This window comes from Glycine max, chromosome 6 (genome assembly GCF_000004515.6).
Source record: "Glycine max cultivar Williams 82 chromosome 6, Glycine_max_v4.0, whole genome shotgun sequence".
In the NCBI taxonomy this organism is placed as follows: domain Eukaryota; kingdom Viridiplantae; phylum Streptophyta; class Magnoliopsida; order Fabales; family Fabaceae; genus Glycine; species Glycine max.
Window position 1 is genome coordinate 41,238,225 of NC_038242.2, and position 72,089 is coordinate 41,310,313.

General features: G+C 33.8%; 6 protein-coding genes across 6 annotated transcripts; 4 read left to right on the forward strand and 2 right to left on the reverse strand.

Moving 5' to 3' along the window:
• Window positions 1–18,951: 18,951 nt before the first annotated feature.
• Window positions 18,952–20,012, reverse strand: LOC121175007 (36.4 kDa proline-rich protein-like). Its single transcript, XM_041016161.1, has 4 exons — window positions 19,893–20,012; window positions 19,652–19,699; window positions 19,383–19,575; window positions 18,952–19,310 (listed from the first exon to the last, which is right to left on the reverse strand). Exons 1-4 carry the CDS (start codon window positions 20,010–20,012, stop codon window positions 18,952–18,954), a joined length of 720 nt encoding a protein of 239 aa, XP_040872095.1.
• Window positions 20,013–31,096: 11,084 nt separating this feature from the next.
• LOC100808643 (uncharacterized) lies at window positions 31,097–33,404 on the forward strand. The gene is made up of 5 exons (XM_006582621.4): window positions 31,097–31,116; window positions 31,236–31,344; window positions 31,456–31,596; window positions 32,476–32,584; window positions 33,373–33,404. The coding sequence occupies exons 1-5, from the start codon at window positions 31,097–31,099 to the stop codon at window positions 33,402–33,404; spliced, it is 411 nt and encodes a 136-aa protein (XP_006582684.2).
• Window positions 33,405–33,723: 319 nt separating this feature from the next.
• LOC100809187 (NAD(P)H dehydrogenase (quinone) FQR1-like) lies at window positions 33,724–37,999 on the forward strand. The gene is made up of 3 exons (XM_006582622.1): window positions 33,724–33,746; window positions 34,191–34,284; window positions 37,742–37,999. Exons 1-3 carry the CDS (start codon window positions 33,724–33,726, stop codon window positions 37,997–37,999), a joined length of 375 nt encoding a protein of 124 aa, XP_006582685.1.
• Window positions 38,000–44,136: 6,137 nt separating this feature from the next.
• On the forward strand, window positions 44,137–52,271 carry LOC100809724 (actin-related protein 4A). Its single transcript, XM_003526031.1, has 5 exons — window positions 44,137–44,149; window positions 44,235–44,321; window positions 44,410–44,549; window positions 44,643–44,716; window positions 52,058–52,271. Exons 1-5 carry the CDS (start codon window positions 44,137–44,139, stop codon window positions 52,269–52,271), a joined length of 528 nt encoding a protein of 175 aa, XP_003526079.1.
• Window positions 52,272–53,547: 1,276 nt separating this feature from the next.
• LOC100810254 (MYB-like transcription factor EOBI) lies at window positions 53,548–54,326 on the reverse strand. The gene is made up of 3 exons (XM_014777147.2): window positions 54,159–54,326; window positions 53,737–53,866; window positions 53,548–53,650 (listed from the first exon to the last, which is right to left on the reverse strand). The coding sequence occupies exons 1-3, from the start codon at window positions 54,298–54,300 to the stop codon at window positions 53,548–53,550; spliced, it is 375 nt and encodes a 124-aa protein (XP_014632633.1). The 5' UTR covers window positions 54,301–54,326.
• A 6,878-nt stretch (window positions 54,327–61,204) lies between these two features.
• On the forward strand, window positions 61,205–61,717 carry LOC113001886 (uncharacterized). The gene has a single exon (XM_026128753.1). It carries the CDS (start codon window positions 61,205–61,207, stop codon window positions 61,715–61,717), a length of 513 nt encoding a protein of 170 aa, XP_025984538.1.
• Window positions 61,718–72,089: the final 10,372 nt, after the last annotated feature.

Consider the following 72,089-nt stretch of genomic DNA (forward strand, 5'->3'; position numbering starts at 1 on the left):
ATGCTGGCACTGGGGTCACGTGACATGCGGAGATACCCAAGTGGTTGTCCGCACTTTCAAAACTTTTTGTTGTCTGTAAGACGAAAAGCCTGATAGCACGCAGAGACTAACGTCGTCTTCTGCGCCCTTCGTCAATCACGACCGACAAGCCCGTTGACACACGGAGATTTACGTCATTTTCCGCGCTCACAAGATCTGTCATACTGACATTTGAGTCACGCTGACCGGCGGAAATACCCGAGTGGTTATCCGTATAAACATTCTTTTTTGCTGTCTGTAAGACGAAAAGCCTGATAGCACGCAGAGACTAACGTCGTCTTCTGCGCCCTTCGTCAATCGCGGCCGACAAGCCCGTTGACACGCGGAGATTTACGTCATCTTCCGCGCTCACAAGATCTGTCATACTGACATTTGAGTCACGCTGACCGGCGGAAATACCCGAGTGGTTATCCGTATAAACATTCTTTTTTGCTGTCTGTAAGACGAAAAGCCTGATAGCACGCAGAGACTAACGTCGTCTTCTGCGCCCTTCGTCAATCGCGGCCGACAAGCTCGTTGACACGCGGAGATTTACGTCATCTTCCGCGCACACAAGATCTGTCATACTGACATTTGAGTCACGTTGACGGGCGGAAATACCCGAGTGGTTATCCGTATAAACGTTCTTTTGCTGTCTGTAACACGAAAAGCCTGATAGCACGCAGAGACTAACGTCGTCTTCTGCATCCTTCGTCAATCGCGGCCGACAAGCCCGTTGACACGCGGAGATTTACGTCATCTTCCGCGCACACAAGATCTGTCATACTGACATTTGAGTCACGTTGACGGGCGGAAATACCCGAGTGGTTATCCGTATAAACATTCTTTTGCTGTCTGTAAGACGAAAAGCCTGATAGCACGCAGAGACTAACGTCGTCTTCTGCATCCTTCGTCAATCGTGGCCGACAAGCCCGTTGACACGCGGAGATTTACGTCATCTTCCGCGCTCACAAGATCTGTTGTACTGACATTTGAGTCATGCTGATGGGCGGAAATACCCGAGTGGTTATCCGTATAAACATTCTTTTTGCTATCTGTAAGACGAAAAGCCTGATAGCATGCGAAGACTGACATCGTCTTCTGCACCCTTTGTTCCCCCGGGAACAACAAGTCATTTGCACGCGGAGATTTTATGGTCACCCACGACTCTCGTCAACCGAGAGGAATGAAATTAGTGTCTTATCTTTACTTCCATTTTATCTCCAATAAAAGACAAGTAAAGAGGGGCAACTGTCATACCCTAATTTCGTCCGGGGACCTTTGCTTGGTGGCATGCAACTTGTGTTTGGTCATTTTGAGGTGCTTGGCACCCATTATTAGGCAATTTGTGAAATTTCGTGATGTGCCGGAAATCAAAAGAAAATATTGATGCACAATCCGTAAGGTTCCGTGACACACCGGAAATCAAAAGGAAGCATCGTTGCACAAATAGTGAGGTTCCGTAACATTCCGTAAGTCAAAAAAGAGGATGATTATGTAATCCGCAAGGTTCCGTAACATTACGGAAAGAAAACAAGTATCGTTACGAAATTCGTAAGTTTCCGTAACTTTACGAAAAAAGAATCACAAAAAAAAGGCAGGGGTGTATTTAGTAAAAATGGGGGTGCAAATAGCAACCAGACCCACTTGGACCCTCCAGAAGATTCCTCCAGAAGGTTGTTGCTTCTGGAGGAAGCAACCTTGCTCGCCTGGGCGAGCTGGGTGGCAAGCTTCTCCCCCAATTTTCTATAAATAGGGGGAGAAGTGAAGTAGAAAAGGGTTCAGCCCCTTAGGCACTTCTCTCTCTCTCAAAATAGATGAGGAAAATTAGTTCCGTGAAGAAAATCCAAGCCGAGGCGCTTCCGTAACGTTTCCGTAACGTTTCCGTGAGTAATTATGCGAAGATTCTTGACCGTTCTTCAAGATTCATCGTTCGTTCTTCGTTTTCTTCAGTCTTCAACGGGTAAGTACCTTAAACCAAGCTTTTCAATTCATTCTATGTACCCGTGGTGGTCCACATTTTGTTTCATGTATTTTTATTCTCATTTTCATTTACTTTTTATACCCCCTTTTGACGTGCTTAAGTCATTTATTTAAGTCATTTCTCGCTTAATCTAAAAATAAAATAAATTTCCACCGATCGTTTGAATTGTATCATCCGTTAATTTCGGTTAAAATGAATTCCGACCGTTCGGTCGTGCCGTAACCACATTGGAAATAAAAAAAGAGGTAAAATAATAATATAATAATAAAAAATACCTTTTAGTAAAATAAAGCGAAAAATCAATCGGACGTTTTCTCTTTGGGATTTCTCATTCTTAATTGAATTGACTAATAACTAAAGTGAAACTAAGGCTAAAATCGACTCGCCTAGTCAAGCTCGTCCACAAAAATAGGATTTTGAAAGTTTATCATTTTTGTTTCTTACTAAGTAAAATGGATCATTTTTAAGGTCCAACGCCTTAAAATGATCACCTTTCAAGTAAAAAAGAATCACTTGATTCACGCATAAGAAAGAACTACGTAGGTCTGATTTCCTCATCCCAATTGAGGAATACGTAGGAGCAAAGGGAAACACCCTTGTCGACCACAAAAAGAGGAAAAATATAAAAAGAGTATAAAAGATATAAGAACGTAAAAGGGAACGTAAAATCTAAGTCATGTTTGCACATTTGATTAAAGGCCGCCGTCTCTTATGACGGACGTGTGGGGTGCTAATACCTTCCCCGTGCGTAAATACAACTCCCGAGCCTTTCACTTAAAAGTTCGTAGATCGCGTCTTTTCCGGTTTTTCCGACGTTTTCCTCGAATAAACATTGGTGGCGACTCCGCGCGTATTCCTTTCGTGGAACACGCATTCCGCGAGTCACGCGTCGCCCTCCCGCCGAAGGGTAGGTTGCGACAATTATCGTTTTTAATTATACTCTTGGAAACAACTTGAGTTTCTTTGATAAATTTTTATTTGTATCCATTGTGTAACTTGGGGTGTGGGTCATGGTTTTTTAGGACGAAGTCTTAATTGCTGGATTTGGACGAAAAGGTCATGCTATTTTCAATAGTTTCTCTCAAGTATTATGAATTTTGTTTTGAGGTGAATGGGTTTTATGAACAATTTTGTATCTTTTCTAGTTATTTTGTTGAACTTCATTTAACATTTTTAGTAATAGAGAGAGGGGGTTTATATAATTGTTATAGACTTGTAGTGGATTTTAATTGGCAAGTTTAGGCAATATGGGTTATGGGAGAGATATGCAAAACTATCCCCTGACAAATACTTGATCTACACAATTGGTGTTAGTGACTACACCAAAGATTGGTTATTTGCTCAAGTTACCAGGTATAGATAGTAGTTTCGTAATGGGTTTTGCTTTACAAAATTATCATTAATGTGTGGCAAATCATTACTTAATTTTTACTTTTTTGCTCCCTATTTTCAGAAAGAAAGATGATAACAAATATCAAGGAACCACATGGCAAATCAAATTTAAGCTTGATAGCATGAACAAAAGCAATAGTTATAAACTGAGAGTGGCTTTGGCATTAGCAACATCGTCTGAACTTTAGATACATTACTTAATTTCAATAATTTGATTAAGTTTTATTATCTTAAATAGGAAGTAGGTCTATTTGACACTCATTTGGGTCCTTTATATATATATATATATCCTCCACTTTTTACTTGCCCAGAACAAAACCTATGAGCTTAAAAAAACTGACGGAATAAGCTTATTCTCTTTTACATACACAACCATTAGAAATGGGTCCATGGGGCCCTACTATAACCAGTACTAATAGACACCTCTCACTTTTCCTTACCAACACATGCATGCAGACACCAAGAGCGAGACACAAACAAACAAATAATGACCACTAGTTAAAATTTTAATTTTGATATGTAGTTTGATTCCTTTATACTATTTATGCAGTGTGTTTAACAAATTTCCGCCCCCTAATTTTGACGATTTGCACCGAAATCATTATTAACAACTCTAGAGCTTGTGAACCTGTTCATGAAAGTTTTAGTGTTTATTCAAGGTATAGGCATAATTAATTCTTCTAAAACTAAATTAGCGATTGAACTATAAGACTTTAAACTCAACGTGAAAAGCATGTGTCTAGTTAAAGGGATGAACAAATAAGTAATTAAAGGATTAAATAATAAATTGGTAAAAGGATCAGTTTCTAAACATAACTAATGTTTGATGGAAGTAACATTTTAATGGAGTTAACTCCCATTTACATCAAACAAGGTCTCCATCTTGATATAAGACTATAAGAGTATCATGAATTGTTCTGGATTATTTTTGTGGTTATGCTATTGCATTCACCATTCTGATTCCCTTACCATTTCAGACTGAGGTGTTGTATAAGCTATCCCTAATACATCAACTTCTTATTCCTATTGATGGAGGTGTTGTTAAAATTATAATCATGAGATGAAGTTCTAAGTTTTTTTAGAAAATAGCATAAAAGTAGACATTGTCATTTCTGTTTGCGCTTTTTATTTTTTTGGAATTAACTTTTTTGTATATCCAATTAGTGTGATATTTTTTATCAATGTATAATGGCATGTTGAAATAAAATAATAAGTGGTTTACATTACAATAATAATTAAAAGATAAAAAAGTACTAAAAATAGTGAATAAAATAATTTATTATTTCTTTTACAATAATATCATTTTAAGACAGTTTTTAGGCCAAAACCATCTTTGAATCTTTAATTTTTTTTTAAAAACACATTCTAAGACGGTTCTTTAAAAAATCGTCTTAAAATGTCTACTTTCTAAGACGGTTTTAGGGAAAATCATATTAAAATCTTCAAATTTTTTAACTTTTTTTTTGTTTAAAAAAAATATTCTAAGACGATTCTTTGAAAAACCGTTTTAGAAATTCTACTCTTCTAAGACAAACTAAGAACCGTCTTAGAAATGTACCCTTCTAAGATGATTTTTAGTTAAGAACCGTCTTAGAAGGGTGGATTTTTCTAAGATGGTTTTTTTATGGAACCATAATAGAAAATTAAGAAGACTTGACTTAAAATGCTTTTTTTTTTTCTAATAGTATGTATAAAATTGAAAGATATAATTAGACAAAAAGATTTATTTTTCCTTTGAAAATGTTAAGATTTCAGTTTTCCAAAATATGCTAATAGGGAAAATTTCCAAATGTGATCTAAGAACGGGATGTAATTGAATCATAATGTTAGTGGTTGAAAAGGTACAAAAATCATTAGTGCACATTCTCTTTATATGTAGCTAAACTCTTTTATATTCAGATTTATTGAATATTTTGTGAATACCATTGTGATTTCTATTCATTTTAGGGTCGTAACTATATTTTTTGGATGTAACTTATTCTCTCTACATCTCTTGACAATAAAAAACAATTAAAACTTTGATTGAAATTATTTATGGAGGAATTGGATTTTTTTAACGTTTTGACAATTTAATTTAGCTTTGGTGTCGAATTGTTTGTCGTTTGTCTAACATTATAGGTATGGATAACTCCTAAACCCAAACAGCTTCAAACACTTTGATTTGAATTTTATTAATTATTGTTTGGATAGAATCCAATCCAATGTGTTTAAACTTGTTGCCTTTCAGTTTTAAACTTACAAACTCACACTACTATAAAAAACGTTTTCTATGTCGGCGATACGATGACAGTTCTCCAAGAACCGTTTTAGTATATTAAGCGATGACAAATTCATAAATATGAGGTTTTTCAACGACAACGGTTTCGTGAAAACCACTTTAGAATGATCCTTATTCTAAGACGATTTTCTAAAACTGTCTTAGAAATAAGTGTCTTTTATATCTCCCTTCTGACTCTCATCTCCATCGTCTCCTCACTCCTCTCTTCTCCAGCATTCATTTTTTCTCCCTCGTCTCCTCACTCCTCTCTTCTCCAGTGTTCATTTTTTCTCGCCCCAAATACAACAGGTTTCAACACCTCACTATTTTATTTTTTTATTTTTATTTCTTCTTTTATTTTTATTTTGCCTTTTCTGTCTTATCTCTCTAGGTTTTTTATTTCCCCAATTTCATCATATTTTTTCTTCTTCCCTTTCCCCTTCTCCGATTAGGGTTCTGACAACCATGTTCGATGCTCTGGCGAGTCCATGCGGCGGTGGCGGAGGCAGCCACGAGAGCAGCAAGCACAGTCCCCGCTCTAATTTCCGCGAGTAGGACTGCTTCCTCCCAATCGCCAACATCAGCCACATCATGAAGAAAGTGCTTCCTTCCAACGGGAAAATCACCAAGGATGCCTAGGAAACCATGCAGGAATGCGTCTCCAAGTTCATCAGCTTTGTCACCAGTTAGTACACTTCTTTGTTTCTCATGCGCGCTTTCATTTTTTGTTTGTTACTCACGTTAATTGAATGAATAAATTGCGTTGTTGTTTAACAGAGTGAGCGATAAGTGTCAGAGAGAGAAGAGGAAGACCATCAACGATGACTGTAAGAGGACTGTAACAGTGTCAGAGAGAGAAGAGGGTGCTTTAATCATGTTGTTTTTTCATCTCTGACTTTGCAATATCTAAAGTAGCTTCCTCTGGATATGCTCAATTGTATTTATTTTTGAATTTTTGAATTCTGTTGTGATAGTACCTTGTCTTCTGTTTTACAAATACATTATTGCTGAAACTTGAGAAAGCATGTACAATACTATGTGTTGTGTTTCTAATGCGTTCATGCTTATGGATTATTTTTTTTGCTCTTATCGGTACGGTTATGATACTTTCAACATGTACATCAAGTAGGTAATTGCACTATTGTGTTTCTTCAATATCTGCAGGCCTTAATATCGAAAAGATTGAAAAGTGCATGGGAGATCCAGATGCCAATACTGATAATCCTGTTTTGAAATAAGATCAAGATGCCCAAGTATTGTACTTTATAATTGCTATTAATTCATTCATTGCATCAGTGCAGTAATATATAGATGTTTAACAATATTAGTTTTGATAGATTGGAAAGGGATCGCGAGGTGATGTTACCATATTGCCTACTCTTGTTGTCAATAAATGACAATATTGAGGTTTGTACTCTATGCTCTTGTGATAGGTAGTCATCTAGAGTTCCAATTCTAAACAAAATCTTTCTAGGAAAATTGGAGAAAGGTGTTGTTCTAAAGGCTATATGTTATGGGTTTGAGGAAACTACTGAACCAGCTATTTGCTTGAGCAGTGGCAAGTGTTTACTTCTTTTTTTATTCATACAAGGAAAATATACTTTGTGACCTGATTCTTTCTGACTGGCATACTTTATTGGGCAGATGTGGAGACAAATGAGTGCTTGACAAACAATGGTGGTTGCTGGCAGGATAAAGCAGCTAACATCACTGCTTGCAAGGTATTTATCTCTGTGAAATAACTAGCTAATAAAAAAGCAATGTGAGCTTATAGTTTTTTATTTTCTTACATGTGTGTATATGCTCAGGATACATTCCATGGGAGAGTATGTGAATGCCCTCTGGTTGATGGTGTATAATTCAAAGGAGATGGCTATACGACTTGTGAAGGTTAAAAGGCTTTAAGCTTCACTTTTCTGTCTGCATAATTTACTTTCAAGAGTGTTTACTGTTAGTGTTCCATGTTTATTGCCTTCACTTCTATGCTGTGTGGAGCCATTTAAAATGTAGCACAAAAAATTCTACGCTTCCTCATGTGGTAAGGAACAATATCCGGCGAAATAACTTTAAGAGCTCGTGAAAGGGTAAGCTAGGTTTGTATGATATTGTTTTTGTTGCCATCAATTGATGCAAATTTCAATTATAAGACTTGTTTATACTAATTTTAATCTATTAAGACAAACACAAGTATATATTACTTGGCTACCTGATTACCAATTTGATTATTGATTTGCATGGGTTACAAGTAATATTGATGAGTAAGTGAATGTATACATTATATGATGATATTTTTTTTAGAACACATCTGATTATATAATTTATGTGAAAGCCACTATGTCTATAATTGATTGACCTGCATGTTGTGTAGCTTTTTAAAAGGTCCATTTTTAATCAAGTTAGCCACGGAGTGGCGTTCTAATTATACAACTTTCCAGACATATGAATATTGCATAAGGGAGCCCATTTTTAAATCAAATTAATAATTATTTTGATATAATGCCGACACAGAGAACATGTACGACTTTTTGAAATAATCATTAAATTTCAGCAAAAGGATATTACATACTATATGAAAAAAATACTATATGGAAAAGGAAAGTCATTTGGCATTTCAGGTATTGCGCGGAATAATCCAGAAAATAAAGTTGAAAATTGGGATAAAATAAAGTTGGTGTGATTGGAGGTTTTAAGAGTTATCGAGAGCAAATTTCCACTAAGCCTTTCAGTTCTAAATTTACTTTTTTTTCATTTACATTTTTTTACCTTTTTCAATTAGCTAAATCAGTGTTTTTACCCTCTCTGGTTTCTGCCGACAAGACTATAACATGTATAAATTGTTCATATATTGATGTTTAATTGTTTATAGTATAGCATGCTACTCTAGATTCCTGCAATTGAACTCTGCTTTTCACTAATATTTTTTATTTATTATAAACCCCTTTGTTTGTATAGTATGAATGAATAGATTTCAAGGATAATCTTGTGCTTGTAGGTCATCCTTGGATACAAAATTGCAATAATGTAAAAGTTCCACTTGATATTTTAATATTTAAGCTCATGAAGACATATATGAGATCTTCATCCTTACGCAAGGCTGCCTTGAGGGTGCGTATTTTAATTGTTAAAAGAAAAGTTGAACTACTTTTTTTGTGGTTGTTCGCGGTCGGCAAGTGCACTGGATCGCACAAGTAGTATAAAACGGTAAGAACCGAGTATCGAACTCTCAGGGAACTTGTGTTATCTGACAAGCTATTTCAATAAATAGACGTCTGGTATGAAAATATAATTGTGGTTATGGACAGGTATTTAAACTATCTAGGCAAAAAGAAAGAAAATAATGCAAGAGAAATACTATGTAAAAACAAGTAGAGAAAGCGTTGGTCTTCCTCATAGGTTCCTGATTCTAAAATGGATGTTTTCTATGTAACAATGCTCATGCGTTCCTATGTTGTCTCCTGGACTGTTAGACCTCGATTCCTCATGATAGCCTAGCCTAGTCCTGATCAAGCCTCATCCGCAAATCCCTCTTGTAAGACTAAACTCAACCAAGACCGCATTAAGACACACATGCACAACTAAGTTCTTGAACCCTGATCCCTCGTGATAGCACAACAACTTAGTCCCGTACTACCAAGGACTTTAGAATCATACCAGTTCCCACTGTTGAATGACCCTAACAAAGCATGCATCTACGTGATCAAGGTAAAAGCACACTGGAATGAAAAGCGGATAGCACAGAGAACACACAAAACATCATTACATAGATAGAAATATATTTACATCAGGTACCTATAGGGAAGATCCAACAGAGGATTTAGCTTTCCATAGTCCGGAAACCTTCTTTACAACAAAGAGAAGAACAAGATGAAAGACTGCAAAAACACAAGTGGTGAGGATGTTTCCTTCACCTCTAGGATCTCACAATCACTCACAAACTCATCTCAAGTTCTCAGAACGGCTTCCGCTTCAAACTCGCATCTCTGCAGATCTTCACACAGCAAAATCTCTCAGAACTCTTTGGAACTTGGACCTTTCTCTCTCTAGAACTTCCTAAACATGCAAAAGCTTCAAGCTAGGGCCAGATTCTCGTGCATGCAGAGGCTTCTTCAAGAAAAACTCCAAACTCCCTTTGCAAATCTGATTTCAGGCTTAAATAGGTGGCCTTGTTCGTGCTCGTGCGCTTAGCGCAGATCTAGATCACTTAGCGCGCCTAAGTGGATTTTGGCTTAGCGTGCTTGTTTCGCTTAGCAAATGAGCTGAAGCGGTGCACTTGATGACCTGGAGTGTGACACCCTCTACCCCGACATATATATAAATAAATAAAATATATAAAAATATATTGGTAAACAAAATCACATGGGTAAAAGGTTCACATTCACTTCAATTACCAAATAAAACTTATTAAAAACAAATTCGACTCAAAATAAGGCCATCAAAATTTACAAAAATATTTTGTTAAATCAGTGAGGTGAAATAAAATAGACTAACATCATAAAATTAATATAAAAATTTATATCCCAATGTCACATCTTATCAGAGCGTTGTGTCTCGATGTCTTTCAGCACAATATTCCTTAAAGCAGTTCACCTAGTCATATGCTCCCCCAAACACAAAGTTCAAGATCATCACAGGATTCAAACACAAACAACAAATCGGGAGTGAGTTATCACATTCCTAACTAATAGAGAAACAAGACAACTAGATATACATATCATATAAACCAAATAAAACTTACTTACACGTAATTCACGTAATTCCACCACTTTGTCATTCAAAGTTCACTTTTCATCCATCAATCACACTTTTCAATCATCAATCACATTACACAAGAATCACACGCTCTGATCAAGACATAATAACACCTCAATTTCATAATAAACAATTAGCAAGCGCATGAGACAGTTATGCTAAGACTCAAACCTATATGCAATGTGGTACCATGTCAGTGAAAAACCACCCTGGGGCGCTTAGGAGTACATAACAAGACACACCACACAATGGGTTTGTCAGGTCACTCTCACTAAGTAAGATCATAGGGAGACCAGTCAGGGTCATGATGTTTTGCGAGAATGCTCCAACCATATGGGATCAGCATAGGCTTAAAGGAGCACTCAAACCCAGTGACCCCCAAGGCTTACACTCCGAAGAGTCCGTCAAGGCCTCTCCCTCCTGATTCAGGTCCAACCCCTAAAATTATTTTAGCACACAGACATTGCTCGTGAATTATACAATACCCACGACCTTACACTTGTGTGTTAAACACGTACAACATATTGCGCTACAATTTAACACTTGTTCCTAAATAGGAAACCTACACTTTCTCTTTAACACTGCGCATTTACACTTTTCTCAAGATAACATTGGTCGGGTTATTGTACAATTCACAGCTTACAACACCAATAATGTCACATCAAGAGTTAATCACACACTTATTCACGACCAAAACTCATTCACAATTTCACATCTCATAATGTCACAATCCACCATCACATGTTTTTACGTATCTCACAATTCAACATCTGTTCTACTTTACACTTTTACTCAATCTCAATAACAATATTATAATCTCAAGGCAACATATTATTCCGCAATTCATCACATATTTCATTTATAAGCACTGCTCATGAATTATGCAATACCATGACCTCACACTCATGTTTCAAACATGTTTAACACAATTGTGCTACAATTTAACACTGGTTCCTAACTAGGAACCTACACTTTCTCTTTAACACTGCGCATAAACATTGGTCGGGTTATTGTATAATTCATAGCTCACAATATAATTAATGTAACATCAAGTGTTAAACACATCCACTTATTCACAATCGAATATTATGTTCAGACTTTAACATCTGATAACATCACATCAACCATCTCATACATTCCTAATGATATTCATAAGGTACAACATACACATATTCATCAAATTTAACCATAATATCCTCAAACTCCAACACTTAATAATTTTTGGAATCATACTATAACACTCTACAATATTAATTATTTACATAAATTATTAGTATAAATAACTACCGCTCTATATATAAACTAGCATACATCATATTGAATCACAAATTACAAAGTAAGCTTTCAATGCACAAATTCTAAATAATTATATGAACACTTTGGTCAATTTCAATTATGATATTAATTATTTTAAAATTATATATAAAAACCAAAAAAGCAAGAAAAAGAGAAAATACAAAATCAATATCTCTCTCTAAATTTCTCCTTACTTTATTTCATCAATTCATATTAATTAGAAAAAAATACTCGATTTATAGGGTTCACGCTCAACACAATAGCATATCAATTTCACAACCATTGGTCTATCAAACATATATAATTCACTGTAATAATTATAAGGATAAAATAAAAATTGCAAAAACACCCTAAAACTCATTCCAATTGATACTCTAAGGATCCCTACACATGTTCTCACTAATCCCCAATTGTGAATAACTCATCCCTTACCTCTGAGCGGACTCACGTGTCTTCAGCCATCGATAGCAACATCTCTAGCGGTTCCCTGAGGTTCCTCCAGTTATTCCTCCGACTGCTCCGATAGAATTCCCAAACGTCAAAGAGACGGAGAAGAGATTGAAACCTCCACTTGTACTGTCTTCATGAGATTTCTTTTTCACCCTCCACAAATATTATCTCGCAAATACCAACAGTGAAACTGTGCGCAATTGAATTTTGAACAACATATCCAATTTTCATGAAAATCCAACGGATAACGAAATCGGGATCATAGTTTTACCGAGATAGTTTTGGATTTCTGCGGGAAAATAAAAGGCTTCATTGCGAAGGGTTTTCCTCTAATCTCAGATATGATTTTAAAATTCCCAACGGTGAAAATGTTCGGAATTGTGTTGTGAACGTTGTACCCAAATTTTATCCAACGGTGAATGAGTTCGGGATCATTGTTTTTCTGAGACAGGTTTTGTGGGCTACGGAAAAAAGAAAGGGTTTTGAGAGGAGAATGGGAAAAACGAAAATGAGGCCAAGAAGGAGGCACCTGACTTAACATAGCTATTTATACCTAGGGTACTCAGCCTATTATTTGTTCTATATTTATTTATTTATACTAAAAAGCTTTTTAAATTTATTTACGAAAAAAATGGGATGTTACATGGAGCGGTGTGCTTAGCAAACTTGACAGCTCATCTTCTTCTAGATTCTTCCTCGCGCTTAGCCACTGAGTGTCGCGCTTAGCGAATGCTCGCTAAGCCAGCATGTTGGCTTAGCAAGAAGGTGAAAACATCACTTTTGCCAATTTGCCTAATTAACCTGAAATTGAGAGAACTTTATTATTAAACACACAAACAAAAGTATAAATTATCTATTACCTATATTTAACAAAAAGTACTTATGATATTACAAAACAACCATAAATTGGGAAAGTTTGATACAAAATATGCAGGTTTTATATACAAAAGTTAGTCGTATTCATCGACTAACAACTCCCCCAAATTTACAGTTTTGCTTGTCCTCAAGCAAAAGAGAACAGCTCACTTGTCCTCAAGTGGTAAAACATGTAGTATTTATGTATAAAGGTGTATGCATCAAAATTTATTGATTGCATGATGAGAAAGATGAAGCAATGTGTACCTATCACTTGTTTTCACAGAATATGCAGCCAGACAAAGAGGAGAACAAAATGTGAACTATACAGTTGGATGAAGTTAATCATAAGATAGATATCAAGGAAAGTAGCTCAAACCACAATCTCACGGCTACTATTTCACTCAAGCACAAGTGTGTAAGCTATTCATTGATAACAACTAACAGGAGGTCCAATCTTTGCATTTCATCTCATGCCATCAAGTCAGAAATGTATAAACAGAATCAGAAGGACTTTCTCAAGCTTGTAGTGAGGTTTGGCTACAAAAATTCATTGGTTTTTCTAGGATTCAAAGGTTTAGATTCTAAGAGAGCACAAATCCTTGACTTATCCCAATGGTCTTGTATTATACCAGTAGCTTTCTCAGTATCTTTTCCTCTCAAGTTGCTTTTGACCTTACTGTAACAACACAATTTATTCTTCTTTATTTTTTTAACATACAACTTAATTGTTGTGTGTGCTGATGCTTAACCTTTTTCTTTTCATTCTTTTCAACTTTTCTCCCCCAAATTTAGAGCAAATTTGTCTTGAACCAGATGCCCTCCTAGAATCTAAACAAGGTATTAGGAGATAATCATTTAAAGTTCGGGGTTCAGTTAATGACAAATCAATAAGCTTTATACACGGGAGCAAAAGATACAAGTATCATTCAAGGTAAGCTATTTGGTCAGAGAGCTTGTGTATGTACAATCATGGCCTTCATCATGTCCTCATTTATACATTTCATTCTAAAATTCAGAGATTCATGCAAAGATTATTACTCACAGCTAGTCGTTCACTCACAGTTTAAGGTCACACTCTCACTGGTTTTTGGTTCAAGCTTTTCTTTCACAATCAATCTGTCTGACTAACAATTCTAAATGCAAGTTCACATTCTTGTTCTTTCTTTGTTTGACATGCACATTTGCTCAACTTCATGAAAGGAAACAAAAATCTCATCTTGAGCATGCATTCAATTTAAAACAAAGTCATACACCCATTTTCACCAAAAGATAAAAGTGTTTCAATGCCATGTCATCTAAAATAAGTTAAACTGTTCAAAATGCTTCTGGATAAGCATACTATCTATTCATATATAAAACTAACAAGAAGTAAATAATGTAATAAAACCATAATTATACTAATAGATCAAAAAGCACAAAACCAAAAATCAATAGGAATTTAAAGATCCTGTGATTGGTCCTGGGTGTCTGATAACTGCTAAATAATTGTATTTTGATAATATAAAATAAGGCAAAATTATCTTTGAAAATAATTATTTAGCAGTTATTTGCGCTTAAATATTAAAGAATTGATGTTTCGTTGAATTTTGGCTGCAGATATAAAAACTGGAGGAGTAACAAGCAAAAAGGGCAGAAAAATTGAAGAAAAGAAGAAAATTTGAAGAGGGCACAGCCCAAAACGCGCGCTTAGCACGCGTCACGGGCTAAGCGGGCCAGGAAGTACACCCGCTAAGCACGCCTACGAAGGCCCAAAGCCCACTTCAGCAACTATAAATAGAGAGCCAGTCCAAGAGGATAAGTGAACACCACCACAGAACCCCCTCTCCTAGGGGTTTCATTTACTCCCTTTCTTTCTTTCACCCCTCTTCTCATTATAAAGCCCTCAATGGTCATGAGTGGCTAAACCCTTAGTTAGGGTCTGGCAGGCCTAGAAGCCAATGTGATGTATGATGTACTCTTCACTATTTATCAATGCAATATCAGGTTTTTCTTTCTTATTTTCTTTTCTGTTTTTATCTTGCATACTCATCTTTATATTCTGTTAGGGGTTAGTCCACTTGGGAGAGGGTAACTTCTAAATAAGATTTAAAAAAGATATGCATGCATTAGTTTTAGGGGTTCGATGCTCGGAAGAGGATAACTTCTAATAGAACAAGAAGAAAAGATATCATAATAAAATTGTTGCTAGGCATAGAGCGATTGCATTATGCCCATGTGTCAAAGCAAACATCTAGAATTAGAACTTCATGCATTTTATCTATTGAGTCTTTGCAAAGGCATTTGGGAGATAGATAGGTAAAATAGGCTTGTCATCGTGAGGCATCAGGGGCAAGTAAATGAATAGATGTGGGTAGGATAGAATCACTTGAATTAGTAAAGAAAAAATCATAAACTCATGCATCCTAGGCAGACAAGGCAAGTCAGTTCCTAACATTATCTTATCTTGAATTTATCTTTTTTTTTATCTAAATCTTTTATCTTTTTTATCTTCTAATTTTATCCTTAATTCTTTTATCTTTTTCTTCATCTTTTAATTTTATCTTTACGTCTTTTATCATTTCTTTATCTTATCTTCTATCTTTCTTTATCTGTCATTTTAAATTCATTATCTTTTGCTTGAAAAATTGAATTTGCATTAATCTAAGTACAAACAAAGTCCATGTGGATTCGACACTCGGACTTTCGAGTACTTTACTACTTGTGACAATTTGGTGCACTTGCCAACGAGTTAACAAGTTTTTGGCACCGTTGCCGGGGACTTTGTTTTTCGTACTTGATTAATTGCATATTCCAATTCGTAAGCAATTAGTTTTCACTTTCTATTTTTTATTTTTATTTTATTTTATTCTTTTTTTAGCTGCTTTATTTTATTTTATTTTATTTTTCAATTTTTTTCTTCTCTTTATTCATTCTTTTTTTTTTTATTCTTTTCTTTTTAACAAAAAAAATTAAAATTTAAAAAAATATATATTCTGTGATAACGTGCACAGTAGTTATTTCTTTTGTAAACAGTGCACACTCCTTCTTCTAAGAACGCATCATGGAAGAAAATCATCCACAGAGGATGACGCTAGAGGATTACTCTAGCCCTATTATACCTCAATACTTCACCAGCATAGCTAGACCAGAGGTGCAGGCGGCCAACTTCTCATATCCATATTGCCTCATCCAACTGATTCAAGGGAATCTATTTCACGGTCTACCAAGTGAAGATCCATATGCACATCTGGCCACATACATCGATATTTGCAACACGGTGAAGATAGTCAGGGTTCCTGAAAATGCAACACGCCTCAATCTTTTCCCTTTTTCACTAGCAGGGGAAGCAAAAAGGTGGCTACACTCCTTCAAAGGTAACAACTTGCGAACATGGGAAGAAGTTGTAGAGAAATTCTTAAAGAAATACTTTCCAGAATCAAAGACTGTTGAAGGGAAGATGGAAATCTCTTCCTTCCATCAATTTCTCGGTGAATCCCTCAACGAGGCACTTGACCGCTTCTGCGGACTGCTATGGAAAACACCTACACATGGATACAGTGAACCGGTGCAACTAAACATCTTCATAGATGGCCTGCGACCACAATCAAAGCAATTACTGGATGCATCCGCAAGAGCGAAGATCAAGCTATTAAACCTCGCCCAGGAGACAAAGGCATTTATCCAATAAACGAGGGCAAACACTTAAGAGACAAAGGCATTCATCCAGGAGACGAGATCACACCAAAAGAGCACAGGTGCAGCCATTAGAAACCTAGAGATACAAGTGGGTCAACTAGCCCATGAAAGAGTTGAAAGGCCCACAAGAACTTCCAGGGCCAACACAGAGAAGAACCCAAAGGAAGAGTGCAAGGCAGTTCTGACCAGAAGCCAGAAGAGAACACAAGAGGAAGGTGAAGTAGAAGAAGACCAGTCTGAGGAAGGAAGGACATACATAGAGGAAGAAAAAGAGAAGAAAGAAGAAGAAGGAGAAAAGAAGGAAGAGATAGAAAGAAATAAGGAGAAAGCACAACAATGGGAGAAGCACTCACAAGTAGAAATTCAACAAGAAAGTATTCTCCAAGTCAATACCCCTCCTCATCAACTGATTATCAAGGAAGAAAGGCATCAAGAACATAATAAACCCTTAAGTGTCCTTCTCTCCTTGACCACTAGCACTTCCCTTGCAACAATATGGAAGGTGTTTCCGGCATACATGAGTTTCATGGCGTCTCTAGCTAAGAGGCGAAAATGCAAGGAAGATGTGTTCTTTGTGACCTTCATGCCACCTTGAATGCATTTGACCCGTCAAGCTAATGACATTAAAGAAGCGCTTACTAGGAGGCAACCCAGGATTTCTTACCCTATCTTTCTTTTAGTTAATTGCATTATGTGTTTTTTTTTTTTTTAGGATAGTTGGGTTATTTTCTTTCTTTATTTTGATTTTGTGCATTTTAATTTCAGCAATTTAATTCCAGTATTTTAAATTTAGTCATTGAATAAAAATTGCATGATATTTGTGAAGTCACTATTTAGGCTTTTTCTGAAGGATTCAACACTTGAAATGCTACATGACAATTGTGAAAATACTGGTTTCTTGGAAGCAAGAGTCAATCAAACAGTGGAACATAAACCACAAAGAGAGAAAAGGTTAGCTTGATGGAAAGAGATCATGGTCCGGTAAGCCAATAACTTTATCTTGTCCCGGTGAGCTGTGTGAACTCAATTATGAGAGAACGTCTATTTTTAAATTCCTAGTTTTGCATCATTCTTAGACTGTTAAATTATTTACATAAGGTGGATATGATCAAGGCCATGTTTCTTTTTTTTTTTTTTATTTTAGCCACTTAGCCAAAAAGCCAACCTGTGATGAAATTTATCCCTTGCACCCTTGTTGAGCCAAAATTAGTAATTATTTTTCTAAATAAAACCCCTGAGCCTAATTGTGATATCTCAAACCTTATTTTAGGGTTTTAAGAGAGCATAAAGGTTTTAGTCATAATAAACCCCTAATTTGGTGGATGGGTAGAATGAAGATGGTCTTGGGAATGTAAAAGTAGCACATAATAAGGCACCCAAAAAAAAAAGCTTGTAAGCCCAAAGTCTCTTTTCCAAAAAATAAATAAATAAATAAATAATAAAGGCAAAAAAAAAGGTGCCATAATTGCTAAGGTTGGAAATAAGAAAAAAAAAGATTGCATATGTGCTAAGGCTGAAAAACAAACAAGGCCTAGGCTAAGTATAAGTTTTTCTAGGATGAATGCTCTCTTATAACCTTAAGTTTTTGAAATCCCAGAAAAACCATGATTTCTTGTCTAGCCAGGCCCCATTACAAGCCAATAAAAGTCCTTAGTGATCCACCAAATGTAAGTAAGAATAACTTTAATTGAGATGAAGTGCAAAATTTGGGAATCTTAATTGCAGGTCGTATCAATTTAAAACCCTCACCCTAGACACTTGTGCGCATAGATAAACACTAACCTTGTGAGGAAAGTGAGGCAAACCAACTTGATTGATTTCCGATACTAACCAATTTAATCTTGATGTAATTTATGATTCCATTGTGAGATTATGACAAATGTGGAAAGGACCAGTTGGAGGAATCTGAGAAATTGCAGCCATTGAAAGTGTTGAAGCATTCGGAGCCTGCTTTTAATTTGATTTGCTTGGGGACAAGTTCACATTCTTGTTCTTTCTTTGTTCGACATGCACATTTTCTCAACTTCATGAAAGGAAACACAAATCTCATCTTGAGCATGCATTCAATTTAAAACAAAGTCATACACCCATTTTCACCAAAAGATAAAAGTGTTTCACTGCCATGTCATCTAAAATAAGTTAAACTGTTCAAAAGGCTTCTAGATAAGCATACTAACTATTCATATATAAAACTAACAAGAAGAAAATAATGTACTAAAACCATAATTATACTAATAGATCAAAAAGCACAAAACCAAAAATCAACAGGAATTTAAAGATCCTGTGATTGGTCCTGGGTGTCCTGTGTCTGAACCTCCTCCTCGTTAGTCAAATGCAGTACAGGAGTAGCTACAAGAGAGGTGTTCGGAGACAGGACTGGGGTGGTTTGAACTTCAGGCGTTGAAGGATCTGCTGCTTGCTGTGGAGAAGTGGTATTTGCCATTGGTACTGGAGGCTCTGGAGTGGCCTCAGGGGACTTTTCAGGAGTGGCTGCGGCTTCCTGAGTTACAACTACCCTCCTCTTCCTGATCAAGGGCTTAGGGGTGGAAGACTCTGATGACTCATCTAATGGCTGATGTGGTACCTGAGCGGCGGGATCCTCGTCGTCCCTGTGAAGAGGAGGCTGAGTCCCTGGCCAGGCTACTCATTCATTAAATTGTTCTACTGTAGGGATGGAGTTAGGAGGTGCTACCAGCTGGAGACTTTGCAGCAAAATAATCTGCCCTTGATGTATGCTTCGAAGCATGGCTTTGAAATGTTGAAACTCTCCAGGAGGTGGGGTAGAAGGAGTTGCTGCAATACGAGCTGGAGGAGGAGCTGCTGATGTAGAAGCTGGATGAGGAGCTGCCGATGTAGAAGGAGTCTTAGCTGGCCTTGCCCTTGGTCTTCTGGACCCCTAATAATAATTGTTGGATCATCAGGGTTCCAACAATTCTTCCTTATGTAGGCCAAATTAATGACCAGGCTCAGACCTTCAAAGACAAGACTATCGGAGGAAACTCCTCTGGTCTTGCATAAAGCTGTGATAAGAGCAGGAAATCCAAGTCTTCAGGAGTTAGACTGGGCCATAGAAGTAATCTGCCCAGAAATGAGGGCTCCGACATTCATGTCCAGCTAAGTAACTAGGCCAAAGATTAACCTAGCTCGATCCACAGTCAGATCCGATGTGTGGGAGGTCGGAGCCAGGTTGGAGTAGGATAGAACACTCCAGACCTGAGCAAGGGTGGTTTGGTCTTTTCTGAGGATCTTCCCCGGGTGACCTTTAACATTTAGAATAAACCCTCGACCGGGTATGCACAGTACAACCTCAATTTCTCTAGTGTCAGTAGGCATCCTGCAGTATCTTGAGTAGACGGGCAAAGATTCACCCTCAGCAAGCACCACAAGTGTTGCCAGAAAGGCATTGAGGTTGTCTGCATCAATCCTTATTAAGTGGCCCGGATTCTAACTTGTTTAGGTGAAGGCCCCTCGGGACTGTAGAGGTTGGCGTAGAACTCCTTCACCAATGCTAGGTCAATGCTACTATCAACTAAGTTGGTGAGGCGCTTGTGAAAGTTATGCCTCTCCAGATCGCCCTTGAATTCATCTAGCTCTGTGTGATAGAATTCCACTTTCCTCTCAGCTAATATGTGTCTTCCCAACACATTTTCAGTATATCTGGTCCAAGCCTCAAAAGAGTGGAATCTTCTTGTATCATATTGAGTGGTGGGCCTTGAACTGCCACTTTTTCTTTTCCTAGAAGACATCTGCAGACAAAGGAATCAAACAATTAATCAGGACACAATTATTCAAACATCAAAAACTGGAAAATAAAACTAAAAACAACACTGTGCTTAGCGACACAGGAGTGCCACTTAGCGGAAATTGCTACGGTCCAGTGTTTTCAAAATTGGCTTAGCTAGTGAGGAGCCCGCTAAGCCTAAGGTTAGCCGCAAGGATTTGAGCTTAGCCAAGAATAAGTTGCACTTAGCGGCACTAAACTAAGAAAAAATTTCACTAAGTTATGGGAGCTTAGCGAGTGAAGCTCGCTTAGCTCAGCGGATGCCACAACCAGTTGCACTTGGCTCAGGAATGCTCAGCTTAGCGCGTGGCTATCACAAAAAAAAATGGTTAAGTTACCTGGGCTTAGCGATTCAGCCTCGCTTAGCCACAGGTAGTTCAGCAAGAGGATGAATGTTCATCCTTAAAGGATGAACTCGCTTAGCGCAGTAAGTGCGCTTGGCGAGTTCTTCAGATAAAGCTTATATACAATGAGTATTGATGAACTCGCTTAGCGCAGCATTCTCGCTTAGCGAGTTCATCGTGTTTTCCAGAAAACATAACTCGTTTTCTCACACTTTTCAAGCCTCTAAAAGGCATATCACATATGCAATGTGTGTGTCATACTCAATTCAGTATACAAGCTTACATAACCCTAATCTTAAACTCATTCTAACAAAACATAAAAACCCTAAAGATCTAAAGCTACAGTTAAAGTCTTCTATCTTAGAGTTAAGACAAGAAAAAAAGAAAAAAGGATCAAGGAACTTACTTGGACGGTGTATGATTGATGCTTCAAAGTCGAAAATGCACCAAGAGAGTACAAATGCAAAATGTGCAAATTTTTGGAGAGAGAGAATGCAGAGGCGAGGTTTCTGTAATCTGGAAAATGTGAGTGTAACTGTTGCTATACTCACTTAAGCAGTTTCGAAACTTTCGCTTAGCGGACCGTTGCGCTAAGCGAGCAAGAGAGACATTTGGTTTCTAAACCAGGCTCGCTTAGTGAACATGCGCTTAGCCGACGTTTCAAATTCGAAAACAATTTTTTTAAAATTTTTTTTTTAACAGAAACTCGACTTAGCATGCGAGTAAGTCCGCTTAGCGAGGCCTACATATTAGAAAAACTGCAACTCTCGCTAAGCCTGGCTCTGGCCAGCTTAGCTAAAATGATGCATCTTAAGTACAGATGAGCATGCGCTTAGCTAAGAGGTTCTCCCTTAGCGCTCATATTGCCGCAATGAATCTTGCTTAGTTGCCATGACTAGCGCTTAGCTTTATTGACCTCAGTCATGGCCGTAAGGAGTTGCGCATGGCGATAATAGGTTCCGCTTAGCCATTGATAAGTTGTCGCTTAGCGATCAGGCTGAAGCTTAGCTGAATTCAGATTGAATCGAAGTTAGCTTAGCTCAACCTTGGCCAGCTTAGCGGACTAAATCAGGCTTAGATGCAAGGGTTGGGCACTAAGTGCTCAAGACTCGTGGCTTAACACATGAACAGCGATGCGCTTAGCGCGAGGCTTGCGCTTAGCGAAAAGACTATTTTTCAAAAAGATTTTCTAAGTTATTTTTCAGTCCTTTTTCCAAGAAATTGAAACCCTTATGTTAAGCATTCAAAGATTGGCTGATATACTCCTATGTACAGATTACATAGCAAGTTCCAAATGATCAAATGCATGAAAAACAAACACAACAAAAATTAAAACTGGGTTGCCTCCCAGGAAGTGCTTTTTTACTGTCATTAGCTTGACGCTTTTACCTCTTTGGGAAATCTCATATTTTGGTTCTCACCTTCAGAACCTCTTGACCTTCTCCCATTACCTGCAAGCAAACATTGTGTTCTGGAGAAGACTTGTCTTCCACAAACAAGTCGAAATCAATTTTCTGGTTTTTAAAACCTAGCTCCAGCTTTCTCTTCCCCATGTCAACTATGCACCTTGCAGTCAACATGAACGACCTTCCCAAGATTACAGGGATGTCAATATCTTTAGAGATATCCATGACCACAAAGTCTGCTGGGAAGATAAAATGCTTTACCCTAACCAACACGTCTTCAATCACTCCATAGGGCCTGGTAATGGAGCGGTAAGCTAATTGCAAAGTCATTTGAGTGGGCATAATCTCCAACTCTCCCAGTCTTCTGCACATAGAGAGTGGCATCAAATTAATGCTGGCTCCCTAATCAATCAGAGCCTTTCCCACATTGACTTCTCCTATTGAACAAGGAATGGTTACACTCCCAGGATCTTTGTGCTTAGGTGGAAGGATCTTTTGGATTACGGCACTGTAATTTCCTTCCACTATGATGTTTTCCTGATGAATGTACATGTGCTTCCTTGTCAACATATCTTTCAAAAATTTAGAGTAGAGTGACATCTGCTGCAGAGCCTCACCAAAGGGCATGGTTATTTCCAATTTCCTGAAAATATCCAAAAATCTTTCCAAATGATGATCTTTTTCTTTCTTGGATGGCACCATAGGATATGGTATTTCCAAACTCTCTTCCACAGCCTTTCCACTTCTACTCTTCTCTGCAACCTTATTTTTTTCATTTCATTTTTCTCATTTTCTATTTCTTTTTCTCTTTCTTTTTCTTTTTATTGGTCCTCCATCTCTTTATTCTAAACCATTATTTTCTTCCCTTTTTCCTGATTCTCTTTACCCTTCACATCATTTTTCTTAACCTCAGCACCTTTCTTTTCACCCCTTTGCTCCTTGTCTACCACACTTTCTTCATCTTTAGCTTCCACAAACCTTTTACTCCTGGTCATCACAGCCTTGCATTCCTCCTTAGGATTATTTTCCGTATTTGCTCCAAAGCTGTTTGATGACTTGCCAGCTATCTGCTTGGCTAGTTGTCCCATCTGTACTTCAAGGTTCTTTGGTGCTGACTCAGTACTCTTATGATTCGACATCATTACCTGCATAAACTGAGTCAAGGTCTCTTCCAACTTAGTTGTCCTCTGAAAGATGTTAGGCCCTTGTTGAATTGGCCTGTTTGAGGATCCACCTTGGTCTTTATTGAACTGGTTGCCAGGGTGTGTCTTCCACTGTCCTTGCTGATTATAAGGACCTTGCTGGAAGCCTGAAAATCCTCCTTGAGTGTACCCTTGCCTCTACTGATTTCCTATGAAATGAATTTCTTGAGTGTTATCGTCAGTGGGAATGCATTGGCCTGTCTCATGAGCTTCACCACACACGGTACAACCTGTAACCTACAAAATAGAAGAATGTGTAGGTTGTCCAATCGATAGTTTAGTTGGCAGCTTACCAAGTGTTTCCATTAGGATCTCAAGTTGCTTAGATAGCAACTTGTTCTGTGCCAACAAAGCATCGTGTGATGTTAGCTCCAATAGGCTCTTCTTTGTGGGTTGATGGGTTCTATCCCTCAGAATGGCATGATCATTGGCCGACATGTTCTCTATGAGCTCAGTTGCTTCTTCTGGGGTTTTCAGCTTTATTTTTCCCCCAACAGAAGCATCTAGTAATTGCTTGGTTTGTGGTCTCAGCCCATCTATGAACATATTTAGTTGGATTGGCTCGGAGAATCCATGGGTGGGAGTTATTCTCAGTAAGTCTCTGAATCTCTCCAATGCCTCACTCAGGGATTCATTAGGGAACTGATGAAATGAATATATTGTTGTCTTCCCTTCAGCAGTCTTAGATTCTGGAAAGTACTTCTTTAGAAATTTTTCCACCACTTCTTCCCAGGTTTTAAGACTGTTGCCTTTGAATGAGTGGAGCCACCTATTGGCCTCTCCTGCCAGTGAAAATGAGAAAAGACTGAGTTTGATATCTTCATCTGGTACACCAGCAATCTTAACAGTATTGCAAATCTCAATAAATGTTGCCAAGTGTGCATAGGGATCTTCATTAGGTAATCCTTGAAATAAATTCCCTTGTATCAGATGGATCAAAGAATGTGGGTAGGTAATGTTGTGCGCTTGCACTTCCGGACGTGCAAGGCTAGTGAAAAATTGTGGTACAGAGCCACTTGAATAGTCCTCAAGGGTAGTCCTCTGATCATGCTCATCTGCCATGGTAGCAGTTTCAGAATGTTGATTAGCAGATTCCCTTGATGATGGTGAATCAGGTGATAATGAATCAGAAAAATGAGTCTCCTCCTCAAGAATGGACGCAACTGTTCTTTCTTGCAGCAGTTTCCTTCTCCTCTCAGCCTGTTCCTTCTTAGTGTAGCTTCTATTTCTAAGTCCAAAGGAACTAGGGTACCTGTAGGAGATCTATGCATAAACAGTATTAACAGAGCAATGGTTATCTAGTTCAATTAGAGAAGATAAATATAAATTAAAGAAAAAATATTCACAGAAGCAATCAAAGAATAACAAATAAAGAATAGACACCTAAAAATGAGCTAACTTCCCAAATAAAAAGAAGTTCCCCGGCAACGGCGCCAAAAACTTGTTCGCGGCCGGCAAGTGCATCGGATCACACAAGTAGTATAAAACAGTAAGAACCGAGTATCAAACTCTCGGGGAACTTGTGTTATCTGGAAAGCTATTTCGATAAATAGGCGTCTGGTATGAAAATATAACTGTGGTTATGGACAAGAATTTAAACTATCTAGGCCAAAAGAAAGAAAATCATGCAAGAGAAATACTGTGTAAAAACAAGTAGAGAAAGCGTTGGTCTTCCTCATAGGTTCCTGATGCTAAAAAGGATGTTCTCGATTTAACAATGTTCATGTGTTCCTATGTTGTCTCCTGGACTGCTAGACCCCGATTCCTCATGATAGCCTAGCCTAGTCCTGATCAAGCCTCGTCCGCAGATCCGTCTTGTAAGACTAAACTCAACCAAGACCGCATTAAGACACACATACACAACTAAGTTCATGTACCCCGATCCTTCGTGATAGCACAACAACTTAGTCCCGTACTACCAAGGACTTTAGAATCAGACCAGTTCCCACTGTTGAATGACCCTAACAAAGCATGCATCTACGTGATCAAGGTAAAAGCACACTGGAATGAAAAGCAGATCGCATAGAGAACACACAAAACATCATTACATAGATAGAAATATATTTACATCAAGTACCTACAGGGAAGATCCAATAGAGGATTTAGCTTTCCATAGTCCGGAAACCTCCTTTACAACAAAGAGAAGAACAAGATGAAAGACTGCAAAAACACAAGTGGTGAGGATGTCTCCTTCACCTCTAGGATCTCACAATAACTCACAAACTCATCTCAAGTTCTCAGAACGGCTTCCGCTTCGAACTTGCATCTGTGCAAATCTTCACACCGCAAAATCTCTCAAAACTCTTTGGAACTTGAACCTTTCTCTCTCTAGAACTTCCTAAACATGCAAAAGCTTCAAGCCAGGGCCAGATTCTCGTGCATGCAGAGGCTTCTTCAAGAAAAACTCCAAACTCCCCAATTTGCTTAATTAACCTGAAATTGAGAGAACTTGATGATTAAACACACAAAACAAAAGTATAAATTATCTATTACCTATATTTAACAAAATGTACTTATAATATTACAAAACAACCATAAATTGGGAAAGTTTGATACAAAATACACAGGTTTTATACACAAAAGTTAGTCGTATTCATCGACTAACAGTGGTTGCTATGCTTCCTATTGGAATGAAGTATTCCAACTTCATTCAAGCCCTCATGTTTGAAAATGATATATAATTTTCTAACCACAAGTATTTTCAATTTATTTCTCTCCTGTAAACCTCTGAGATTTTATTTTCTTTTAAAAAAAATTGATATCCTAAGTCCTAACTGACAGTGGTATATTGTTGGAGTTGTTATATATTTCTAATTTTCAGCTAACAACATTGGAGAGGTGTGATACTAACTTATATGTATGCATGTTGTTGAATTCAAAGTTTTGACACCAGTCTTTTACTTCCTAAATACACTGGAATGTAATTCACACTTAAAATTAACTCTTTGGTTTAAATTGTACTAGTTAATTTTATTTGTCTCTTTGGCAGGCCTTGTCAAAAATGGTAGAAAATGGAACTTAATGAAAAATTGTAAAATAATAAATTAGTTTTAGAAACTCAAAACTAAAAGAAGAAGAAAAAACACACACCTAAATCACATTCATTTAAACACAGGTTTTCAATCTTCACCATAGAACTCGACTTTTATGTTTTTAATGTACTCCTATATTGTTTACTTTCCTAAACAACATTATCTTTTCTAAAGAAAAATTGTCAAATACTATTAAGTACTACATTAATTATAGGATAATAAAATTGTTGGGGGCACTTTTTTGGCTGTTTCCAAATGGCGCAAAGAAACAACCAATTGGGAATGTTGAGTGATGTATGTGATTGATAGTTCTAATATTTTTAAAATTCATTTTCTATATTTGGTGCTTTAGGTAGTAGAATAAATAATAAAACCATCTTTACTATATAATCTCTTCGCTCTTGATTCTAGATTTTTTCAAAACTAATTCACATTTTTTTTGAATAAAATTAATTAATTAAATTAATTATATTAAATATCTATCAATTATCTATATAATTATTATAAAATTAACTTTTTCTTATCTATCTATCCATTTAACTATTTCTTATAGATATTGGGAGAGAGAATAAAAAAAAATATGTAAAGAAAATAATTATTGTATTATATATTTCTTATGTACATAGTATAAGAATGTTAACAAGTACATAGTTAATTTTATTTCTTATGTAGAGAAAATAATTTGCACTGCTAGAACCAAGCAAAAACGGTAGCATATATGTAGAGAACGTTAACAAGGTTGGTTATCACTTCAATGTGTCATGTATGAAAATGATCCCTTTGTTGGATTCCACAAGTTTTTCTCATTCTTAGGGCAGGCCTTGATGAAATACGCAATAGATGCCATGAAAAAGTCTTGCATCCCTGACTTATTGGTAATATTATCTTGTTCTTTGTATGTAGAGATCCCTTAATTTGAAGAATTTTGTGCAGCTGCATTGCGTGTGCATCAACTTGAAGCTCTTGATTGTTGAGAACAACATACCCGCTGTGCATATGAACTCTTTGATAAAGACAGAAACAGGGCTATTGTCATTGAAGAGCTTGCTTTAGTAAGTTAACATATAATTGAGTATCTGCATCTCATAGCATCTCTTGCATATACACTTTGTTGGTTTCTGCCACTTCATATATATATATATATATATATATGCACTTACCTGCAACTTATTACTACTGGATCTATCAAGAATATACTCATACGGATTGACTCTATAATCTTACGGAGTCATAAGCATTTGTAAATTACATTTTTTTCAAATGTTCAACAATCAAGAGTATATATGGCTAGTCACCATCATATTTCTTCAAAATGTTGTTTTAGGAACTTGGACTTCGTCCCTTTATCCCTGTTCATGTCATTCTTCATGATTGGATACACCATACTGATGGCAAGTTAAGTTTTCTTGGGTTTGTCAAATTTAAAGCAAAAGCCCTATGGATATGCTAAATTTTCTCTGCCTTGTGTGGCTCGACCATAGTTGAATTTGTATCTAGTGCGTGCTGGAACTAATTATTGTTATCTTGTTGCTATCTGAAGCCCTTGCTAGCACACACCCATTTAAAGTATAGGTTCATAATGAAATGCAACTCTGATTCTTTTGAACGGAGCTCAAATTGTAAAATAGTCTACAAATCTGGTATAAGAATTAATATATGAATTGTAGATTTAGATTAGCTTTGTCTTGATGGGTGACAATAATTTCTTGTCACTTGTATTAATGAATACTTTTTTACACACATTCTAAGACAGTTTTGTCAAAAAAAACCATTTTAGAAACCTCTATATATTTTTTTTAAAAAAATGCATTTTAAGACGGTTCTCTAAAAAACCGTCTTAGAATGGTACCTTTCTAAGATGATTTTTAGCTAAAAACCATCTTAGAATGATATCTTTTTTCTAAGACGATTGTCTATTAAACCGTTGTAAAAAGTGCAAACTTTTTATGACGTCTCCTACAACGATGATTAATAATCGACGTAGAATGTTTATTTTAACCGATGTAGAAAGTTTTTTTGTAGTAGTGTCAATGTCTCAACTCGTTGAGGTAACATCATATTTTTAATTATTATTTAAATTTTTTGTCATTTAAATAACATCTTTAAATTAAAAAAACACAATGAAAAATGATTGAATTACAAATACAATTGATTCTATCAAAGTCCAACTTTTTTTTATTCACCAATAAAGGTCCAACTTTTTTTAGATTGCATTTATTAAATTTAAAAATGGATAATGGTATTTCAAAGTATATCAACTTTATCAACTCTCGTATCTAGCAAATTCATATTTTTATATTGTTTGTTATTACCTTTGTCTCGCTTCTCTATAATTTTTATAAACAAAATAAAAAAAATGGAGAAGAATGTATATAATTTTACTATCATAACAAAAAAGTATAAAATATTAAATGAATATGTATTTTTATCGAACATAAAAAATAATATTTACATCAAATATTAATACAATTAATAATATTTATTGTATTATTTAAATATTGAGTTGTATAACTCAAATATTATTATAAAAATTAATAAACTTACCAAATAAAATAAAAAGCCTTTTAGACTATGGTGCACAAACTTAAAATTTACTCTTACATTTAAAAAATAATAATTCAAGAGTATAAATTATTAAAATTTGAGTAAACAAAAGAAGTTTTGAAAATATAAAAGTAAGTGGCAATAACAAATCATATAATAATCAGGAGTTATTTGAATAATATTGGGTTGGCACTTCCCTCCATTTCATAACTTTCAAGTTAAACTGTTTGTTTCAGTTAGCTAACAATACTAATTACATTACTAAAAAAACTATATTTTACAACACACATTCTAAGACGGTTATACGAAACCGTCTTAGAATACCATGCAGTGACAATTTTGTAAATAATAAAAGTTATACAACGACAGTCATTGAAAACTGTTCTAGAAATTGAGTATTCAAAATATTCAAAGACGAGTTTTTGATAAAACCGTCTTTGAATTTTGCTCATCTTTTTACTTTGATGCTAAGAATTCTATTCTCTTTCTTTGCTCCTCCGTGCCCTAGAAGCTTCCATACACTTTTCCTCCCTCTCAACCCTCACCTCCTCGCCACCTTGTTTCACACCCACGTTGCCAAGTCCTCCTTCTTTCATAATCCCTTCGTCTCCTCCTCCTTCCTCCGCCTGTACGACACCCGCCTTTCCCTCCTCTTCGCCCACCAACTCTTCCTCCAAACCTCATCGTGGCATTGAAACATCATCATTTGGAACACCATCATCTCCGTCCATGCACACAACAACAACCTCCATAAAGCCCTTCAACTCTTCCACTCACTCGACACTAACCTTATCGATTCCACCTTCAACCCCATCATCTCTGCCCATGCCACCACCAACCCCTTAGATTCCATTTCCTTCTACTACAAAATGTTATCCCTTAACCTATAGTTGCGCTTAATTACTCTTTTGTCCTTACTCTGTGCTTGCGTTAACCTCGCCATTTTCAATTTAATCAAAGAGATTCACGGTTACGCCCTCATCATCATCATCAGCGGCCCTAGCGGCGTCGACAGGGATGCCTTCATCACACCCCATTATTATGGTTACTCTTGTCTTTCACTTTTCCAAAATGTTAACATAACATGCCCTTCCCTGTTTCTTATTTCTCTGAAAATTTTTAACAATATTGTTGCAATATTTATTTATTTACTTTTTACGAAGCAAACATAGCTAGATGCTGGAGTGCATATAGTAATATGTTTATTGTTATTTTGCTTTTCACTTTGCAGAACTACATTGGAGAGAAAAGTGGCCTTAATGAAAAACTTGGTTGGACCTAAAGTGTAATTTGAAGAGGCTTTATGAGTGAGGTTTGGCTAATTTGCTCGCACTGCACTATATCCTTCCTAACTTTTTTTCTTTTTTCAAGAAAAAATCTCAAGACTTGACTTATAATCTGTGTTTGGCTATGAAATGAAATTTAAAATAAATAACTTTAAGTTGTTAGGATTTGAAGAAATAAGAAATTGTTTGTATGCAACTTCGAGACCTACTAACACAGAACAAGTTCATGTAAAAAAGAATATTGATAAGAAAAGGTAAACACATATACTTCACTTTCTAATTAGGTTTGAATAGCTGGGAATTTGTGAGTAATTTAGAGAATGAAAAACATGCTTACATATGTTTAAGAATTATCAACAAGCAGAGTATGAGAAGACAAACTAACAAGTTCAGGCATGGGGACTTTCAAGATTTACTACTGATTGTGCCTCGAGTAATTGGAGATCCAGTTTAGGAACATATTTTTTACTTCTCTGATGTTTGAATAATACAGCTATTGATATATAGACAAAGAGGAATAGAAATATGCTGTAATGAGGAAACAAATCAGGAAACAATGAATAGCCTATCATCTTATCATAATTCAGATTTTATTCAAATATGATTCTAAACACATTTATTACAAAATATTTTTTATCTCGTACAATGGTGTATTTTCCTCCTCTCTCTTTTTTTTTTTGAATCATTTTCTTATTCCATTATTAACATGTTTAGTTGTTCTTTGCACTTTGTACAGGGACTGTTTTCTTATAACAAGTATCTTTGCTTCTTATAAGGAGGGTACATGCCACTGGTTGACTAGTGAAGAAAAACTTGGATATAATGGGAATCGGTTCTCGAAGGTCTAATATTCATAGATGGCTAATATTGTTTATGTTGTTTGTTTTATTAAGAGATTTTTTATCTTCTATTTAACATCATAAAGTCTGATCAATTGACATTTGCATCTTGTTGGCTGCAGTTCTACCAATAGAAAACCAAGTGATAGTATGAGGCTTATTATGACAACTTTTGTTGGAATAGTTTTTGGCTTCTTTATCGGAGTATCATTTCCAGTATTGACTACAAAGGTGCAGGCTTTTAGCATCTTCTTGTTAGGCATACCTTGTCCCTTGGCAATTGATGATACAATGTTGTTGGACTTAATAATGGAACTCTAATGGTGCTTTAACAATTTGCAGTTGAATCTCCCATCCAGCCTGCTTCCTGCCATTGATATTTCTTACATTCAAGAGAAATATACATGTGGCAATGCACCGTCTTTTGTGAAGAATAATAACAACATCTCACCAAAGCATCAATTAATAAATGATACATTGAAGGTACACATCTCATGTCATCCTTGTGAACGATATTAAAGTTGTTGGATTCAAGTTAATTTCTGTACAACTTCTTTCATTGAGAAGGAAAAAGATTTTAATTGAATAATGTAGTTGGAAAAGGTTTCATAATCTCATCAAAGATTCATGTGCATTATTTGTTGAATGAAGGATGGTAAAGAAAGTGGGATAAGTAAGTGGGCCAGATGAATGAAGTAAATTTTATCAATTGATGTTAGTTTACAATTTTAAGAACCATGCTTTAATGGGTTGTAGTGGGTAGGCTCTTAAGATTAAGTAGATGGATTTTGAGGAGAGGTGCTGGAGTTATTCATTTCTGTTATTAGTCTTTTGCTTACCTTTTATTTATTTATTTAATACAAAGGAAATACTGTTGTAGTAACAAACTAGAGTAAAATTGGCCGACTTTCTTTTACCTAGATCTTCCTTTCAGTTTCAGTCATGCAATAGAATGCTAAGCCCAAATTTATCATCAAGCATCGAGTAATTTTATCAAATCCAAAAATTGTAAAGCTCTTTGTCTCTCTTGCTTTTACACACACAAACTATTTCACCATCAACAATCTAGAGAAGTTGAAATGTAGAAACAAAAATTCCTTATGAACAGAAATAGGGTGCTTTTATTAATTGCTAAAATATTGATTCAAATGTAAGGAAGAGAGTAAGAAATTACTGCTAGGGTGATGTTGCAAAATTGGAAAAATAAAATAAGATCAAGCACATGACAACAATGAGTTTTGACTCATGCTTCTTTTGTTAACAACTTTTGAGAATTATTTTGTATTATTTAATATTGGGAAAATGATTTGTTAAAGGCTGAATAATGATTGTTGCATATTCTCTTGATTCTCTACATTGCAGATATGGGTTCCATCAAATCCAAGAGGTGCAAAAAGATTACTTCCTGAGATTATTGAAGCTGAGACGGACTTATATTTGCGTAGATTGTGGGGTCAGCCCAGTGAGGAGTGTATCCTAAAACAATTTTCTTTTTCCTTTTTTTTATTCTATTTTTGGGAGTGTATGGGGGTTGAAACATAGAAAAAATATATTTAAGAATTTTTTCGCTCTCATTCTAATTAAATCAATCCCAAAATTAATTTAACAGGTCTCTCAAATACTTCATCTGCTTCAAGAACTATTTTATCATAATAGGAGTTAAAAGTCAACCACTAATATATTTCTAACTCAAATAGTTGTTACTAAAGTTAAAGTTAAAATAGATTTGAAACATCTAAAATATTTGAATAAATATTTATGATTATTTATTACGATCATTGTTGTAATTAATAAAATAATTTTTTTATTAAATAATATATTCTTGTCAAAAGAGTTAATTAGTTATAGTTATGAATCGTATGGTTTGTTAACCATTTTACAAGGGTCTGACTGAAAAAAGGAATAATGTTTTCTTGATTTTTTGAAAGATAAATACCTTCAATGAAGTAAAAAATGAAAAGGGCTAATCATAATTTGAAATAAATGGAGTACATCACAATTTTATTTATGTTATGTGTATTATTAAATAAATAATCTTTTCTAAAACATCCCAAATAGAGAATTAATCTTCATATGTTCTTTTTGCATGCATAGAAAAATACATCTAAATACAAATTATGGTCAATACACTAATTAATTGAAATCTTAATCCATATATATATATATATATATATATATATATATATATATATATATATTATTCATTCACTTAGATATTAAGCATTGATTTCAACATGATTCAAAATATTTTTGTTGAAGGTGGCCAACTCCTTCAAACTTCAAAGAAGTGATTTTATAGGATTCTTAAAACTACAAAAATTGAAATTAATTTTAAAAAAATACATTCTAAGACGATTGTCCTTATGACCGTCTTAGAATGTGGTACATTCTAAGATGGTCCTGGGCAGGAACCCGTCTTAGAATGTTATACATTCTACAATGGTTCAATATAACTATCGTCGTAGACGTCCACACTTTCTACGATGCCTGATACGACGACGGTCGATAACCGATGTTATAGGCTACAAATAACCGATGTAGTAGGCTTTCATTGTAGTAGTGTTAACAAGAGAAATTGGAGAAGCAGAGATCTTGGAGGATCAATCATCAATGGCTGTGAAAGTTTATATTGTGTATGCCCTTTTCAACGCTTATTGTTTTAACTAACAATTGATCCTTTTTGTGGTGTGTGATCTTGTGATGTTTGTTTTAATTTCATGGCCAAGATGGATTTTATTTTCTCATTGGAAAAAAAATGAGTTTTCTTTTATAAGTTGCAAAAAGACTACAAGAATTTGATGCTTGATAAATATGAATTTTTTTTTCATGCGTATAGATTTACAGACAAAAGACTACAACATTGACTTCAATAGTTCAATCATCTTCTTGTGTTTTATAGGATATATATCTAATGGTAAATGACAACCTTGATGCTCCTAAGAATATTGCAATTATCTTTAATGTATCTTTTTGTGATAAGCATTTCCCCCTTCCTTTTGTATTAATTCCAATAATGTTGCTCCTTTATTTCCCATTTTCATTTTATTCTCTTAGTGAATTAATCAACAAATTTATCATTACTACGCAATGGATGGAAATGTAGAAAGTTTGGCAAAGCAAGTGGAAAAAGGAGCTAACTCTATAGAAGGTGTTGAGGCCAAACTATGGCAGGCATGTGTTTAGGTTTCATAGTTATTGTAGTTCTTCTAATCCAATGCATTCCTTTTTTTTACATAGCATAAAGTTGAAGCATTAATTGCTTTTGAAGTGTAACTCAAACTCGCAGTTTTTTTTTGAAGTAATAAAATCATTGTTCTTGCTTATGTGCTCCTTCATCACTTGAATTAAAACATTCTGCTAGCCTATGCTCCTTTATCGTGACCATATATTTTCCAAGAAGTTGCCTCCTTGTATTAGCTAATAAAGGAACAGATTAAAACAAAATTGGTTATTCTGTTATGTAGGTATATTTTTCAGTTTCTGTTATTATCTTTTCTATTAGCATTTGTGGTAGCCTTCTTGTATTAGTACATGTTTGACTAAGCTTATCTAAAAACATTTTTAGAAGAAAAAATAAAATGAGCTTTTCTATAGGCTAATATTAGTTTATTTTATTTTTTCTTTCTTAGAAGTGCTTTTAAATAAGTTTAACCAAACATACCGTTATTATATATAAAACTCTTGTACCAATCTCTTAGAATAATAAGAAGAGTATTAAGATTTGGATGCATCTTTTCTAAAACACTTCTACGAGAAAAAATAAAAAGAGAAAAGAGAATGACCTTTTTTATAAATTAAAATGAACTCTCCATTAGTTAATTTGTAGAAATTATCTCATATAAATTTTCTAAAAGATGATAGAACATTTACAAATTAGCTAATAATTAATTAATATAGAGAAAATATTTTAACTTATGAAGTGTAACACCTAATTTTTTGTAAAATAAATTAAAAATATTTTTATTTAAAAATAAATAGAGTTTTAGGAGAATGATGAGGTTTTTATAATTAAATAAATAAGGAAAAATAACTTTATTAATTAAAATAATGGTTTGAAAGAAAATAAAAAAGATATTTTATTTATTCATTTGATAGGAAATAAAATAGAGTTCTTTTTTTATAAACAAATAAATAAATAAATAGAATACCATAGAGTAATATTAGGTTAGTTGTATGATGACGCTTTCTCTTCTCAAATTCGTTTTCCTTTCTCCCCTCCCAAAAACTTTTTTTTTCTCATACACCCAACCCTGTCTTAGTAAATTGATGATTTCGGGCTTGTTAACTATTGGATCGTCATGCAATTTGAACATGAGGCTCAAAAATTATTTTTCCACACACTCACCGTTGTGATTTTCGAGATAATGTCTGTGGTGGAAGAAATGTCCCTCGCACTTAGCTTTCTCTTTTTCCGCATACACTCAAACCTATCTCAGTAAAACTATGATCCCGGACTTGTTAACCGTTGGATCATTGTGAAATTTGGACCCCAGGTTAAAAATTCATTTTCGCACATGTTCATCGTTGGGATTTTTAAATTAAAGTCTGTGGAGGGAGAAATACTCATCGCATGCAGACAGTGGAGTGAAGGCTTCAATCCCTTCTCCTTCTCTCTAATGCTTGGAAACCCTACAAGAGGAAAAGCCTGAGAAATCTCAGGAAAACCACTAGAGATGTCACTATCACTACCGGAATACACACGTGAGCCCACTTAGAGGTAAGGGATGAGTTTATCGCAATTGGAGGTTAGAATGAACATGTGTAAGGATCCTTAGAGGATTAAATTAGGGTTTATTTTGGGATGTTTATTGAATTATAATTTTCCTTTATGATTATAAAAATGATATTGATGTCTTGATGTGAATTGGTCGATAAAATTGAGTGCTCTTGGTGTTTTCATGTTTTTCACTTATGATTTTGATTCACTGATTTTAATATGGTTGTGTGAAATTGTTTGATGGGTTTTACTCCCCATGTTGTGAGAAGCATTTTTCTATAAATTGTTATATTAAGATTATGAAATGGTAATTCAAATTGTGAGTAAGTGACAAATTGAACCTATGATGAATGGTGAGATACATGTGTATTAAGATGTTGTATGTATTGAGTTGTGAGCTATGAATTGTGCAATCACATAATTGTAAGACCCTTCAAGGGTGACAAGTTTTTGCGCGACGAGTATTATGATGAGATTCACTGTGGGAACCCGACGAGTTGAATCACTTTGAGGCACGGTGAATTAAAATACAATTGAGTAGTTGTGTGTATTGCAAAGTTCATAGGTAAAGTGTATATGATTCATGAGGTGTGATAACATGCTACTTTGAGATTATACCATTGTGATTGAGACTGAGTGTATGTGATAAATTGAGTATGTATTGACTTGTAATATATGTGTGCATTAAGATGTTGTGTGGATTGAGTTGTAAGCTGTGAATCGTATAATCGCACGACTATAAGACCCTTTAAGGGTAACGAGTTAATGCGCGACAAGTATTATGATCAGAACCACTATGGGGAACCGACGAGTTTAATCACAAGCGCGACAAGATAAAATTATTTTGAGAACAATTGAGAAGTCGTGTGTTTTGTACAATTCATAGATAAGGTTTGTGTGCTAAACTATTTTCTGGGTTGGACCTGAATTATGAGGGAGAGACCCTAACAAACTCTTCGGAGCCTAGGCCTTGGGGGTAAATATACCTGGTTTCAGTGCTCTTTTAAGCCTGTGTTGATCCCACATGGTTGGAGTATTCTCGCAAAACAACGTGACCCTGATTGGTCTCCCTATGATTTTACCTGGTGAGAGTAACTTGACTTACTAGTGTGTGGTTTGTCTTGTCATGTATTCTTAGGCGCCCGACGAGGTTTTTCACTGACATGGCACCACATTGCATATAGGATTGAGTTTTAGTGTATCTGTTGCATAACGCTTGTTTATTGATTTAGTGATATTGTGTTTTGATCCTTGAGTACGTGAATGACGTAAAAATGAATGAGACGTGTTATGTTGTGATGTGATGTTACACAACAAAGTGGTGTAATGACGTGAGTTATGTTTAAGTAAGTTGTATTTCGTTTATATGATATGTATATCTACATGTTGTCTTGTTTCTCTCTATTAGTTAGGAATGTGATAACTCACTCCTCGTGTGTTGTTTGTGTTTGGATCTTGTGATGATCTCAAACTTTGTGTTCACGAGAGTAGATGATTAGCTGAATTGCTTTAAGGAACCTTGTGCTGAAGGACGTCGGGACACAATGCTCTAATAGGATGTGACATTGAGACATAAGTTTTGTTTAATTACATGATGTTTTGAGCCAAAAAATGTTTCTGACAAGTTTTATTTGGTAATAGTGAAGTGAATGTGAACCTTTTATCCTTTTGAAATGATTTTATTTAAATGTGTTTTAAAAACTTGTAATTAATTCTGATTAATTATTCTTTTTATTATTAGTACATATATGTGTAGGGTAGAGGGTGTCACATGAAGAAATTCTTTTAATTTTTTCTTCTTATTTTTTTTCCTAGAAGTACTTCTAGACAACCTTATCCAAACAAAACTTTATCCAATTCATTTTCTCTCTTCCAATTACAATACCTTGGTTTTATTGAACACAAAAACAGGTACTTGAAACATTATCAACCGAGGAACTTGCTAAACTGGGTGAACCAACCAAGGCCAAAATCAATACCCTAAATAAGCTTTCTAAGGCTGATGGTTTTTTCTTTGGTTTCCCAATAACATTTGGAAATATGGTTGCTCAAGTTAAGGCTTTCATAGATGCAACTGGAGATCTAGGGAAAGTAGAACAGCTTGCTGACAAGCCTACTGGAATCTTCATCACCACCCGTTGCCAAGGTGGCGGAAAAGAGACAATGTAAGACCCTTATTTGTATTTGTAATTTTTGGATCAATTCCTAAAATTAATGAAAACGGTTTAAATATCTTTTTAGTATGTCAAATTTGAACCAAGTTTGCTTTTTGATCTCCCATATTTAAAAGTGATTTTTATTCTATGTAATTTGAAAATAATCAATCCACTTTTGTTATTGTGATCATTTTGAGGTACATTTGAATAAACTTGATTCAAAAACACTTATTGAAGAAGAAAATAAGAAGAAGAAAATAAAAAAGTTTCTCCATATGCTACCAGTTAGCTTATGCATTAGCTAACTTGTAGAAATTCTTTAATATTAGCTTATCTAAATTTTGATTTTTAGCTTATGATAAAATTTATTTCATTTTATCTTATTATTTTCTTCTCTATAAGTAGTTTTAGAGAAGCTTATCCTAACATATCCTTAGTCTTACATTTTTTTAGCAAAAAAGAGGTTGAGCAAGATTTTAGAGGTTGAAGTGATTCAAACTAGGTTGACAAGTTTTTAGAGGTTGAAGTGATATAGGTTGACACCCCCAACGACCAAAACCATGACAAAACAAAGTAGAAAGCACTACTTGAATCTAAAACTAAGAAGAGCTTGCCTATCCTAAAATTGGGGGTCGAGTCTCACCAACAAAATCCAAATCTTTCATGACCAATCCAAACTAAAATAATTAAAGCTCAAACACCAATAAAAAAACATTTCCCTTTAATTTTTATAAAACAAAAAAATCATATATTCTTAAAGAAAATTACACATGTTAGCAAAAAGATCCAATATATAATTCTCTCATTTAAAATATAAATATTTTTCTAAAATTTATTTTATGCTCCACTTCTCGTTGCACCAATCCTGAATTCCAACTATGCTACTACCACAAAAAGCCATAGTATATGTACAACATATGAACTATTTTCAAATTAGACGGAATAAAATAATCACTTCTCGTTGTCCAAATTTAAAGGATAAAAAAGATATTAAAGCATAAAAATGTATTAATAATTATGAGAAATTGTGTTATATCTATGACAGACTTGCTACAATCACTCGGCTGGAAAAGCATAGAATGATATATGTTTCAACAAAAATTGGATACACATATTGTACTAGCGTTCATGGAGATCGAGGTGGAAGAGAAAGGCGAAAGTACATATGGTGCAGGAAGTTATAGTGGAAGGGGTGACAAATAGGTCAAAGTTAGAGGATGCATTCCAGCGAGGGGTTTGTATTGCTGTCATCACAAAGATTATCAAGCAAGCTGCTGCTGCATAATGTTGGAGGGGATGCACCAAAACATTGTTATTGAAAATTGTTGCTTATGTCTTTTAGTTCTGAAATGTGTATACTATTGAGTTCTGTTTACACTACTACAAAAAACACTTTCTACGTCGGTTATTTTACACATTTTACGTCGGTTATTAATCGTCATTGTAGGAGATGTCGTAGAAAGTGAAGAGTACCCTTCTAAGAAGGTTCTTAGGTAAGAACCGTCTTAAGACGGTATACTTTCTAATATGGTTTTTCAGATAATTGTCTTAGAATCCATTTTTAAAAAAATTAAAAAATGCTAATAAATGTCCTAAAGACAAGACACCATTAAAAAAGAAAAATAAATAGAAACACCTCTAGTGAAGTAAATACCAATGAAAAAAAAAGAAACAAACTTCCAATCTAACAAAAATTAAATGGATTTTAAATTTGCAGTGCAACAAAAAAAATTGTAGTATACTTTCAGTACCTCATCATTGTCTCCTACATCGCCCTCATTCTCTCATTTGCTCCATCGCCCTTATTCTCTCATTTGTAGTGCTTCATCGCTCTCACCCAATTAGCATTCTGGTCAAGAAACTTACAAATGCAAGTGGCAGTAGCATCAATAGAAATGGACAAAGCCAACCTTCTTAAGCTCCTAACCATAGGGTATAAGAAAAAGGCATGGATCCATGCAAAAAGATAGGATATAAATTAAAACTTGCAAATGATTTTGTTGAAGTGTTTCATATCATATGAAATTTACATGTGGGTCAGGCATCTTTCCTTGGTTTAAATTATAATTATAATTAGATTTAATAATAAAGCTTATCCATGCAATGCACTCTAGCTATTTGAGACTATAATTTCATGAACTTATGCTATTGTACGTAGGTTATATTATACTTTTTTTACAGAAAGGTTATATATATTATACTTAACCACACTTATAAGTTATAATATTCTTTTTTTATCTCTTTTTATTATATTATTTATTTTATCTCACATTTTTTTCTCGTCTTATTCCTCTCTTTTGTTGTATAAACATAATTTTTCATGAAAAAGAAGAATATTCGTGAATATGTGTTTCAACAAATACAATATTAGATGAAGATCACAAATAATCAAATTAACAATGTTCTTAGCACTAAGTGACATAAACTACAATAAACAACCTAGGATGAGGTCGGAGGTAATTCAATTATAATTAATTGAAAGCCTTAAATTAATCCCTCCAAGTTTGGATCTATATATATTAGCTGGATACCATAATATGTATGAGTGGATAAAGAAAGAAGAGGAAAACAAAACACCTACTGCTTGTAGGTTCACTGAAATACAATGTCATGTGTTCACTGAAAAACAATGTTACAAGCTAAAAAACATCGGTAACATTGACTTAGCATAATCACTCCCTCAAAACATGGGCTATATATCACCTAGTACAGCTTGACTATAATGGTTTCAAATTAGAAAATATATATAAAAAAGATGCAAAACGAAAAGGAAAGAACATACCTGAAACATGGTAAGCAGTGCAGAGATCTCATTGAGTTCAGTCCTAAGCCACTCCACCTTTCTCATCAACTCACTTGTGTAACGAATCATGCTCTCCTTTAACCGATTGCATGTAAAAATGAAGGGACAAAAGTGATGAAACCAATTCCACGATGCATTTTGGAGCCTTGATCCTGTTGGAAAAAATGGAAAATTATCGATAGTTAAGAAAAGTGTATAGCATGCATAAGTTTTGACAAATTATTTTTACAACTAAATGTGAATTCAACAGCATGCATACAAAAAAAAAAAAAAAAAGATGCAAACTGCATTTAAATTCTGCATGAATAACCATCACAGGGAGGAAAGAACCTTTGGCATGCTGTTATTTCACCATATTTCTCAAAATAACTGCAAGAAAAAGAAAAATATAAGAAATGTTATGAGACTACCATAGAAACTTCATTGTATACATTCAATATAAGAAAATATTACTAAAGGAAAAAAAACTCGTCAATGTGGATTATTGTAATGAAGATACTACATACTCATATACCTTCCGAAAGTAGCTTATGTTACTAATTATGGAATCTTAGCTACAAATATTTCAGTAACTTTTTTTACTGGTGCTCTCATTTCCTCCTTTAATATGAAAGCATTACAAAATAAATAGTAGAATGAAAATATCTGGCTATTTTATTGTATATAAAAACTAAACCAGGCACGAAGCATACTAGATTTCAAGTTTCAAACAAAAATTTCGTTATAACCTTTGGTGTTGCCACTTTGACTTCTAGCGTCCTATTACCAAGAATATGCTCACTTGATAGTACTTCTTGTAGCCACAATGTCATCAAAATCACCAGGAGAACGAGAAGAAAAAGGTGACCATAACCCTTTGATATAATATTTTGACAATAAGGAACCATTTTGACCATCAAAATTCGGATTTTTCACTCTTTGCTACAATCTCTGTCGTCGTCACTATCGGTTCTAGAAACTTCCGCAAAAGAAGGTGGAATCTCTGGAGTCTCAAATCAGATCTCTTGTATGACACAGTGGGGGCACGTGACAACTGCCCCTTCATCCAGGGTCCGAAACCCGACCCGATTCGATTTGGGTCCTCCATGAGAGGTGCGAGCGTCTCCCTAAGGGGGCGGAGGTTGGCGAATCTCACAACGGAGGAGTGTGGACAAGAGTTGCACTTCTAGTGGCGAAGGAGGCCCGTGATGAGGGTGACGTTCGGGCGAGAACGCTAGGCGGAGAGAACGCAGGGAATTGGTAGAAGATTTGGGCGTGAGAAACAAAGAGTCACACATTCACAGATATGGCCCAACATTCATAGATCTAGTTCAGCAGTCGCAGATCTGGAAGGTCATTGTGTCAAAAGAAGCTACATTGTAGAACGTGGGTGGGAACTAGAAGGAAGAACCAAAACGATGAACGAGAGAGGGCGGGAGAGTGAGGAACGAAAGAAGAGAGGCGACATAAAAATTAAAATAAGTGCTTCTAAGACGGTTCTGTAAGGTTTTTAAGAAAACCGTCTTAGAATGACAAATCATTCTAAGACGGTTCTGTAAGGTTTTTATGAAAATTGTCTTAGAATGATTATCATTCTAAGACGGTATTTGCAAAACCGTCGTACAATGGTAGTTTCCAAGGCGGTTCTCGTAAAATCGTCTTCGTTGAAAAACTCGTATTTACAAAATTGTCACAGTCCTATATACTAACACGGTTTTAGGGAACCGTCGTCAAAAAGCGTCGTAAAAAATTATTTTTTTAGTAGTGTTAGGTTTTTGCATGTCTTTGATTATTTCTATTTAAAAAGAAAAAATGTTGGTACTAACATTTTTTTTTATTATACGTGTGGAGCATTATTGGTTATTCCCTCACATGTGATAAAGATTGCCAAGGTGGAAGAAATTTATCTGAGAATATATGCATGTGTGCAATTCTCATTGTAGCTTTAGTGTATTAAGGTGAATTTTATAGATAAGCAATGCATATTAGCATGGACGAATTCAGAAATCAAATAAAGGGGCTGAAAAATTTAAAATAAATATTAAATAAAATTCAAATTGCAATAAACTAATAGTTTAATTAAATGTATCGAATATTTTATTTTAGCGTGTAGGTCGTTCCTTGTGAGGTAGCAAGGTAAAAAAAATGTAGCAACCTTGTGAGGTGAATATTCTAATCAATTGGAGAACTTTTTAAATCAAGAAAATTGAAAGTATTGATGGAGATTTCCAAATGTAGAAGCCGAAAACGTTATATTTATAGGTTGATATGGTCCAACTTTTATGTAAACTCTATGAATCTTGTCAAGTTGGTCAACAAGATATTGCCAAATAGAACAACATTTTTCTTGGATCTTTCTCTAATAATGGGATATCAACTTCTTCTATCCTAGGAACCTTGAATGACGGCAAAGGAGCCTGAGAATGAGGAGTTTCAACTTCATTAGTTTCTAGATCCTTCTCTTGCTTATCACTTAAAATATCCACGAAAAGAAGATCCATATTCCTCTCTGCAATAATTAAAAAAAAAACTTAAAAGAAATCTAAACTAAACATCATATACATTTCTGAAAATGTACAGTGAAGAAAAACTGAGTGTGTGCCAATTGAGAAAACAACAGTACTTGAAGAAGGAAAGTAATTGGCAAAAAGAAAAATTTGTAGTGTTCTATGTTCACTACTAAAAAAGCATGTTTTAATATCGTTAAATCTAAGTGGGTTTTCGAAAAACTGGTGTAGAAAAATAAGCAGTGACATTTTTTAAATTAAGTTAAACTTTTGAAAGCAAGGTTCAAGGATGGTTTTTAAAAAACCATCTTGGAAAACTCTTCCCATTTATGCTTTAAATTTCATTTCTCTTTCACTTGCTTTCTCAGTCTCTCGTGGTGCATCAACTCTCTCACCCTTCCCTTTTGTGTGCTCTCCCAATCTCTCATGGCGTAGCTCTCTCACCCTTTCCCTTTCGCTTGCTCTCTCTCGTAGTTGAGCCCCAAAGCTTTCCTAGCCTTAAGGAGACCATGAACTCGAAGCCCAAAAAGAAGAAGGTAACTTACGTGCGATGAGATGCTCACGCGATCGCAATAGCGGCAACAACAAAGGTTTGTAGGGAGGAAGAGGTAGAAGATCCTATGACAGATTTGACGAGGAAGTCCGCTGCATGAGGTTGACCGAATGGAGCCACCAAGGCTGGTGTTGGATCTGCCACAAGACGATGCGAATGGCCCAACCCAAACTGTGATATGAAACTCACCATCAACGGAAACTCGAAAAGAAGCCCTTGTTCTTTATGCACTCTCCACTCTTTCCTAAGCTTGTTTCGTTGGAAATTGGAATTCAAACTCATACTCATTCTCTCCCCAAGTCATAGTCATGTATGGCGGTGGTGAATGTTCTGCTTATTATGTCTATGTATGCCCTCTTATTTCTGATTATTTTCCTTTCCGTTGTAATTTTATTTAATTTGGGAGATGAAGTATCAATAATAGTGATAAACCTGGGTTCCCACACTTGCAAAGTCGGTTATGCTGGCAAAGATGCTCCCAAGGTTGTCCTTCCCTTTGTAACTTTCTCTCATTCACCTTTTTTCATTTGCATTTTATTCTTTGTATTGTAAGAGATATCTGGAACATACATTGTCACATACTTATGTTGTTGGTGCTATTGATCACATGGACATTGATGGAATTGCTGGTATTAATGATGAGAACTCTGACAAAACCAAGGGAAAATGTAAACTTTATGTAGGATCTCAATCATTAGGATACCGCAGAGACCATATGGAGGTAACACTTCCAAATATCTATCTGTTGGGTTAGGCTTTAAATTTTAATCTCATTTCAGTTATTTTAAAATTTTTTTGTTTTGATGTTGATCAGGTGATGTCACCCTTGAAGAATGGAGTTGTTGTTGACTATAATGTTGTATACAACATATGGGATCATGCTTTGAGGTTGGTTCTCATTATTGATTCTGGCTATAATAGGATCATCATTTTGAGTATTTTCTTCTTCTTTTTGGTCATAAACATGATCACCATTTTCTTGATATAACATGTGTGGTTGTCAATTGTTAAGGTTCCTACCTCTTAGGAAGCTCATGACGGTTCTTTTAATATGCAGCACTCCCAAAAATTAGTCAACTATTGTATAGAGTAAAAAGAGAATACTCATGTGGTTGAGATATGATGTTGTTTATGCAAACCTCTCTTTATGTTTACTAATTTGTGTTGTATGTATAATACTGTTTTCCATTCTTGTGTCAAATATCGTTCTCTTAGTAATTTCTACTAATTTATTTATTTGTGTATGCTTTATGCTACTATTCACTATCATTGGTTTTCAGGGAATGCCTCCTAGTCAATCCTAAAGAGCGCCCAATGCTACTATTGATTATAATTTAAACTATTGTATGTACTATACAATAGCTAATTAATTGTACAATTGTAATTCTTTTATTTTAATTTAAGGGTTAACTTAATGGATTTTGTCAGTCTTGCAAGTGTTGGATAATGACAACAATATGTATTAAGCTATCCCTTGCTTGCCATTTAGCACATATATTTACTCTTATCTCCTTGGTTACTCTTGTGTATCTTCTGGTAGTGTTGGTTTGATGTACAATATTTAACTGTTGACAGTTGGTTTTGAATGTAAGTGGCATGTTTTCTTCCCCCACCTTTTCAATTTGAAGCAATCTTTGGATATGAATATGTTGAGTCCAATTGTGAATGTTACTGGACATGCACTAAACAAGGATTCTAGCACTTTTGATTCTAATATAATCATTAAGGATGAAGAAAAAGAACTCCATGGAACCTTTAAATGCTTTGGAAGCTTAAAACTTATTTTGGAGCTTCATGAAATGAGATCAGATAATCCTGAAAAGATTGAGGTAGAGAAAGCTTTGTTGTATGTTTTCAATTTAAATGCACTTATTTTCTATTCCTGCATGTCTTAATGTACTATATAACCTGTCATTTTCTTTAGAAAATTACCAAACATATACCTATTTTGTCTTCTATGCCACTTTCTCCCACTGCAATTTTTTAATCTATTTCTCTATTCATGTCTTACTAAATCAATCATCATATTTATCAATTTATTTTTTTTCTCTCAATTTTCACTTACTAAATCAAGTGCAATTACACATTTTCTGCTGAATTTTGAAGGGGAGATTTAGGCTATTCTTTGTGGCTTTGCTGTTAGCAGGGACTCCCCTGACTCTAAAGTTTCAGCAAAGATAGTAGCAACACTTGCACCTCTTCAATTGTATATAGAAAATATCATATAGGCTATTCTACAAGGCTTCTCCAAAGAGATATAAAGGTACCTACCTATAAAATATAAATACATGTTCATTTTCTTGTCCAAAATGAACTATAATAACTAGTATTTTAATCACACCAAATGCATGGGATAAATACTTTTCCTGACTTTTTTTTATTTTTTTGTGTAAAATATGTTATCTTCAGTTTGCTAGCTGTTTTGTAAAATATGTCATCTTCATTAACTTAATATCCTCAATTTTTTTTTAAAAAAAAAAGTTGTAAGACGAGTTTTGGGAAAACTCATCTTAGAATCCTCAATTTTTTCTAATTTAAAACAAAATATTCTAAGAAGATTCTTCCAAAAATCATCTTAGAAAATCTATTTTCTAACATCTACCTTAGAAATTATATCTTTATAAGACAGTTTAAATATCATTGTGAAAAGTCCAAAAATCATCTTAAGATAATTTGACATTTTACGACAATGATTTCAATGACGGTTGAAATCTATCACAAAAAATTTCTTAGAATCGTCGTATAAAGTACTTTTTTTTAATAGTGGTTATAAATTTTTTGCAAAATTATAAAATTTAATAATATCTTTTTTAAGTATATCTAATGTTTACATTAATTATAATTATTTTGAATATATTCAAAGATAATAGTATATTTTAAAAGTATAACTAATATTTACTTTTAAAAAAGAAAGATTGATTACAATAAAATCTTGGTACATATCTTTTACAAAATATCTATTATTATAATTATAAATTTATAATTAATATTAATGTAATTATTTTTTAAACGTATATTAATAACCTTTCGGAAGAAGGGGAGCTTAAGCCCATGGTTGTACCCTGTAAGTCCCTCACTGTGTATCATTGAAATCTGAATTGTTAGTAAACATAGGTAAAAAAATGTTTCTTTTGGTTTCAGATGTAAGCTTAAATATAAGAAAATTTTAATTAATTTTTTTTATTTAATATTATTCTTTATTTAATTAAGGTTTTAATTTTAATGATTTTTTTATTTTTAATACCAAATTCTAATAAAGAGTAAGTTGATTTTTTAATGAATTAAATACTATTTTAGTCCATGAATTTGGGGGTTGGGGGACCTTTTATGGTCCTTGAAATTTTTAAAAAAATTAATCCCTAAATTTTTGACAAATTATTCTTTTTAGTTCATGACATAATAAATTATCACTTTATGACCGTTTATATCCGTCACAAAATGATTTTTAGTTTTTTGCCGTAAGAATTTTCATTTTAAAATTACCACAAAGTTTTAAAAATTGACTCAAAGTACTAAAAAATCATACATCAAGATTTATAGCTAGTACTCCATTTTCATTAAAGAATTTTGTGAAGAAAATTAGAAAAATAAAAACATGATCACATATATAATTAAACAATTCTAATCATAGCGTCCTAAGAGTATTAGTTAAAAAATATATTTCCTTATTATTTTTAAATATAATTTTTTATGATTTTTAATATATTTTTTAATTTCTTAATCAGTATCTTTAACACACTAATCAATAGATAGAGATTAGATTTAGGAAAAGAAGTTAATCTGTCAGAACGTGATAAATCAAGGTTTAAATTGTGGTTATAAGGTATCCACATTTAATGTGCAATTGTGTTTGAAATTGAATTGCCTCCAAATGAAAATCATTTACAAGTCTCTAATAATAGTATGAGACAATACTACCATATACAATTTCATAGGGATGAAAATCGATATATATTTACGGCATTAGACAATTAGTATACTTCACCAACCAAGGTCAAGAGTGATGTACCAATCATTACCCCAAATGAGCTCTTTAAGGTTGATGGTTTTGTCTTTTCTTTCCCAACAATATTTGGAATGATGGCTGCTCCATTTAAGGCTTTTCTAGAAGATCTAGGGAAAGCAGGACATCTTGCAGGCAAGTCTGCTGGATGGAATCTTCATCACCACCACTTCCCGAGTTGGTAGAAAAGAGATAGAGTAAGATCCTCTGTCTGTATTTGTAGTCTTTGGACCAATTTTTAAAATGAATGAAAAGAGGTTTAAATATCTTTTTGATTTCTCAAATTTGGACCAAATTTAATTTTTTTTATCTTCCATATTAAAAAGTGATTGTTCAGTCTATGTAATTTGGAAATAATCCATTTTTGGTGTTAAGACTATTTTGTTGTGAACATTTTAGGGTAAGTTTGAAGAAGCTTTTTCAAAAACACTTTTGAAGAAGAAAAAATGAAATTAGTTTTTCCATAAGTTCAATTTAGGTTATGCATAAGTTAATTTATAGAAAAGTTGATTTTTAACTCATGCATAACTAATTTTAACTTATAGAAAAAATTATTTTATTTTTTCTTATTTTATTCTCCTATAAGAAATTCTGAAAAAATTTACCTAAACAGACCCTTCCTCTTGCACTCTCGTTGAACTACAAAAAAATGACTGTTTCCAAATTAGAAGGACTCAAATAATCAAATTTAATTTAGGGGACCAAAACCAAACTTTGTCCAAATTTAAAGGATAAAAAAAGATATTTAAGCCAAAAAAATATTTGTTTTTTTATCTGCAGCCAGAAAATATATTAATTGTGTTATCTATGACAGACTTACTGAGATCAGCAATCAGGTTGGTCATGGAGTGATATATGTTCCATTCAAGAAGATCAAGGTGAAAGTACATATGGTGCAATAACTTATTCTGGAAGGGGGGCGGATATGTTAGAGTTGAGGGATGCATTCCTCCATGGGATTTATTTTGCCGAAATCACAAAGAGGCTCATGGTATCTCCTGCATAATGTTGGAGATAGTGCTATTGAAAATTGCTACTTGTGTTTTTTAGTCCTAAATGTGTTGAGTTCTGCTTTGGTTTTTGCATGCTAATGATTGTTTCTTTTCAAAAAGAGAAAAATGTTTGGTACTAAGATTTGTTTTTCTGATACATGGTGGAGCATTGGTTATTGGTATTTGTTATTTTGTATTTCCCTTTCACGAATATTGAAGCCAATAAACAAGCACTAGCACATCTTGAGCAAGAAAGAAGTTGCTAGCCCATCACTCCAGCCATTTACTAAGCAACAATGGAGAATCAATCAACAGTATGTAATCAACACTGTGAGCTACACTTCATTATTTGATCCCAAAATAATGGAATGCTGAGTTTTTTATTTTTATTTTTCCTATCATGATCATGTAACCAAACAAATTGATCAATACGTGATGATGTTGCAAAGACTTTCTCAGCACAGTAGTGGGAAAAAAAAACCAAGTTTTTAATGAAAGGGGATGTATGTTGTAATTTTTGTGTTAATGCTAATAAGCCAATAAGCTAGCAATCCTTAAATTTTCCAGTGTTAAAGGTATTTTCACATGTTTTGACTCTTTATATTGACTATAAGATTAATTTTCGGTCGAGACTTAGTTATATTTAAAATTATTTATTTTTTTCTAAGAATGTATTCTATTAGGATCAAAATCAAGTTTTTTTCCATAAACTCAAGTGTTGTTAATTAATATATACCATTAAATTTTTAAGGACAAATTTAATTATTTATCGTATTTTTTATTACACCTAAAAATTGATGTTAGTACCTAACACAATTAATAATATTTGTAATATTATTTAAATAAATTTTGAGTTGTATAAAATAAATGATAAATATTTGTGATTTGATAAAAGTCCAGTGGTGTTGTTGTGATTTCCTCTAAATATTAGTATTATGAAAGTTAATAACTTACGCGCCAATTTGTGATTCACAGTAATATAAAAAGCCTTCTATGCTGTAGTACATAGACTTTACATTTACTCTTACATTTTAAAAATAATAATATTCAGGAGTGTAAATAATTAAAATTTATCTAAACAAAAGAATTTCAATATAATTAAAAAAAAACTAACAATTATTTGAAGAAAAAAAGAAAGAAATCTAAACATAAAAGAAATTTTGAAAAATAATTGCTAATTTGAAGTTTTTGAAAATATAAAAATAAGCGGCAATAACGAATCATGTAATTGCCTTTCGAGAGAAAAAATCCAATCATGTAATAATCATGAGTCAGTTGAATAATATATATAGGGTCGAGGGTTCGCATTCCCGCTATTTCACAATTTTCAAGTTAAACTGTTTGTTTTAGTTAGCTAGATAGAAAGAGAAAGTAAAGATAAGTAGAGAGATCTTCAAGTATCGATCATCATCAATGGCTGTCAAAGTTTGTTGTGTATATGTTTTTCAACCCTTCTTTTCACTAATCATTCATTTCATTCTTTTTTGTGGTGTTCGGTTTAAAGAACAATTTAAGAATTTGATGCTTGAGATATATGATTTTTTTAATTTTTTTCATGCAAATAGACTTAAACATTAACAAAGTTACTAAAGACTAAAACGCTGACTTCAATAATCTTTTTATGTTCCTTTTCTTGATAAGCATTTCGATCCTCTTTAATTTCCCTCATGTTAGCTCAGCAAGTTTTTACGAGATTAATTTACAAGATGAAAATTTATGATTACTTTGACAGTTTCTAGGCAATGGATAGAAATATAGAAAAACTGGCAAAGGAAGTGGAAAAAAGGCGCTAACTCTAAAGAAGGTGTTGAGGCCAAACTATGGCAGGCATGTGTTTAGGTTTCGTAATTAATTATTGCTTTGCCGTTCTTCTAATCCAATTCATTCATTCCCCATCTTTTCATAGCATAAAATGGAACTATTTAAGCATTGTATATCGATTTAAATAGAATGAGTTTAGTCTGTTATGTAGTATAATATTCAGTTTCTGTTATTATCTTTTCTATATAAACTCTTATATCTTTCTCTTAGAATAATAACAACAACAAGAGTATCATTTCTCAGCACTACTAGAAAAATGGCTTTTTAAGACACGCGATTTACGACGGTTATTTGAGGAACCGCTTTAGAAAGTGGTGCGGTGGCATTTTTGTAATTATTGTGTAACAAATTTCATTTTACGACGCACTTTCTAAGGCGGTTATTGAAAACCGCCTTAGAATGTTATGTTTTATAAAATTTAAGCCGGTTTTTAGAAAAAAACCGTCGTAGTTGTAAAAACAAATAAGGGAAATTGCTCCTAGACCTCACGGGTGTGCACGTTTCTGCTAGCTTTCGAGATTGCGCTGCTTTGAACCCTAGACCTTTGTGCTTGCTCCTTCGTTTTCTGCTTTGAATCCTAGACCTTTGTGTTTGAACCCTATTGATTTTCGCTTTCTGCTTGCATGAACCCTACTGATTTTCGGTTTCTGCTTGCTCCTTCTTCCATTGAAGCTCCTTCACCTGTTCTTCCATTGAAGCTTCTACCCCTTCTTCCATTGAAGCTCCTTCAGCTCTTCGACTTCATCGCTCCAACTTCTCCGCTCGAAGCTTCGTGAAGACAGAGATTGGTTAGTCAGTTACTAACTTTGTTAGGTTAAGCTTATTTTAACCTTGTTTTAGGTTAATTGGTTCGTGTACTGTTGAAGAAAGGTCACGGGTTCCATGTAATTTCTTTTAATGGTGTTGTAATGGTGTTGTAAAGATAGTTTTTTGGCTGAAATTTAGTTTGCTTTCATCTGAAAGCTGAAAAATAGGGTAATTCGGAAAGGACATAAGAAGTGTTATAAATTATTGTTTAACAATCAAGAGAGATTGAAGATACTGTAATCCTATTTGGAGTTGGGAATTTTATGCTTTTGTGGGATTTAAGAACTCTGTTTTGTACTCTTTGGTTTAAAAAAAAAAAAAGAGTTAAATAACCCCAAATTCATGCTTAATTGCCCCTAGTTTTGTTTGGATAATGTTGGAGCTTGAATTGGAGTTTACTTTTACACCAAAATAGCTTTTAGGACAAAAGTTCTGTAGTGTGAAAATTTGGAGGGGTTAATCAGGTTTTGATGTTTTCTTATTCCTTCCTGTGAATATTCCTCTAGGAATGAATGACTCTAGATAGTATTCTTCTGTATCTATCATGCTAACTTGACTTATTTTTCTTTCTTCCTAACATGAACCTTTGTTTGCATTTGCTTGTAGGCTTGAGGTCTTTGACCGCGAGAAGTTTAACAATTGGGTGGAGAAGGGTGTAACTCCAGCCATTGAACCCAGTTTAAAGCTCTATGAAGATGTTTTGAATCTGGGATTCAAGGTTATTCTACTGACAGGACGGAGTGAAAGGCGCAGGAGTGTCACTGTTGATAATTTGATCAATGCTGGGTTTAAGGAATGGGACCAGCTCATACTAAGGTAATTCCCAAAACATATTTGCTAATTTTAGCAGAGCAAATGAAGTTTGTATATTAAATAAATGTTGTAAGATTGGAATATATGTGTATGTTCTGCAACCAGTTCTGTTTTACATGAACAATTTAATGCTTTTGTAATCTGGATAAATTTTGTTATTTTGTGTTTAAACCACCATATTGGCATATTTTGTGAATGACTAGATGTTGTTGTTGGATGATATTTCAGAAAGCTATTGAATGGTTATTATATTTTAGGTAGATGATGATATATTTGTCTTAATATCTTTGGAGAGCTAATGTTAAAATTTATTAATTAATTTAATGATACATTCTCGATTGTTTTAAGTAAAACAAATTTCTCTCCTTGGCATATTATCTCATTGTTGTCTGCGAATTTGTGTTTTCGTACACTGATAGAACTAATCCATATCATATTTTTGGGCCGGGATGCTGACAATACATACATATATTATCTATGGGAAAGCATTATAAGTTATGAAACTGATTCATATATACTTCTTATCAAGGGAATGAGTACAAATGTGGCCAGTCTTGTCTTGTATTTTCCCCTTATTTTGAGATGTTTCTCTTCAGCGATTCATGATATAGGGTCATATTTTCCTTTTCATTTGAATCATATGCCTTTAATATATGTTCTTTGTTGTGTCTGTAAATTCTGTATGGTTTGCCTTCATGTAGATTTTTTGGATTAGGCTTCACTGTTGCTGTTAATAAATTAACTTGCTATTATAAAATGGGAAAAAACAGGAAAAAAAATAAGAATAAATTTAACGCATTCCACTATAGCACCCTCTACAATATTTACATTCCTTATTTCCTTTCATAATTGATTCTTTCTAAGCAATTCATTTCCAGAATTTCAGAGTTCCACAACCTCTTCTGTTTGTTCTGTGCTGGCATAGACCTTTAATCAGATCTTTTATGGATCGATGAATGTTCTGAAATTTTGTTCAAGTGGACTGAAATACTCAATTTTTATGGATGAATTGCGAAGATACCTGAAATTTAGCCCTTTATAGTACAATTTTGCATCTCAATTTAGAGTAGGTTAGATGAATAGATTTTAATTAATTTTGTCATGTTTCCTAATCATAGGATTGGATTAATTGGCAGGGGAGATTAGATGTCCCAAACTCTATATCATGATTATATATAATGTAGACAGTTTATAGGGGTACACAAGGTAATGATAGTTGTCTACTTATTACCAGAAATAACTACATCATAGTCCACTTGTATTCTGGAGTCTTCTTCATATCTTTAGCTGAAGTGAGCCCTTATCTTTTTCTTGAAGTGAGTCCTCCAATAATTCTTTATCTCATTGTCAGTTCTTCCTGGCAAGCTTCTTGCAATTGTTGACCACCTGAAGTGATTAATTTTGATTTAGCTTCGCAGATTTATTATAAAAACATGCAAGTTCAAAGAGATTTGGAATTCATTTTTTTTTACCTGTTTCCCCACCTAGCATGCAGCTCTAGAATTATGCTTTCTTCTTGTGGTGTTATTTGACCCTTCTCGAGGTCTGGCCTCAGGTAATTCACCCATCTCAATCTGCAGCTCTTCCCATTTCTTTTTAGTCCTGTTAAGAGAATAATAAATGATCAATCATTTGGACAAAAAAAAAGATGATAAAAACAATTATGAAGAATGATACTCAAGAGTCAAGAGTTAAGAATAATAAATAACATGATCCCAAAAGGCCAAAAGAAAAACTTATGGTAAAGGGTAGTCAATTTACTGAGTTGAAGTTGGAAGCAATTTAATTGTTGTGTCACTTGTATTGTCAAAGTCAATTGATATTAGACTTAGGTGTAAACTATGTTAGGAATTAAGGAGCAAGACATATATAGTGTATAAAGTTTGGTAGGGACCTGCAAGCCTAGCAGCAGAGTTCCATCTGCCCTCACCATGGAACTTGACATACAGAATGAGCAATCTGTCCTCCTCAGAAGTCCAAGGTCCCTTCCTCCATCCCTCCTCTTCTATCACACCCCACCCCATGTTTCCTGCCATAACTTCCTAATACATACAAAAAGGTGCCTAAGTTGGCTCTTGGGTAAACTTTGTCTTCCAAATTCTATGGTACTGATTTGTGTTCAATGTTTGCTGCATATTTATACCTGCAGCTATGACTCAACTTGATCCTATCAGTCAATGTTTGTTGCATATTGATACCATTTTTTTTCATAGCATGCTAGGGTGATCAGATTATAATTTGCAAATGTTAATCCCGACAAAAATGAGTGTTTTAATTAAAATTAATATAAATATCAGGACAAAATCATATAATTCAATGAATGTTTAGAATAAAAGTGTTTTTTTAACCTTATTAGAGTATTTAGTTTCTTTGTAGAATTTTAAAATATTCCTATACAGTTTAGTCCTTTGAACTGGCTATATAATTAAGACTGATATTTAGTTTGATATTTGATCATATTTAAAGTTGTTTATATTTCTCTTTAAACTGTTCTTTATCTATTGAAAACAAGGCTTTTTCTTTATTTGACATTCATAATTTTTTTTTTTTGTATTTTAAGCTCAAAAGTCAAAAGGATATTACGGGCCTCCAAATGAACATAAGTCCATTGCTGAAGAAGTGCTAGAAACTCATAACTTAACCCAGATATTGAAAGCTGTCGTGACATACTTATTTCACCTGTTCGATCACTAGTTATAAACCTTACTTGTGACGTTTACTTAAGGGAAAAAAAAATCTGAACACCACCAAACCTAATAATAATGTTCCCATTCTTTTAAATTTAATAATAACATATAAAAATGTATATATGTACTAGTAATATCCGTGTGTGGTAAGGATGGATAATCATCTTAATAAAGTAAAGACCACAATATATATACTTGTACTGCTAAAACACTTTGTTTAACAGCTAAGCATGTGTGCGCACTTAAACGAAATTTTAAAAAACTAAAGGGCGAAAAATTGGATCATATGTGATTTCTTGTGTTTAACATTTTCTTCTTTTGTAGATGTGTAATTTGTTCTTTTTTGGGTGTCTTTTCAACATAGATTAGGATCAACGTTTTGCTATTGTTCGGGGACACTTGAGAGTATTTAAATTGAACCATTATTCTTTCGGACCTAATTGTTTAATACGATACAAATGTGATGTGGCGTGTCTTCTAGAAATCCATTTCTTAATGAGATCAAACTTTGACACTCGCCCAATTAACTTTGCACTTTCATAAAATTTAAAAGTTATGATATTATTTTTCAGATCAATCAGGCTTTTAGAAGATTGTGAATTCATCATCAGCTCAGTTCTAACGTGACTGGTAAGTCAATTCACAGAAAAACCCACTTAGCATGAAGCTTAATTGAGCCAATAATAGTTAACTTGCTTTTAGATTATTAATGGGTGAGAGTAGATGTGATTCAAATTGTTAATTGTATGATATATGATATATGATATGATTGTATCTAAATAGACGAAGTTCTTGTTGCTTAAATAATTTGGCCAGAGATTTTTTTTCTTTTAAAGAGAATAACAAGATTTTATTAGAAAGGGCTAGTAGGGAAGTTGATCTTAAGCCGTGTAAAGGAAACAAGAATGCTAAAAAACCAAACCATAAAAGGTCAAATTGTACAATGTCATAGACCTTTATCCTGTTTCATCTTCCCATAATATTTGGAATGGTATAGAATATAAAAGTTTTTCTAACTAGCGGGACAAATTCAACTTTCTCAGAAGATGGACAGAGTCTATACCATGGATTTTAAATCACTGAACAGTGTAGGAATGAATGACTGCTAGTCTCTGAGTAGGGAAAAGAAAAAACAAGAAAGTAGACAGAACCTTTGTGTGAGTCATGACTTGGTTTGTACATGTGCTACAAATCATATGTGATTAGTTATGTCAAGTGTTGTCCAAACTCTAAATGATGACTTGACCTTTGTGTGAGTGATGTATAATGGATAAGCAAAGGTGTCTGGCAATTAGAAACATGCCTCTTTCTAGAGATTCAATAAGAATTTGGAAGAATAATTTACGTGAATTGACACTACAATAATACAAATAGTAGCATGTCTATGATCTTAAGGTATGGGTTCTTTGCCAACAACAGCTATTCCTTTTAATCAAACTTGTCTGCTTTTATGTGTGATGTTTGGTCTTCATTCTTTTATGCTTAATAGGAACCAACTTTATTATTTGAGACATGCATTTATCAAACTTTTGTAGTATATAGAAAATCTATTATGTTATTAGCTTTACACACTTTCTTTCCAGTTATATAATTATCAAGTTCATAAAAATGTTAAGGAATTATTTTAAAAATATTTTGAGTCTTTATTTTGCATTGGCTAATGTAATTATCCCACAGGAAAAGGGCCGGCCACTTCCAAAATTTGGTGAATAGGATGTCAATCATCCAACCTCAGCTGAGGGTTTCACAGTGATTTTTAATAAGGCCAGGGATGAGAAAAAGACAGGTGGCAACCCAGATTCACCAGGAAAGACTGCCACTGATCCTCATAGCAAACCTGTAGTAGAGCCTGACAAAACTCAAACTGTAAGATGTTCTTGATGAATTCTCTCTCTACTTACCTGACAAACACACCACTGTTTTTATTTTTAATCTGAATACAACATATTTTGGTCCATCTGAACAGGAATTTTAACCATGCAAAAATGCTGATTGTGTTGTGACATGTGTGTCACGTCATGTATGCCTGTGTTCTTTGCATGAGTTGAGAAACTATTGGATGTGACATTTTCAGTAACTTGAGAAAATATGGTAGAACAAGAATACTAGCTTTGGCCTACTAAATTCAAGATGTATTAAAACTCTAATTTATAGTTTGTAAATTATAACCTTTGCTGAGTTTTCTTCCCCCTCTTTGTTAACAATACAAAGCCTTGGCATACTAAATCCATGATGTATTGAAACCATGATTTATAGTTTGTAAATTATAAACTCCTCTGGGTTTTGTTCCCCCTCCTCATTTTGGTATCAATCTCTGCCGACCTACTAAATTCATTCACAGTATTCACTCTTGGTTGAAATATATTTTTTCCTTATTAAGCTGTGATTAAGATCTTGTTAAAAGCATTAAAATGTCCAAAACAAAAAAGGAAAAGATGGCCTTAATTCAATATATCTTGAAGCAACAAGGCATGAAAACAATAGAAACATTGGTTCATCCTTCATACATAAAAGATAAAATATATAATAAAAAATAATTTAAAATATCAAATATTTTATTCATATGTCATTATATAACTAATAATAAAATATTTACATGTCTTAACTAAAATAATTAGTATAAATATTTTTAATTAGATATATTTTTCAACAATAAATATAAGTTATACAATGATTTTATACATATGTGAACTTTACTTAAAAAATCTCATTTTAATTAGTTACTTTTGTAGTAACTAAAAAGGGAATTTTATTATATGCTTCTAAATAAACCAGACAAGTATTTTCATAATTAGGTTAAAAATAAATAAACAATTAGATACATTTTAGTTAATCTGATTTTTCACATTTAAATATATATATATATATATATATATATATATATATATATATATATTTCTTTGAATGTGACTTGGGTCTAATTCAATCTCAAAAATTAGTTAAGAAATAAAAATTGTTTCTTAATTATAACAATTATAAAGTCTAATATAATTGTATTATTAGTCTATATACAACTTGCATTATTTTCAACTATTCTGAAAAGAAGATGTAGGAAAGCGGAAAAACAAAGACCATAAGTTAAGAAGGAAAAACACCAGGCCAAAAGGACAACATGTGGAACTGTGGAAGAGACAAGTAATTAATAGATAGATGGGAATAATAAGAAGGAAAGACTGCGACTCATGAGAGAAAAAGACTATTATTATTTTTCCCCCAAACAAATCCAAAAAGAGAGGGCCCAGAGACAAGCTTCCTAACAACCTCATTGACTCAGATCTTTATAGTTGTACCCAGCACACTTGTTTGAGCATCGTGAGAAGTAAATTCTCATGCTGAGAACATTCAAAACATTTAAGCTGGAACATCTAGAAAATTATAAGCATTTAAGCATGGCCAGGCTATAGATTCCCAATTTAGGGATGTCACCTAACATGAGTGAACTAAAATTACAGTAGTGTGCTGCTTATAGAATTTTGAAGCTGTTAAAGGGGGAAGCATAGCTTGGCCAGAATTTTTCCTCTACCTTAATTATAGGATTGTATTTATGTGGTTTCTCAGATCCCCATTTCAGATTCTTCTTAGGTTGAAGGACAACTTTTATTTTAACCGGTGTTATGAATATAAAGTATCTCCTAATTATACCAATGATTAATTTCTATCAAAGAATTGATCCATCACTTTTAATAGAATTTCAAAGACACCTTTCTAGAAACAAAAAATTAAAAAAATATAATACAAAATGTGGAAGTCATTGTCTCATAGAGGACTGAAGTTTGAAGGATGCTGACGTTTACTACGAGCCTGCTTCACTGGGATGACAGGTCGATCGAAGTTGGAATTCTCAACTGAGGACGAACTGCTACTTTCAAAAACCGAAACTGGGCTGTAGGTGTAGGTTTGGAATTGATGCAAATCTTTTCCATTGGAAGTGACATTCTGGTGGGGAATGGTCTTTCCATATGCTGGTCCAGGAGCTTTTGCCAGGTTTTTTATTGGGGAAATCCCATTACTCTGCAATGCCAAACAATCATCAAACCAACAAAAAATGAAAAAAAAAAGAGTAAAAAACAAGAATCAGAAGTAACATATACACAATTTCCAGCTGTTTTATTGGGGATATGATTATTTGAATAAATAAGTGAAAGAGGAATCTATGCAATTTCTTCCAACATTTACATTTATACTCCACAAACCTAATCACAAGAAAGCACTGCTACTGTTCTAATATGTATAAGTGAAAGAGGAATCTATGCAATTTCCAGCTGTTTTATTGGAGATGTAACATTCAAAGGCGGTTATTATGTAATAACCGTCTTTGAATGTCGACCAGACGTAACATTCAAAGGCGGTTATTATGTAATAACCGTCTTTGAAAATTTTTCACTTTCAAAGACGGTTGTTATAATAACCGTCATAAAAAGCAATTGCGTTTCAACGACGGTTTACAACCGTCGTTAAAAGCACTTATTAACCGTCGTAAAAAGCCATTTTTCTAGTTGTGCAGTTCCAATTGAACTCACATACTTGAAACACTATCAAATGAGGAACGCTAAACTGGTTGAACCCGGTAGAATGTTCAAGAGTGAGTCATGTACCAATTGTTAGCAATTTTGGGATATATATATATATATATATATATATATATATATATATATATATATATATATATATATATATCTCACATAATTAAATAAGTTAGGGTCATTATATAATTAACCAAGATATTAAAGTGATCTAATCAATATAAAAGTATGGCTAAAGACATATATCAGTCATATTATAATTTGATGAGGATCAAATCAAATTATAATTATCAAATTTGGAATAAATGATGGCAGTTACCAATCGAAGGGTTATGATCTCATTCGTAGGGAGCAACCCGCGTACTCTCTTTATCCCTGTTAGAAAAAAATTAGAGAAAGAAAAGAAGGGCTCTCTACAATTGGAAGGTCATAAAACCAATTTTCTGATCAACCTTTCATCATCATTCCATGATGGTTAATCTAGTACGCTTTCGCATCTAGTTTTCATGATGATTTTGAGTATGAGAACACAAAGGGGTTCTATTCATCTAGTACGCTTTCGCATCTAATTTATTTATTTCTACATGAATAGAAAACATGTGGGTTAGGATTGATGATTGTCTGTTAGAATGAAATTAGGCTGATTAATTGAATCCCTATATTTGGAATTAAATCCCAACATTTGGTATCAGAGCCTCGCCTCCCATATGTAGATTCGTGTATGATGTTTGGACAATATACACATATTAGGTACAATGTTTTGAGGAAACAAAATAAGATTATCACATTAATGTGGAATGAACAATGATATAAAGAGTGATTGATAACATCAAATTATTATTTACATGCTATAAGCATGACAAGTTCACAAGTAGTAAAAATGATACTTAGTAACAATAAATCAATGTAACACGTGTAGAGTAACACTATGGTGCAAACATACCAATTTGATGTGTTAATGGGTTATGCATTTTATGAGTAGCATGCACATATTTCATGTGGGATAATAGGTATAAATTTAAATGCCTCATTTATGTGTGTTGTTACTTTTAGAGGCCACTGCAATATATTAAAATAATAATCACGGGCTTCTAAAATTTAAAATAAATAAATAAAGTTAAAATAATTTACTCAAGAAACATTTTAATTTTAGATTTGGTTCATCAATATTCAAAATTCAATATGGTATATCATATTAATTATTTAGCATTTAAATGAGCCAATTGAATCAAGATATCACCAAAGTGACCTCTCTTGTGTAGATTGTTCATGAGAAATGTTAAACGTTAATGTGTGTGATTATTTATATGAACAGTGATTGACCCAAAGGAAAATTATCATTTAACTAAGTTACATACACACACCTGTGATGTTAAACATGTGATAATTATAAGGTTTTGCATGTGAATGATAAGTCACATCAAAAGATGGGTTTGTTATTTGACATGTTTTTATTATCAATGTTTGAACATTACAACAAGGATATCACTAGCAATTAATACCACTGTCCAAAGACTTATATTAACGGTGCTTTAGATATCTTGAGATGAGATATATCATTATTCAAATGCATTGATGACTGTTATGTGAGCTTATTGTATTATTTGTTTTGATCTTTTCAGTTGTTGCTTCTCGTTGCTTCTATATCTACTAATCTGAATTTGGTTCCAGTTCTTAATGGTGCAAATTTTAAGGACTAGAAAGAGAACATACAAATTGTTCTTGGCTGCATGGATCTAGACCTTGCATTAAGGATTAAGAAACCCCCTTCTCCTACGGATTCCAGTACCTCTGAACAGAGAAAACTTCATGAGAAGTGGGATCACTCAAATCGCGTTAGTCCTATGATCATTAAGCGTGACATTCCTGAGGTCTTTAGGGGCATTATTTCAGATGATATAACTAGTGCCAAAGAATTCCTTGTTGAAATTGAACAGCGCTTTGCAAAAAGCGATAAGGCGGAAACAAGTACTCTCCTTCAGAACTTGATTTCCATGAAGTATCAAGGCAAAGGAAATGTCAGGGAATACATTATGGGAATGTCAAATATTGCTTCAAAATTAAGGGCACTAAAGCTTGAGCTATCAAAAGACTTGTTTATTCGTTTAGTGTTGATTTATCTATCTTCACAGTTTAGTCAATTTAAGATCTCTTACTGCGGTCAGAAGGATAAATGGTCTCTTAATGAGCTCATTTCATACTGTGTGCAAGAAGAGGAAAGGTTGAAGCAAAAAAGGGACTGAAAGTGCTCATGTTGTGAGTACCTCTAAAGACAAGGGCAAAAAGTAAAAGGACTGACGAGCCCAAGAATGAAGCTGCTAAGGGTCCAGGACAAAAGAAACAAAATCAGGGTGACAACTATTTCTTTTGCAGTAAGCCTGGACATGTAAAGAGGAAATGTACCAAACATCATGCTTGGCGTGCAAAGAAGGGTATGTTTCTTACTTTGGTATGTTTTGAGGTCAATTTAGCTTCAGTACCTAGAAACACTTGGTGGTTAGATTCTGGTGCCACTACTAATATCAGTGTTTCAAGGCAGGGTTGCCTAAGCTACCGGAAGCCAATTGATTCTGAAAGATGGATCTATGTTGGAGATGGTAAATCGATGGAAGTGGAAGCTATAGGGTACTTTAGATTATTATTATGTACTGGTTTTTATTTAGATTTGAAAGACACTTTTGTTGTACCGTCATTTAGACGGAATTTGGTTTTAGTTTCTTATTTGGATAAATTGGGTTATTTGTGTTCATTTGGAAACAATGTGTTCAGGTTGTCTTTTAATTCAGATATTGTTGGAACTGGTTCACTCTTGGTTAATGATAATGTATATTTGCTTGATACTGTAGCTTCCTATGGTGAATCCTTTAATGCAGAATTGCATGGTACTAAGCATAGAATTGATAATACAAACTTAGGAGCATTATGGCATAAGCGCTTAGGTCACATTTCTAAGAACAGAATTGAACGACTTGTGTCAAACAAAATCTTGGATTCCATTGATTTCACAAGCTTTGATGTTTGTGTTGAATGCATTAAAGGTAAACAGACCAAAAGCAAGAAATTAGGTGCATATAGAGCTACAGACGTCTTGGAATTGATACATACAGACATTTGTGGGCCATTTCATACACCTTCATGGAATGGTTAACAATATTTTATATCATTCATAGACGATTACTCAAGATATGCATACTTGTTTCTTATACATAAAAAGTCACAATCTCTGGATGTGTTCAAAACATTTAAAGTTGAAGTTTAAAATCAACTCAACAAAAGAATAAAGTGTGTCAAATCTGACCGTGGTGGTGAATACTATGGCAGATATGACGATTCAGGTGAACAATGTTTGGGGCCTTTTGCCAAGTACCTAGAGGAATATGGAATCATCCCATAGTACACCATGTCGGGGTCACCTAGCATGAATGGTGTGGCTGAAAGATGAAACAAAACTCTTAAGGATATGGTAAGAATCATGATTTGTCATTCTAACTTACTAGAGTCACTCTGGGGAGAGGCACTAAAGACTGCAGCTTACATTCTAAATAGAGTGCCAACTAAGGCAGCTGCCAAAACACCTTATGAGCTTTGGGTTGGGCGAAAGCCTAGTCTAAAACATTTTCATGTATGGGGATGTCCAGCTGAGGCAAGGCCTTATAAGCCAAATGAAAGGAAATTGGACTCTCGAACAGTGAACAGCTACTTTATTGGTTATTATGAAAGATCCAGGGGCTATAAATTTTATGATCCCAAATTAAAGAATTTTTGAGACGGAAATTGCTACATTCTTTGAGGATATTGAGTTTGGGGGGAAGAATAAGGTTAGAGACTTTGTCTTAGAGGAAGAATCAGTAACAATTCCAGAACTGATTCATATAGTTGCTTTTGATAAAGCAAATTCAGAACCTCTACAAGATATTGTTATTGAATCCCCCACTCAAGATAATTTGGTCGTTCATGAAGAACAAACTCAAGATCCTCAAGAACCTATGCTTCATGAGTCAATACCTTTGCGGAGATCTACAAGAGAAAGGAGAAGTATTATTCCAAATAATTATGTGGTATTTCTCCTAGAACATGAGGAAAATAATGGTATGATGGAAGATGACCCAGTCAACTTCCATCAAGCCATGCAAGATTCCAACTCAGAAAAGTGGATTGAAGCAATGAATGAGGAGTATAAGTCCATGCAAGACAACAAAGTTTGGGAACTTGTCCCATTACCAGAAGGTGTGAAACCCATTGGTTGCAAATGGATATTTAAGACCAAGCGGGATTCCAAAGGTAATGTGGAGAGGTATAAGGTTCGTCTTGTGGCGAAGGGCTATACCTAAAAGGAAGGGATTGACTTTAAAGAGACTTTCTCTCTAATTTCATCGAAAGACTCTTTTAGGACAATCATGGCTCTTATTGCACATTATGATTTGGAGCTTCATCAAATGGATATTATGACGGCGTTTCTCAATGGCAACATTGATGAGACAATTTATATGGTGCAACCAAAAAACTTTATGTCAGGAGACCCAAAGAATATGGTTTGCAAACTGACAAAATCCATTTATGGGCTAAAATAGGCATCTCGTCAATGGTACCACAAATTTCATCAAGTAATTCTCTCATTTGGTTTTGAGATGAATCTTGTTGATGATTGTGTGTATCACAAATTCAGTGGGAGCAAGTACATTTTCCTGGTCTTATATGTTGATGACATACTGCTTGCCACTAATGATATAGGCATGTTGCACGAAACTAAGATTTCTATCTAGAAACTTCGAAATGAAAGATCTTGGTGACACCTCCTTTGTATTAGGAATTCAGATACACTGAGATCGATCTCGGGGTATTCTAGGATTATCACAAATGAGCTATATCAAAAAGGTACTTAAAAGGTTTGGCATGCAGAAATGTAAATCCGGGGATACTTTAGTTGCTAAAGGAGACAAGTTTAGTCTCAAACAGTGCCTAAAAGAAAATTTGGAAATTCAGGAAATGCAAAAGATTCCTTATGCATCAGCTATAGGGAGTTTGGTGTATGCCCAAGTATGTGCGTGTCCGGATATAGCATACATAGTTAGGGTATTAGGCAGATATTGAAGCAATTTAGGAATGGATCATTGGAAAGCAGCCAAAAGGGTTATGAGGTATTTGAAGAGAACAAAGTACTATATGCTCACATATAAGAGGTCAGACAGTTGAAGATCATTGGGTATTCTGACTCAGATTTTGCAGGATGCCTAGATAGTTTGAGATTCATTTCAGGTTACATTTTCATGTTAGTCGGTGGTGCTCTTGGCGCAGTGCCAAGCAAACCCTTACTACTTCATCCACCATGGCAGAAGAATTTGTGGTATGCTATAAGGCATCAAATCATGGAATATGGTTGAAAATTTTTGTCATAGGGCTACAAATTGTGGAAGGAATTAAAAGAGCACTTAAGTTATATTGTGACAACAAATCAGCTGTATTGTATTCTAACAACGATAGGAGTTCGACCAAGTCGAAACACATTGACATCAAGTTCCTAGTTGTTAAGGAAAGGGTACAAAGTGGACAAATTTCCATAGAACACTTAGGGACAAACTCCATGATAGCAGATCCTCTTATTAAGGAACTTCCACCCTAGGTCTTTCATGAGCATGTTGCTCACATGGGTGTTTTACAGTTCGAGGAATCTTTGGTTTAGTGGGAGTTAATCACTTTTATGTATTTTATGTTCTATGTTAGATTTTTTGTATGCATACATTGACTTTTGGATAAATTTGGTTAAATATATATGGTTTATTATTCAATTATTACATTTTGTACATTAAGGTTATTAAATGATCTCATTGAGGTAAAGTAGGAGTAGTTAAAAATAGACGTGTACAGACCACCTTCACGTAATTTTCATGCTACACATTTCACGATGAGTCTATGTCATTTGATTTTGTCAGCATTAGTGATCATTGATGAGTTTAGTTATGATTGATACAATGAAAATTGTTTTGGTTCTACATGCGGATGTAATCAATGAATAAGATTTTTGGAATATGATCAAGGTGTGTAATGACAAATTTTGAGCTCATAAAGTCTAACACATTCATAAGGATTGTAAGGATATATATATATATATATATATATATATATATATATATATATATATATATATATATATATATATATATATCACATAATTGAATGAGTTAGGGTCATTATATAATTAGCCAAAATATTAAAGTGGTCTAATCAATATAAAAATATGGCTAATGGCATATATGTCATGAGGATAATTGTGTAGATACCAGTGATATTATAATTTGATGAGTGACCAAATTATAATTATCAAATTCGGGGTAACTGATGGCAGTTACCAATATAAGGGGTTATGGTCTCCATTTGTAAAGAGCAACGCAACACGTACTCTCCTTATCCTCATCAGAAGAGAAAATTCAGAGAAAGAAAAGAAGGACTCTCTACAATTGGAAGGTCATAAAACCAATTTTCTAATCAACCTTTCATCATCATCATTCCATTATGTCTAATCCAGGTACGCTTTCGCATATAGTTTTCATCATGATTTTGAGTATGGGAACACAAAAGGGATTTTATTCATCTCTGTATAATAATTTCTCTCTACATGAATAGAAAACATGTGGTTAGGATTGATGATTGTCTGTTAGAATGAAATTAGGCTGATTGATTGAATCCCTATATTTGGAATTAAATCCCAACACCAATCATTACCCCCAAACGAGCTCTCTAAGGCTGATGGTTTTTTCTTTGGTTTCCCAGTAATACGTGGAAAGATTGCTTTTAAGGCTTTTATAGATTGCGTTTAAATCCCAACACCAATCAACACCAATCTTTGGATTTTAAGGCTTTTATAGATGCAAGTGGAGATCTAGGGAAAGTAGGACAGCTTGCTTGCAGGCAAGCCTGCTGGAATCTTCATTACCACAGTTTCCTAAGTTAATATACAAGAGACATTGTAAGATCCTTTATCTGTATTTGTAATTTTTGGATCAACTCCTAATAAAAAGAATGAAAATAGGTTTAAATATCTTTTTAGTCTCCTAAATCTGGATCAACTTTGCCTTTTAATCTCCCATATTTATAAGTGACTTTTAGTCTATGTAATTTGAAAATAATTCATTTTTCTTATTGTGGTTGTTTTAAGGTATATTCGGACAAACATTTTCAAAAGTACTTATTGAAGAAGAAAATGAAATAATTTTCTCTATAAACTTACATATAGAAACTTTCTCATATTAGTTCATCCAAAAGTTAATTTTTAACTTGTGCAAAAACTATTTTAACTAATGGAAAAACTTATTTCATTTTTAGTTGTTTTTTTTTCTCTTATAAGTACTTCTTTTGAGAAGTTTATCCCAACAAACCCTATAAAGTACAAAAAAATGGGTCATTTTCAAATTAATAGAACTAAATTAATCACTTTAAATTTAGGGGGCCAAGAGTAATTTTCCAAATTTAAAGCATCAAAAGGATATAGAAGACATAAAAATATATTAATTATTAAAAATTGTGTTACCTATGACAGACAAACTGCCATCACTCAGCTGCACAATCATAGATTGGTATGTGCTTCAACGGAATTTGCAGCCTCATGCTGTACTAGCAAGACCAAGAACATCAAGGTGGAAGTAGAAGGTGAAGGTACATGTGGTGCAGGAAGTTATACTAGAAGCTTGAGGGATAGGTCAGAGTTGGAGGATGCATTCCAGCGAGGGGTGTTATTTGCTGCCATCACAAAGAGGATAGCCAAGATAGCTGCTGAAAAATGTACGGGGGATGTACCCAAATAGTGGTATTGAAAATTGCTACTTATGTTTTTGAGTCTTAATTAGACTACATGTGTTGAGTTCTGCTTTGGTTATTGCATGCTAATGGTTGTTTCTTATCAAAACGAAAAAATGTTTGGTGCTAAGATTTGTTTTTCTGATACATGGTGGAGCTTTGGCTTTTGGTATTTTGTTGTTTTGTTCCCTTCTTTTATATTTCCCTTACATGAATATTGAAACCAATAAGCATGCACTTGCACATTTCATAGATGTCAACTGAGCTAATAGTTACCCTTTGCTAGATTCTGATATCGAGCAAGAAAGAAGTTGGACTTGATTATTCTTTTACATGTGATGAATATTGCCAAGTTTGAAGAAATTTATCTGAGGATATATGTTTGCAACAAATCCCTTAATTAGCATGAATTGGGGCTTTAGTGTATTGAGGTGAGATTTACAAAGCACCGATACTTTAATTTGTCTCATGTATCTGTATCGGATACGTATTTGATATTGATACTCTTGAATATACTTTACCAATATGTATCTGTGAAGTATCTAAGCCTATGAAGCACTAATAATTCAATTTGATTCATGTATTCAATATCGATATCCTTTTGATACTTCGATGATGCGTATCGTGTGATATCTAAGCTTTTAAAGTATTTTTTGAAAACCCAATATGATTACATAAAACACATATGTATAATATATAAACATAGAATCATTGTTCCTTGATGAACTAAAAATAAAAATTGTTCTCTTCATGAATAATTTCAAGAAAGGAAGGAGATTGATAGTACGTTTTTCATATGTAAATAATATAAAGTAATTTATGATGAGGATGTGTTATAACTTATTTTTTTTTTATTTTTAGTAATGTTCAAGAAATATGTTTTTAATTTGAGTTTACAAAATTGCAATTATATATTTAATATTTTGCTTTTCTGATTATTTATAGATTTTTAAATATGTATTTTATATGTATCATATTCTATATATATTTTTGAAATAATCGTATTGTTGAATCGGATACGTATCATATGTGATCCACCCACTTATCGTATATGTGCATATAGGAAATTTGAATTGTTAGTGAATATATATATCGGAAAAGTTATGTCATGAAAAGAGAAATCCAAAAGAAGTAATGATGGCTTAATGGAGCATTGGGATTGAGGAGTTGACTCACTCACCCCTGCCTCTTGACTCCTTGGTTCTCTGTTATAGACTTTTCTTCTTTCTGTTTGATCTGTTTTCCAAGTCAGCAATTTACTTATTATTTCAATTTCAGGGCATTAGTGAATCACTTCTATTCTTGCAGACCAATTTCCCAAATCACTTTTGTAATAGAATTACTAAACTTCTGAGGTCAATGAGGATTACTTTTTTCTGATAAAAAAATATATGACTACCTTAGTATATGTTTTTATATATTTTTAATGATAGACACACGTTTAAAAAAAATGATTATTTATCCTATTATTTAGTTTAAAATAACTGTTTGATGATATCTTTAATTTTCAATATAATTAGTTAATTCTCCACAAAATATATATAAAAGTATTTTATGCATGCATAAATAATATATAATTTCAATAAATATTAAGTGCTCTTACAAAAAAGTTATACTGTCAGCATTGGAACTTAGTGTATTTTATCTTCTTAAGTCACAAAGATGACAATGCAGATTTAAAATTAGTTGTCTATTTTTTTCTTACAGAAATTAGTTGTCTCTTATATCACAAAAAAGAGGGGGGAAAACCCTAACGTTAGAAAAATATAATTTTTAAAATAAGAAAAGTTGTAGTGTAATATAAGCATATATTTTGTAAGAGATGAGAGCATATTCAAAATAAATATATGACTTGATGCATGAAAAGTTAGATACCTTACTAAACAAGGAAATTAACCCCAAAATTCTTCTCATTCTTCAATTCATAAGATAAGGACGGATTCAAGAAAAAAAACATTAGGAGATTGAATGATGCTGTATAGAAAATTTTGTTGATGTGTCTTTTGAAACGATTAAAGATGACTGATTTTTTCCCCTTTCTATAATGCCTCCTCTCTGTAAATTTTCCTTCTATAGTATTGTACGTTTATATATTCATTGAAAATATTGATTTTATAAGGTTAAGGTTAATCCTAATAGTAATGATCGATTCACTAAATTTATTTTATTCTAAATTGACCACTCTAGGTGGTGGTGACTTTGGCGTATTGATCACAATTATAATTAACCAGTATTTTTTTTTTTTAATTTTAGTGACCGTTTATTCAAACAAATGAAAAGCACATGTCTAATTAAGTTTGATGAGCATGGTACGTGAGTATAATAAACCCTAGATATCATGTGTTTAATTTTTATGGATAATTTTTTTTTGAAAAGTAACGGTAATGGAGAAACAAAAAAGGCATTCCCTTATTGTATATATTTTCCATCTATTTTTTATATTCCTAGTTTTTGACGGACTTTACATATTTCTATCTTTGTCTTCTTTTTCATTATCATCTATGTCAAATAATCTTTGTCCAAATGGAAAGTCATAACCTCGGTTTGTTTCTTAAACATGGTGTTGGGAAAAGTAATGTAGTTATTTAAATAAGTTGAGAGATGATAGCTAGAATCAGAGTCTTATTCCTTAAATCAATAGCCATATTACTGGGTTTCTTCTTCACTTTACTTCTCTAAGTTTCTTTTCACCATGCAAATTGAAAAGAAAAAACCCTCTAGACCAATGTGGTCATATGCAATTCGTTATGCTCTTGTATGTGTCGGAGTCTGTGGGTGGAAGAAAGCTTTCAAGTGGTACTTTAAGACGTTTACTGCATAATCCTCGTATATAGTCATGTTTATTGAATTAGAAATCTGATATTCAAATCAAGAAATTAAGATGTTGGTGTTACAGTATGTATATATATTAGTATAATTTATGTACTTGTGCCCATGTTATGTGAACATCAATAATATTAATTTTTATTGATGATTCATGTACTGAACATCACCTAGTGAGATAAGGTTTATGTTGATTATATTTATATTGAGGACAAAATGTCTTCACTACCAATTGATGTTTCTGTAGATCTTTTCTTTGCTGAAAATATTTATTTTATGTGCAAAAATTACATGAGTTGGTAATGCATTTCTGTGTAGAAAAATCCTTATAATGCACCTGTAACAATTTCAAGCTGGTGTCTATTACTCTTCAACTATGCAGCGAGAACCTGATAATGCAATTTCAAGCTCAATTAATTATCCAGAAAAATAGAAGGCATGTTATTATCAACCAATCACGTGAAGATATTGTTCAGTTGCTCCAAATTGATAAGTTAGAGGGTGCTTTTTCTAGGGTAAGTTATGTTTAATGTTAATATATATAATCAAGCACCAAAATGGTGTGATATGATTGGTAGAAAACCATGCCCTATAAGCACGTGGTTACGGGTTTAATTCCTAAGTTTGTGTGTATGGAAGAGTATCTGTCGGGAGAGTTTGGTCCTTTAAATAGATTTTCATACCTCGAGGGATTAATTAGTCTCTGACTCTCTGCTAGAAAATACTTAAGCACCCAAAAAAATATATCAAGCCATGTTTATTGACTGTTGCTATCATACAATTTAATATATGTTTTGGATTGCTTATATTTCCCTTTAAAATTTAGGTTGATCAGCTGTATAAAGACACATGTTTGTTGACTGCATATGATCTAATTGATAATTTCTGTGAATGCATCATCTCCAACATGTCCTTCATTAGCAAATGCAGGTACTTACATTAGACTTGGTTACCTCAATTTATATGCAAGATTCTCTGTGTGATATATATATATATATATATATATATATATATATAACTATGCTGTAAGTTTATTGCAGTTCTGTACACAACTTGTCTACAAATGTTGTTGTGGCAATTGCAAGTCTCACATATGCTTCTTCAAGATGTGGTGAATTGCCACTTTTGCATCTGATAAGAAACTTGTTCAGAGAGAGATATGGTAGGGATTTTGACATTACCAATGTGGAACTATTTGCTGGAAACTATGTGGACTTGCCGTTGAGGAAAAACCTGAGCATCTATAGTGTACCAGAAGACGAGAAACTCATGTTATTAAATGATATAGCTCTAGAAAACTTCAACAAAGAACTTGAGATACTATGATGTGAACCCTTTTCTTACAAACCATAGGAGTGATACTTTTAAGGATGCTATTGCTAATTAGCACCAGAGCTATTTCACTAAGGTTAGAATCCAAGTTGTAGCTTGTATACACTGTAGAAAATTTCCATCTATTTCAAACATTACATTAATTGGATCCTAATAAGCTGTTTTTGTGTTGGCAAATGACAATAGAGTAATGAGTTAAACAATTTCAGTTTTCTAAGACAAATCTTGATTTTAAATGTACTTACCATACAAGGTTTGGTGAAACTCTCCATGAGTTCTTTCATCGACTAGAGCATCCTTAAATGGCATGCCTAAAACACCCAGAATGAAAATTGAATATTTTGGTGACGTACAAGAAGATGAAAACTCTGAACCAAATGAAACATGAGAGAAAAAGCTTGGTGTCTTAGGATAAAAACCACGACCATATATCTTGCATTGGCCGTGCCCGTGTGCACTATAGTCCAAAGTTCCAAAATAAAGACAACTTGTTGCCTATTTTTTATGGTAACTTTCAAAGGATGTGTGCAGAAATACTCTGTTGCATCTTAATCCTAAGAATCAGATAGTAATTGCCCCTTGTTGCCTATTTGTTCATAATGAAGGTCCATGGTTTTCATAACTTAAATATTAATTATATGATGAAAAATATATTGTACTATGAAAAAA

Bases quoted from the DNA above. Each gene is read 5' to 3' on its own strand.
- LOC121175007 (XM_041016161.1), bottom strand. From the start codon at position 20,012: ATGCCTACTGACACTAGAGAAATTGAGGTTGTACTGTGCATACCCGGT. The intron at 19,700-19,892 runs GTCTGGAGTGTT...CTCTTATCACAG, and splicing joins ACCAAACCACCCTTGCTCAG to CTTTATGCAAGACCAGAGGA. The intron at 19,576-19,651 runs GTCTGAGCCTGG...AATTATTATTAG, and splicing joins CGATAGTCTTGTCTTTGAAG to GGGTCCAGAAGACCAAGGGC.
- LOC100808643 (XM_006582621.4), top strand. From the start codon at position 31,097: ATGGGAATCGGTTCTCGAAG. The intron at 31,117-31,235 runs GTCTAATATTCA...TGTTGGCTGCAG, and splicing joins ATGGGAATCGGTTCTCGAAG to TTCTACCAATAGAAAACCAA. The intron at 32,585-33,372 runs GTATCCTAAAAC...TTTTTGTTGAAG, and splicing joins GGGTCAGCCCAGTGAGGAGT to GTGGCCAACTCCTTCAAACT.
- LOC100809187 (XM_006582622.1), top strand. From the start codon at position 33,724: ATGGCTGTGAAAGTTTATATTGT. The intron at 33,747-34,190 runs GTATGCCCTTTT...ACAAATTTATCA, and splicing joins GCTGTGAAAGTTTATATTGT to TTACTACGCAATGGATGGAA. The intron at 34,285-37,741 runs GCATGTGTTTAG...ACACAAAAACAG, and splicing joins TTGAGGCCAAACTATGGCAG to GTACTTGAAACATTATCAAC.
- LOC100809724 (XM_003526031.1), top strand. The intron at 44,322-44,409 runs CCTTTGTAACTT...CATTGTCACATA, and splicing joins TGCTCCCAAGGTTGTCCTTC to CTTATGTTGTTGGTGCTATT. The intron at 44,550-44,642 runs GTAACACTTCCA...GATGTTGATCAG, and splicing joins ACCGCAGAGACCATATGGAG to GTGATGTCACCCTTGAAGAA.
- LOC100810254 (XM_014777147.2), bottom strand. From the start codon at position 54,300: ATGGCAGGAAACATGGGGTGGGGTGTGATAGAAGAGGAGGGATGGAGG. The intron at 53,867-54,158 runs GTCCCTACCAAA...TTCTCTTAACAG, and splicing joins CTCTGCTGCTAGGCTTGCAG to GACTAAAAAGAAATGGGAAG. The intron at 53,651-53,736 runs GTAAAAAAAAAT...TAATCACTTCAG, and splicing joins CATGCTAGGTGGGGAAACAG to GTGGTCAACAATTGCAAGAA.
- LOC113001886 (XM_026128753.1), top strand. From the start codon at position 61,205: ATGGATCTAGACCTTGCATTAAGGATTAAGAAACCCCCTTCTCCTACG.